The sequence below is a fragment of the Arvicanthis niloticus genome, chromosome 3 (assembly GCF_011762505.2).
Source record: "Arvicanthis niloticus isolate mArvNil1 chromosome 3, mArvNil1.pat.X, whole genome shotgun sequence".
NCBI classification, from domain to species: Eukaryota; Metazoa; Chordata; class Mammalia; order Rodentia; family Muridae; genus Arvicanthis; species Arvicanthis niloticus.
In genome coordinates, this window is record NC_047660.1 from 110,795,524 (window position 1) to 110,866,329 (window position 70,806).

Genomic DNA, 70,806 nt, shown 5'->3' on the forward strand with positions numbered 1-70,806 from the left:
TAATCCGTAAAACCATGGATGCATATACTGCTCGCATAGGAACACAAATCACTCTGAGTCACAGCTGGCTTCTGCTCTTTTATAAAACAGTCCGCCTCGGGGTCAATTTCAACTCCAGTTAAGTTGCCCGCTGCAGCGAGCCTTGCTTATAAAACTTGAAATTCAAAGCAGCACATGGTTTGACCCTAGAAATCATCCTCCTTTCTGTAAGAAATGTCATATAAAAACCTACGAATACGCTGTGCAAAGGAACACGGAGCTATCAGAGGAGAGAGTCTGCCTCTGCCAGAAGAAGAAGGGAGAGGGTGGAGCCCGTGAACTGTTCCCTGCAACACCGTGTTATTCTTGAGAAAGTCCCCGAGCCACGATGGCAAGAGGTTCTAAACAGACAGCTATGTGTCTGGACTGTGTGAAATAGACGAATTAACATTTTTAAACGCCTAAAAGGGCAACAGTGTCATACTCTTTAATGAAGATCGCTTCCTAATTACTCATGGGAGAAGTTTTAGGGCTTGTGTTGATGAACCAAAAGTCACAGTATTCCAAGCTGGAGGAACCTTGTCTCCAGGGTAAATCTTGAGAAGCTGCTAGAAGGACATTTAGTAATGGGCTTGTGTGGTGCTAACACCAGGAAGAGTGGGCAGGCTTGACAGCATAAAAGTGTAAGCCCACAGGGTGTGGGTACACAAGTATTGCCCCTCTGAACCTATGCTTCTCTTGTGCACCTAACCCCATTGTTAAAACTCTTTCCTTTGCCTCTCCTCTGCTTCTTCTTCGCCTGCATGGAAGGAGGTGGAGGCATGACTTCAGTGATGTATCTGTTCTGCCACCTAGCCTTCACCGATGACACTACACCAAAGCAACCTTGAGCTGCTCCTCGGTCCTGCTCAACTTCTTTACTGTGGAAGGACTTGAAGACTGGGTACCTGTTTTTAATGTGTTTTAAAGAGGCTGGCATTAGTATACCTGGCATGTCTTGGTCTCTCTGTATGCATGTATCTGAGGGGGTTGCGGGGGAGAAAAATCAATGACTAGATCTTGAAAATGGAAACAATGATATAAGCAAACCTCTCTTAGTTGCTAGACTTGCTTCTCCAACCCTGCCACTAGGCATCATCCTTGCCCTAGAAGTCATTCTAAAACCTTCAAGAAACAGCAAGCTTATGGAGACCTGGTAAGCTTCCTGAACTGAAAAAACTGCCCTCTGCCCTTTGAACATTGCCCAGATAAACAGCACAAATCTTTCATTTGCTCGCAGTTCTTGAAGCTTGGTCCTGGCCATCACTTCATTCTTGTCAAAGCAAAGGGAAGCGTGATCTCAGGGGAGATGGAACATAGTAGATAATACTTAAAACATCACTAAGAAGATTGTGTCCAAAGGCTCAGCTATCCACGCACAGGTATGTTTACGGCATCGAAGATAAGCCAGCGGTAAAGGAGGTGTCTGGGAGTGGGACCAGATTTGAATGTGTTAGTCACCTCAGTGAAACTCTGTTCATATTAAGTCCCCCACAGTCCCATCTTCTAAAGAGCCTGTAGTTTTTCAAATAGAGGGCAGAGAGAATGGAATCCTGGGAAGCCCTTATGCTCCAACACCCAGCACGCTTGTCACTGAACGTCACACATAGACTACTGAGCATAAAACTCACCTCTCCAGTCCCCGATCTTTGGATAAAAGTCCCTATAGATGATCCCAAGATTCGGAAGCGCCTTCACTCTCTAAACGTGCTCTCAAGAACATACCCCGTGTTCCTGAACAGCAGTGCCTCTCTCTGAGTTCCTTCTGCCCTTTTGGAAGTGGAGATCATCATGGTTGCTTAAACTAGGCAGTCTTTCACTGACCTCTCTCCATGACCCCACCATTATCCTTCAAGGACCAATTCCCCACACTCTCTCACCTTTCTTCTCTCTGCCCACCTCTATTCTCTACCAACCAGCTCCTCCTCTTTTACTGGTCCTTACACACTGTACTTTCCAGCCTCAAGAAGTCAGCTAGAAAAAATAATTACTAATAGAGGCCATATTTTGAGAGTATTGGGGAACTTTTGAAGAACCGGACAACTTATGTTTCCTCAGAAGGACCACCCTAGTTTCCCCCCTTTCAAATGTTACACCAGGGTGAGCTGAACCCATCCCCATAACACACCCCTTCCTACCATCCTTCCCTCCTGAACTGGACTCAAGTGAGAACATAACACTGGGTCTCTCTTCCTTCTAAACTATCACAACCCAATTTTTAACATTATTTGCTCCCTGTTTTCCCAGGCCCTCTTGGAACCAACCAGCCCTCCTGGTTTTGGTTTTGTTTGTTTGTTTTTTTGTTTTGTTTTGTCTGTTTGTTTGCATGGTTTGTTTGGGGGGGGGTTGGTTTTTGGTTTTTTGTTTGTTTGGTTGGTTGTTTGTTTTGTTGTTTTTGGTTGGTTTTTTTTTGTTGTTGTTGTTTTTGTTTTTTTGGGTTTTTTTTGTTTTTTGTACATTGGTACACACAGCTCTTCCCTCTGCTAGCCACCAACACAATAAAACTGCTCTGGCAATGGGTGTAAAAGCACAACTTTAAACTTTGGGCTTGCTTTAAAAAATGTGCCTATTGGCAAACAGAGAACTGAGAATCTGGATCAGGATCTGGGAGTGTGAACAACACCCGGTGAGATGGGAGCCAGCAAGGGAAATATTTCTCAATATTGCAGTCCTCCAGCAAGAATTCTTATCATAGATAAGGGTGCAGTCTAGTGGCAAAATCCGTGAAACGCAGCCCCTTTTCTAAAAGAACAGAGCACTTAGCAAAGGGAGAAGAGACTTGGAGAAAGGACAAAAGCCCTGCCCCAAGAACTCCCCAGAGACCAGCATGTCTTGGTCATGTCTTTTTTTACCTGTGGTAGGCAGTCTACACACGACCTATCGTGTCAAATTAATTTTTAAAACAAACAAAAAAAACTAAAGCCATCATATTTCTTCTTTCAAAAATTAGGTTTTCTTTCATTTTCCTAAGGGAAGAATGGTCCCTAGTACTGACCTCTGGGGCTTCACGTGTCATGGTGAAGGCCTGGGTGAGGATTTCTCATGTGCAGTCCCTAGGATGCTACCATCTCATATACTTTGGTTCACATTAACCCTAAGACAAGGTCTCCTGCAGTAAGGATCACTCCAAGATCTGCCTGCCCCACAGAAGTGTTCCCTTGTCAACCCCAAGAAGATCACTTTAGTCTATCTTCCTTCCATTTAAAAGGACATTTAAAAGGTGTCCATGAGGACACCAGATAAAACTGACAGCCCACAGCATTTCCTCCAAGGTCTCAGTCACTACTCCCAACAAAGCTGGGACAGCGGGGTGCAGGGATATTCCTTCTTGAAAGTGCACATAGCATAAACACACACACACACACACACACACACACACACACACAGAGCTTGCCAGGTCAGCTATGTAGGTGAAGGAAAATGACCACTGAGTATAATTAAAATCAGTACCCCACCAGAACAACAACGACAAGCCCTTGCCATAATCCCCCCTCTGCCCCGACTTTTGATGGGCGGGCACACACACACTTTTTCTCCTTTAAATTCATCTCAACGCCCCTCACCAGCTACTGTACACTATTTGTCCCCCAAACACAAACACCAGACAGACAAACCCTCCGTGGTCCCTTAGACACTTTTTTTTCCTAAAGTTGAAAAGGACTCCTTGGGCAGAGTATACATGGCTAATAAGAAAATGTGGCTTCTAACAGCCAGTGTCCTGGCTAGTTGTCGGCAAACCGGCTCGCCCCATTGTTTTCACCCAGCTCCTGAAGATTACTGCCATCCACTCCTTCCTCCACCTTCTCCCTAACTCTCCTCTGTAGCTCGCCTGTCCCCCACCCCACCCCAAGCCCTTTCTGTACATTCCGTGGGGAGGAGGGCTCTGTGCAGGGAGCAAAGGGGAGCCCCCGTGTCTAGAAGGCCTCTCCCCACCCCCACCCCGTGTGAGTTTGCGCTGCAAAGCTCCTTGGCATCCTTGCATGGGTTGGGTGTTGGGGAGCTCAAATTGCAGCTACAACTGGCTGGCAGCCAGGGGCCGTCTATTTAAAAGCGCCTGCTCGACCAGAGCCCGCAGTCTCTTTGGAAACTTCTGCCGGGGGTTTTAAAAGAGCTAGGAAAGCGCTGCAAAGCTGTTTGGGGTTTTTCCCCCTTTTTGTTCCTTTTCGTTACCCACCCTCCTCGGTCTGCACCCTTCTCCGGACTTCACGCAGAACCTGCGGGTTTCGAAGAGGTGGTGGTGGCAGAACAGGAGAAAAGAGGTGTTGGGGGTCCAGGTTTGGTGAGGTCTGGGTTTTTGCCTTATTTTTTTTCCTCTCCCTTGATTTCAACATCTTCCCGATCTTCTTGGCAGCCGCCGACGCCTCTTACCTGTTCTGCGGCAGCGGCGCAGCTGGCAGCTGAGGCTGAGAGGAGTGGGGGTGCGTTTTAGATTTTTAAGCAAAAGGAAAACAATTAAGCCAGATCTATTTTTTTCTTCACCTCCCACCTTTTCAAAGCTTCCAAGCTAATTATTTCTGTTGCTTTGGGGTGAGCAATTCTGTGGTTCTCTTCATTCTCGCCCCCAATTCTGACCCGATCCCGCCTAGGGATTTCTTTGGCCTCCGCTCACTCTGCGTGCACCTGGCGCGCCTCTTTTTTTTTTTTTCCACCCCCAACCTGTTGCAAGTCTTTAATCCTTGCAATTGGGACTTGCGTGCAGGCATCTGAATCCTTCTCCTTGCTTCATATTTTTCAAGTGTTTGGGGGAGAGCACCTGCTCTACCTGCAAGAGATTTAAAAATATATAGATATATATATCCAGGCTCCCTCTTGGCCCCTTTCTCCACACACTCTCGCTCTCCTGCCCCGCCCCGGTAAAGCCAGACTCCGAGAAAATGGTGATCAGCGTGGTCCTCCTGCTGCTGGCCACCTATGCCGTGCCGGCTCAAGGCCTGGGCTCTTTCGTGCACTGTGAACCCTGCGATGAGAAAGCTCTGTCCATGTGTCCCCCCAGCCCTCTGGGCTGTGAGCTGGTCAAAGAGCCGGGCTGTGGCTGCTGCATGACTTGCGCCCTGGCGGAGGGACAGTCGTGTGGCGTCTACACGGAGCGCTGCGCCCAGGGTTTGCGCTGCCTCCCCCGGCAGGATGAGGAGAAGCCGCTGCACGCCCTGCTGCACGGCCGCGGGGTTTGCCTCAACGAAAAGAGCTACGGCGAGCAAACCAAGATAGGTGAGCGCTACCGGGGTTCCAGTTGCACCTCACAGGAGGTGGGGTTGGGGGGGGGCACCTTGGATGGGTAGGGACCCGGGACGGATTGGGAACCCGCGCGCTTTGCGCACGCAGCAAGTGTCTGAGACCCTGGTAACTCCTGGGAGTAGATGGGGTGGGTCCTTGCACCTCAGAGTTATCCTAGGCTGCTGTCTAACCCGGCCTCTACCAGTTACACTCCATCTCCTCTCAATCTCCACCCCAGCCCGACCCTCCCCCACTCCTAACTCGTGGCAATCCTGACTCCGAGCTCCTTCTGAGTCTCAAAGTCCAAATCCTGAGAATCCACTCTGAAAAAGAACAGGTTAAATTATCAGCTCCCTTCTCCACTCCATCCCCGTACTTTTCTCCCTAAACTTTAAAAAATCTTTTTTGTTAAAAGATCATTTTAATTGAAATCTGGGGATGCATTATTCATCTTTAGAGTTAATTCTACCTTGATCCCTCCAAGCCTTACCCCACATCTCAATGCCTCCAGATTTATCTCTCCCTCCATTCCTATTTGCTCAGGGATGCGCGGGCGCGCGGGCGCGCGGGCGGGCGCGCGCGCATACACACACACACCACGTCTTTGACAACTAATGTCTTTTGGGTGGAGGTATTGAGAGCTCACCGACATGTACACTTGCTGCTTTTGAATTGATATGATTGATTATGATCGATGATAAAACACATTAGACTGTAAAACGTCTCTTTTTTTTTTTCCTCCCAGGAAGAGAAAGAATGCTTCAGGAGTGCTGGGGTAGGGCTTGGGGTATGGAGTGAAAGAGTTTGGTGTTCTGTGCTGAATGTTCGTCCCTGAATCTAATGCTTTTTTTCCCCTCCTGAATTCAGATTTTACTTAAGATAAAAGATGGACATAGGCTTGAGAGGTGAAGAGGGATGTGGGATGAAGACATCCTCAAGTTCCCACTGGATGCTGGCCCTCTCCACTTCCCCTCCCTGTCTCCCCCACTCCACCCCACCCTAGCACCCCCACCCTCCACCAATCACTTAAACCAGACTAAAAGTGAGTGTGGCTAAGTGCGTGAGGGGCCCTGGAAACACAGAATGCAAAATTCAAGGGGCGGAGACAGGAAGACTACGCTCTGGGAACCACCCCTCCTCTTGCCCCGCCCCCTTCTTGCCCCACCTCCAAATTCTCCGTGCCCTGAGTCTGTGGTTTAAATGATAGACAGAGCTTCTTGTTCAATCGGAACAGTTTTGCCTCGAGCTAGATTTCTTTGGGGAGTTACTTGATTATATATTTTTATTATATTATTTTTATATTTATATATTGTATATATTTAAGCTTAACCAACGATGCACAAAATCTGGGCTAGGAGAGATTAACAACTATTGACTCTCTCCTAGAGGTGTTAAGACTTATTTGGTGCGGTTCCTTACAAATATAAAGCCCTTCTCAACACCTGTCGTCCTCCATGACTCCAACGTGAGGAGGTTTGTAATTTTTTTGAACGCAAACTAAAGACCTACGGATTCCACCTCGTAGGAGGGTGCGTGAGAGCTCATCAGTAGGCAGCAGAGCTTGCGGGAGCTCAGCCTCTCTCCCCGGGAACTGCAGATTTGAGCTATCACGAGAAGTTGCATCATGAGGGGGATGGGGACGTACAAACCGCAGAAGCCCCCAGAGACCGATTTTCGCAGTTATTTCTATTACATTCTTGCCGGCTGGAGCTGTATGAATCCATTACCTGGCTTGGAGACAAAAGGGGTGGCTAGCAATCCCATCACAGACGAACTGCGCAAGTTGTGACTCCGCAGTATCCCGGCCCCACTTTTATTTGACCAGCCAAGCGGTAGATAGGAAGTAGCTGGAATGAATAGAAGGTGTGCGCTCTGTACGCAGGCACACACGCAGCTGCTGGGCCAGCAAAGGCAGCATTCAACTTCCCAAGCGGACCCAGTGCACACGAGCGCGCGCGCGCGCATACATGCACACACGTACGCACGATTTTTTTTTTTTTTTTTTTTTTTTTGTCCCGCACCAGATCGTTTTAGACTTCTTTGCAGCCTCTTTAACCCGAAGCAACCCCCTCTCCTCGCCCTCACTCCAACCTCAGCTCCTACAATTGCGCCCTGGCTGCTGTCCACAGTAGCAAAGGTTAATACCTTTCTCCTGAAAGGGAGCAGGCTCTCAGAGAAGATCCTTCAACCCTAGAGCCATAAGTTGAATCAAAAAAAAAAAAAAAAAAAGATGACGTCATTCTTAAGGAAAGGAAAGTGGGCAATGAAGAGAGGAGGTTGTCTTCTGGGTCCTTTAGGAGAAATTCTTGCTCCCTAGACCCCCCTCCCCCACCACTGAAATCTGAGTAGTGTGAGCTTGGACCTCTTTTACCGCAGATACAAGCTATAATATGCATATACTGTATTTATATTTGGTATGCAACCAAAAATATATTATATATTCATATTATTGTATTATGTAACAAACCCCCCCCCCCCAGTACAGTGAGTTTCTAGATTGAGAAGTGAGGAGCGAAGGAGAGGTGGCTGGCAGCCAAAGTTTCGGGAGAGGGAGGTGTACACAGGCAGGCAAAGACTGGGGTTTTGCTGGATGCGTTGCTTGGCAACTGGAGAGGGAGTCGCCTAGTTGTCGTCCAGGGCTTGGAGCACGCCTGGCCCTGCATTTTCTTTTGGCCAGCTCAGGGGCCAGCAACAGATATAAAAACAGAAGGCAATGTGTGTTAGGCTAAGGGGACTAGGGAGACAAGGGTTTTTAGGGCCAAAAGCAAATAAAGAAAGGTGAGCCTCAGTGGGTCAAGAAAGGCCTAAAATTTGTTGAGGGCGTTCTTTAGAAAATGGAGTGTGGTTTCAGCGGTGGGAGCCTAGCATGCTGGAGGATCTGGGGAGTGTCTTCTGGGCTAGCAGAGATGTGAAATCTGAGATGTGGGGAGCAGAGGGTTGTGAATGTTGATCCAGTCATTGAGAAATAAGGCAAAGAGCCACATTAAAAAAAAAAAAAAAAAAAAAAAAAAAAAAAAAAGCAAGGGGAGGGGGACATTATGTAAATGAAAATGGATTCAACCTTTGCTTCTTTGACGGGTTTGGCCTCCATCCGCCTGGCTTCAGCTCCAAGCCTGGTCCAAATGCCACACTGAAGTCAATCCAGAGTAAGACTTTTTGGCCAAATTCATGTCTGGATTGAACAAGGTTATGAAAATTTGAAGGAGCCAGATGACTTTCTCACCGCACGCGCTCCCTTTGAAGCGAGTCTGTGAGCGAAGGCTATGCTGAAACCAACCAAAGGGGCCGTGTGGGGCGACAGGGGCGGCGCTTTAGCTAGACGTTTCTTGCCTTTGTCCCCATCTTTCTGCCGTGTCAGCAAGGCTTAGAGGAGTCAGCACAGCTGGCCCAGGGAATCTGCTTTTCTTTCCAAGTCCCCTCCCCACCCCCCACCCTACTCCACCCCACCCCCGCCCCGACTTCAGTACCCTCCCTCTTGTCCACGCCCCAACTCTGAGGCATCCCCCCTGAGGGTGGAGTTTTAAATGTGAGCAGCTCTGCCTTTGCCCTCCGGCTTTAAGCAAGCAGCCACCTGCAGTTGCACAGGCAGGGCCAGGCTGACCCTCCAGCCAGAGGTCACTGAGCTGGTTAGAACAGATGACAAGGACCCAAGATTCCCGGCTGACTGGGTCCTGCTTTCTTAATTCAGGGAGGACGAGCAAGAGGGAAGAGAAGATTTAGGAAAAAAAAAAAGTTTTACTTTGTACCTGAGCTGCCAATGCCTATGAAAACCTTATGGTGTTGTAATGTAGGGGGAAAATGAAAAATTAAAGAAGGGATTATACCCTCCAGAGCCACCACATTCAGAAGGTGGAGGGACTCTACATAATCAAGTATGATCAAGGGACACCCCTTAGGAATCCCAGAGAGGAGAGGGGGATGGTTACCAGGAGCCACCGTGAGCAAGTGGGAGGGGTTCTGTTCAGTTGTAAGTTTGCACTTTTGCCAGTTAGGTGAAAATAACAATTCTCAAAGGCTGTCCTTAAATTCCAAGCTGGGTAGGCTATTCAAGGCAATAAGATTAGTCACACGGCTGCAGAAACCAGCAAATCACCAAGAAATCCGGAGCATAGTCCGCTCCCCTCCCCCAGCCATGGTTTCTATTATGCTTCCACTTATTTATTTCTTATAAAACATACATCCAGATGAGTAACTAGACAATTGTTTGTATGGAGAAGTGGCCTTTCCTGCCCAGCCACATGTCTTAGCTGTGTCCTAGCATCTCTTGAGGAATTGTCTAGATAGTGTCCAAAGAGCCTTAAAGGTGGAAGAACTCCACAGTTACCGTCGTGGTCAGGGGCACCACTTTACAGATAAAGACACTGGGACCTGGAACAGGAAGCCACTTGCCCAAGACAAGATCTGTGGTAGTCAGGACTTGAACTTGGCTTCTCCCTAGGGGTTGAGGCACTCTGCCCTGCTATTTCTGCTATTTCTGGCTCCTTCAGTAGTCACTAGGGCTCTTGCCTAGGCCTGGTCTAACCTTACAACCCAGACCCTTGACCAACATTGCCACATGCTACCCTCCAGAGGTAGGTGTTCTGAAAGCAAAAAGAAAACCGACCACTTAGGGTGCTCTATTCTGTGCTGAGGTGACCCAAAAGTAGGAACTTCAATGCCCTCTTGCTCTCCTGGCTTCTTCTGTCCCTCTTTCTGCACAATCTTACAGACAGCTGGCTCAGGCCAGTGGTTTGGTCAGAGAAAGTGAGCAAGGACGGTTTGAAGGGATGGTATTCAGCACAGCCTCCTCGTCTACGGGCCAAACCTCATTTCCTGAACACAAGGGGTTCTCCCAATATGGCAAGCAGGCCCTTGCAGCCCTGTGGTTGTCCACGTTTCCTGTCCCTCTGAAAAACACTTCAGTCAGCGGTCCACTGTCCATGGTAACTTGTCTCCATGGCAAAGGTCTTCCCTGGGGCTGGCAAACTGGATGATGAGACTTGGGGTAGAATAGGCTGACAGAAGCAACTACAGGGTTTCTACATCAGAATGAAAGAGGAGAGACCATCCGCCAGGAAGGCTGGTAAAGAAAGCCTCAAGAGCCACTGGCTTGTGAACATATGAGGGTATACCTAAGCTTTTCAGCAGGCCTGCCTTTGACTGAGAAGTTATAGCTGGGAGTTCAGGTTAATCAGAGTCTATGCTAAGGATCAAGCTAACCTGCCCCAAAGGCTGAGGAAGCTCTTCCCTTTGGGCTTGCTAGGGAAGGAAGCAGGTAACACAAGCCTATCTTCCCAGAAGGGCCTACCAGTTGAGACTTTAGGCTCAACCAAACAGTGTATCTTACACTTTATCCCTCAGCCTAAACTGTCAGATCAATGGCCTTTCCCTGCCATGTCCGAAGGCCTTCAGAACAGTTCTTGTACTCAGAACAGGGTTTCATACAATAAATAACTCTGCCAGTCTGTGAATTTATGTAGATTCCAGTTACTTGCTCTCTCAACTATACCATCAGGGTGCTAACATCTCTCTGTCCCCCCACTAAAGGCGTGTCTCTTTCAGGAGTCTTTAGACTAGCACACCCAACCGAAACATAATACAAGCCACATACGTAATGTTTAATATTCCAGGGATCACAATTTTTTATACTTTTTTTTCTAGCAGCCAAAATTTTTAAAGGTTAAGAAGAAGCAGAGGAAATTAATTTTAGTGGTGTCTCTTAACAGAGCATACCAGAAAATATCATCTCAACATGTACCCAAAGAATGATAATGAAATCATCAACTTTCTTTTACTCACTGTCTTTTAAATTTATGGCATCTTTTTACCTTTACAAAAAAAAAAATCTCAATTTGGAAAATAAATATATATATATATATATATATATATATATATATATATATATATATATATAACCTGTTTCAAAATTTAAAGCTAAGCTTTGTGAAACTGAAAGCCCCTTTGGCCCACCTCCCACCTTAGGAAACAGATCTCTACATTTGTTTTCCTTTTGAAAAGTCAGCTCATCATTCTGATGGTTAAAGTCCCTGGGCACTGCCTCTATTGCTGATCATAGTGGAAAAGAAAATGGAGCCTTTAGGGATCTTCAGGAGTGAGCTTGTGGCCAGGCAGATGCTGCTGTGGGCCAGCCGGAAAGCAAGGGGAAACTCCACAGCATCTGCCCAGAACCTCTCCTCCCTCTCTCTGTATGCAAATGCACCCACACAGTGCAACCGAGCTAAGTAGCATCCATCTGCAGCTGGGAAGCAGGGAGACTTGGGGAGTCTGAAACACGACTTACATTTTGGGGGGACAATGAGTTTCTGATTCTCCCACAAGCCTAGTATTGCAGCAAAGAGCAGGAGACGGCCTGTTGGCTGGGAAACAAGACAGGACAAGGAGAGGGCAGAGCATTTAGCTGGCTATTTTTGCCCTGATCAGTGTCCTGGGCCAGTGCTATCTAGCGGAACTTATTGTGATGATGAAAGTGTTCTATATCTGCGCTGTCCAGCACAGTAGCAGCCAACAGCATGTGGCGGTGGAGAACTGGAAATGAGGACCCTCTGGGGTTTTTGTTTTTATTTTGTATTTGTTCATTTAAACAGCTATGTTGGCTCCTGGATGGCACAGCCTCAGTCAAACAGAAGCCTCCCACACCAGGGGCACCTGCTTCAAGCACTGCCTGTCTCTTCACCTCCCTGTGCCTTCCTGTAGTGAGGTGATCATGCTCTGAGGCAGGGGCATGACTGAGATAGCCTCCCCCAGCATCTGTTAAGCTATACGTTGCCCCATTTATGTTACAGGAAAGCTTCTCAGCTCAACTTCTCTTTGCTTTTGGGGTAAATTGTAAGTGGCCTGGTCAAGCCCTCAACTCTTATTGGGCAATGAACTCCAAGTGTAGCTGGTTTTCTGATAGAAGTCGTCACAGCTAAGGCTATCCCAGACTTCTGTTTGTGAGGTCAAGTCAAGCAAGCATCCAATAGCATTCCAGGACCAGGTTATTCATGGTGCCAGAATGACAAGAAGCCCAGGGTGGAAAGTGATAGTTCAGGTAGCAACAGGCCCCCCATGGATTCATCTATTGGAGAGACTAGGAAGCAAGGTTGAATGGGAAGGCATCCTAAGAACACGTGTCTTCATATGTTGGTAAAGAGTCAGACGTCTGCAGAAAAGCATCAGCCACCAGACTGTGGGCTTAAAGAGGTTGAGCTTGGGTAAGGTACGCGCATCGTGCTGTAGTGCCTTGTGCAATGCTGCCCTCCCTGAGGTGCCTTTGTAACCATAAAGCTGTGCCTGCACCCAGGGAGAGGCTGTTGTACCCTATGGCCCTAGAGTGATGGGAAGGGGAGGGTGAAAAGATCAACACTCCCGTGGCAGAGTAGGCACATTACAAAACCAGAACCATAGCAGAACATACATCAGAGTAAATACCAGAATACTATAGCACCCGTCTTAGGGGTTTTATTGCTGCAATAACCAAAAAGCACCCCACATTTCTCAGCCTCTGCAGAAACCTTTCCAGCGGCATCTAGAGGGAGGAGGGTGTTGGGATGTGTTTCTCGGCTCTTTCCAGTCACATGACTAAGAAGCAACACTCTGCCACACACAACTAAGACTTGCCCGCACAGCCCTCCACTCCTGCACAGCTCTCTCTTGTCCCTCCAACCTTCTTAATGCATGCTGGAAGCACACAGAGGGGGGTGGGGGGAAGGATTGATGGGATTCTCAAACTAGTAGGAGGAGGAGACATCCCAGTGCCAGATTTTAACGTTGCATCTTCCCTGAAAATGTGCACAAATTGAGCGCCTTTGGTCGCCTGCGCCACCTACTGGCCACCTGGAGGTATAGCCCTGCTTGTTAGGGTTAGCTGGTATTCTGGTTCGAGGCCTGCTTTAATCTTCCTGTTTAATCCTCTTTAATCTTCCTGACTCCGCTCTGGCTCTCCTCCAAGGTCCCACTGTCTCTCTGAGGCCTAGAGATGACCACAAGACCCTGACTGGTACCTCCGATACTCAACTCTCCCTCTCCCTAAGTAATGGGTTTCTAGCTTTCACGGAGGTGAAGCAACACCAAGAACTAGGAGGTACATCAAAATTTTAAACCTGCTCTTCACAAACAAGAAGCCTGCAAACTAGGGAAGAGGAGGCACCCCCAGGAGCCTAGACTTGGCTTAGTGAGGCCCAGCGTGTGCAAGTTTTCTTTAAGGGAAAACATCAGATTCTACAGTTCTATCTGGATGGAACCCCCAAACTAGACATGACTCCTGTCCTCCTGTCCTCTAAGTCCACAACCAAGAAAACTGGGTTCACTCCGAGATACCCTCTTTTAATCCCTAGAGTCCTAGATTCCACTTTGGGCAATCAGTCTGGGATTAGGCATCCCAGCAGGTTCTGATGCAGTAGAGTCAGGCACTGGGGCAGGGAGGAAGAGGCCGCAGAGCCCAGGGAGAGCCTGCCCCAGCACTGCCTTGTAGTCCGGGCCCCTCCTCTTCCTTTCCAGTACTTGTTTCTCTTCCTCTCCAGCGGATCCTCACCCAAGCCCATTCCCCATCAGGATCAATGAAAACCCCTAGAGGCTTCCTCTTACTGGGAACCAATGCCTAGTTCATTCAGCTTGACAAACATAGAGGAACATACGCTTGGGTGTTTGGTGGTGCCATTTGCTCTTCTAACCAGGCTAGGCCTAATCTCCTGATGCCTTCGCTCACTCACACCAGATTTTCATTTGGGCTGGGAGCTTGAAGGCAGTCCACAAAGTCTTCACTTTCTTTACAAATTCCTCTTCATCTCAGCTTCGTTGAATTCTCTCCCCTTATCTCTCACATCCGAGATACCCAGCTGCCACCATATCTAGGTATCTGAGGGATGGTGGGTTTTCCTTCACCCTGCTTTATTAATTTTGGGTATCCCAAAGCCCCCCCCCCCCTTTTGAGTATTTAGATAGGAAAGGTGATGGAGTCTGGTCCTCCACCCCTTTCTGACCCTCCATCTTGATGTGGGTCATGTGAGGCACACCACACAGAGACAGCAATCTAAGGTCTCCCCATTCATAATCTATTGAGATTGCAAGGTCAGAGGCTGAGAGGAGACTGGTGGGCACCTATGAGAAAAGAACTTTCTGGAAATGTGTACTGAGATTGGCTAGGCAGGTGGCGTTAACAGACTGACGGACACATGGACAAAGTCCTACTTCTTTTTTCTAAAGGTCATAAGTCAGCTAAGTATAGACTGTCACCAAGTTGCTCCTATATATAACTGGTCTGGCCCCAGCCAGCTGTCAGCCCCTCTCAGACAGAGCTGAGGAATGCCCAGCCTCCTAGGGTCCAGAGCACAGCACAGAGCCAGTTGGGAGCTAGTGCAAAAGGATGCGACCCCTGTCTTCCATTTGCTTCGTTCCTCTCCAGGGCCCACATTTCTGCCTCTTCTCTCTCCTAGCCCACATCATGGTCCACCCTCTACTACCTCTGTCCCTGGATACCCAGGTCCAAACATCTCTCACCCCTCGGCCCAGCTGTTCTAAAAGTACAAATACCTCTTTAAGAGGACGGACACACTTGGCTGCTCTGGCCTATGTCTGGACTGTGCCGTTTCTTCCCTTGGCCCAGCTCTCCAGGTCCTGACAGCTCAAACTTCTGCCTCCAGCCACTTCATCTCCTGAGCTGCGCCACTGGCCAGCAAACTGTTTTACATAATCTTCACCTGCTTTGGGCCTTGTGCAGCCACCTTCTCTAGCTTGCTAGTGAGGTGTAGTCAAGAATAACTCCGCCCCCTCTTGCTTTCTTAGACCTCATTGGATCTCTCTGAGCGTCCCTGCCTCCTGTGATCCCAATCCTCCCAGTTCTGGTGTCTAGACACTGCTCTCTGACCTCAGAAGCTGATTCGCAGTCTCCTTCTCCCCACAGAGAGAGACTCTCGGGAGCATGAGGAACCCACCACCTCCGAGATGGCTGAAGAGACCTACTCACCCAAGGTCTTCCGGCCCAAGCACACTCGCATCTCCGAGCTGAAGGCTGAGGCTGTGAAGAAGGACCGCAGAAAGAAGCTGACCCAGTCTAAGTTTGTGGGGGGCGCCGAGAACACTGCCCACCCCCGAGTCATCCCTGCGCCTGAGATGAGACAGGAATCTGAGCAAGTGAGTCTCAGGGGTTTTCTTCCCCTACCCTGGCCACCATCCCAGTCTGATTTCCCATGTGTCTTACTTAAGCCTCTGTGGCCAAAAGTGACTTCTGATAAAGGTGATAGATTTTTCTCCCGGGTCCCTTTGGACTCCACACATGAGCCATCAGAGGACACCAACGATTGGTTTCCACCTGGGTCATGCCTCTCATCCCTCCTGTGTTCACAGGGCCCCTGCCGCAGACACATGGAAGCTTCCCTCCAGGAGTTCAAAGCCAGCCCACGCATGGTGCCCCGTGCCGTGTACCTGCCCAACTGTGACCGCAAAGGATTCTACAAGAGAAAGCAGGTATGCCCCTGTGCCAGGCTTCACCTCTGGGGTTTCTGATTGGCAGGTCTGGAGTAGACTCCAAGCAGTTCACCTTTCTAAATTGGGTGACTGAAAGGTATCTATAAGAGATCCCTAATCTAAGTTAACAGTCACAAGCTAGGACCCCTTGGGGTGTATCTTGACCCTGCCACTTCTGTGTAACCTTTTGCCCAGTTATTTAAAGCCCCTGTGTCTTTAGTTTCTCCAGTAAAATGGGGACTAGCAATCTCTGCCACCCTAATGGGGAGAAATAAGTGGCTGTCTTGGCAAAGCACTTTGAACAACTCCTGCCACATGACCCATATTAAACTGTGTCTGGCCCATGATAGAGCCACAGAGTAATGTTTCCTATTTTGATGACCAAGTTCCTCTGTTGAGGATCCCTGGAGAAAGTGAGACTGGTAGTCCCAAAGTGAATAACAAAAGGGAGACTGCAGGACCTGCCCCAGGGCAGGGTGCCTGAACTAATGATTTTCTTTGGGTCCTCCCATGAAATGGAGTCAGCAGAACCCCAAGGGCTGGCTAAAGGTATACCCCTTTTAACCCTCAAGCATGGGGAGGCGGGGAGTCAGACAAGAAGAGAACCTTGGGTACAGGTATCTCACTGTTCCTTGCCTCTTTCCCAGTGCAAGCCTTCTCGTGGCCGCAAACGTGGCATCTGCTGGTGTGTGGACAAGTACGGGATGAAGCTGCCAGGCATGGAGTACGTGGATGGGGACTTCCAGTGCCACGCCTTCGACAGCAGTAATGTTGAGTGATGCGGCCCCTCCCTTCCTCCCCCTTTCCTACCCCCAGCCCCAACTCCAGCCAGAGCCTCCCTCCACCCCAGGACGTCACTCATTTCATCTCATTTAGGGGAAATATATATACATATATATTTGAGGAAACTGAGGACCTCGGAATCTCTAGCAAGGGTTAAGGAGACACTCCCCACCGTGACCCCGGAAATGTACTCCTTTTTGAAGCAAGTTGAACAGACAGAGAAGAGAAGAAGAGAAGGAGCAAGAAGGAGCGAGAGATGGAAAGAAAGCATTGGAGTAGAGAAAAAGGAAGAACAGATAGGGTCAGAGAGAGACGAGAGAAACAGCAAGGCAGAAAGGGTGCCGCAACCAGGGCTGGACCTGTTCTTTGCTTTCGGCTCTAGCCTGGGGTCAGAGAAAGGTTGGGGCACTCAAAAGTGTGGCATTCAGTGACACCCAGTTTAGATTGGTCAAGGGGAGAAAAGAAACAAGGCCTGTCAGTGCCTCTCGGGTCTGTCGCTTCCTCCAGCCAGCAGTGTGGATGGCTTGACCCCTCACCCTCCTCTTATCCAAGTGGAGGGTGGTTTTGTCCCCAAACTTATAAAGACTAAAATGCATTCCATCCCTCTAAAAACAAAGGAAATTTTACTCTTGTTGGAGATTTTTTTTTTTTAAAGAAATTAGTATACACCCCCAACACTGGAAAGACTTGATTTTCCAGGGTGACAAGCATTCAGAAGCATGCGGCTGTGGCCCTTGATTTCACTAGACTCAAAGCTGGTCCTGTAGCCTCTGTGGAGGAGGATAGGCTGAGAAAAGGAAGGGGCTTGTACTCACCTACAAGGCTCCATGTAGACTTATATAGGCATATAAATCTATTTTCTTTACTTTTTCCCCCCTTCCCCTTTCTTTCAAAGTTTTGCATTACCTCTTTGAAGTAGTTTTTAGGGTAATGAAGATCTTCCTCATTCTGGGAAAATCCATATTTCACTCATACAACCCAGAATGCCAGCTTGGCCTGCTTCTGGGCAGCCTTTTTCATAAGCTACAGGTGTGGCTCTTTTGTGGAACACCAATTCGGACCTTCTCAGGATTCCCAACCTGTGTTGAAATGTATCCACCAAGCCAGGTAGCTGCCAGTACCCAAGGGTGCTGCCCAAGTCACCCCATGTCAGCCTTCCAGCCCTCGGAAAGTAACTGTCTTACAGCACACACAGAAACCTACCAGATCCATCTTCCACCCACTGGCCTGCCCAGGCCTTTTTGTCTATCTGCATTTTTTTTTTTATTGCATCTTGAAAGCCTCCCTCAGATGCCAGGCTGACAGACCAGAGAGAAACTAACATGAGAGGTGACAGGAGGAGGAAGTAGAGGGTGGGGGGATAGCCTTCCACAGAAAGACATAGAAGATGGAACAGACATGAGGTCTGGGGGGAACAAGAAAGAGGAAAATGCCAAGAGAATTTTCCGCGGTGTCTCCCAGCTAATAAACTCTGTGGAATTTGAGAGGAAAATGGGGGGAAGGAGCTCTGAGGTTGAGTGAACTCAATTCAAGTCACAGAGCCCAGACGGTGGGTAACTGAGGCAGGATCCAGACTTAAGACGCACGGTTGGAAACAAGGATCCATAGCCTGACTGGGTATTGAAGGGTGAAGAAGATACCTTCTTCAACTTCAGTTCAACTTCAGCCCCCCAAGGAGGGACTGAGGCCAAAGAATCTTTCAAGCTCTTCATCGGCTCCGCCCTACCCAAACATCCTCCCTGGGATGGAGGATGGTAGAAAACCCAGGACAACTCAGGCCTGGATCTTCATGGCTGCTGTCATTGACCAGCCTGATCTCATGGCCCACTGGCTTCTTCAACAAAGGGGTGTTTAACAAAGGGCTTAGGACTGTCTTTGAAGACTGAAGATAGCCTGCCAGGAGAGGGGACTAGGACATTGGTACAGGAGGCTCCTTTTTGCTGAGGACACAGCTCTTTCTTGATGACATAGCATGGTAGAGGCCCCCTCCAACATGGAACGTGGAGCAACCAAAAGGGACAGCAAAGAGACAAACGTACGTCGACTCATAGGACATGGATGGCTGCTAGGAGGGGATGTCTCCTATTGCCTGGACAGTACAGTTGGCTGGGAATAAAAGAGGGCCTTTGTTCTAAGACAAAGGCCTGATGGGGATGACAGTATACAGACTTACCAGACCTGCAGGGTCAGTACACCCATCACCCTGCACAACGTCCCCAACCCCAACTTGAACTTCAGTGTATCTTCGGCCAGTATCCTAAGTCTCTTCTTTCTGCCTTTACTTCTCTGAATCTTGAGCAGTCATATGACTGGGATTTGCCAAGTGGATACTGGGGTACTGTTGCCCCTAAGAAAAGACTGAGCCAGGAACTGCCTACTCACTACCCCTCCCAGGCCTGGAGCTAACTCCTGTGAGGGGTGCTCTCTTCACCCCGCTACTTGCAGGACCTTGAATGAGCCTCTGCCCCTTACGTGGGCTCCTTGCTGTGAGCCACAGATGGAGGGCATCGTATAGACAGACACTTAGCCTTCCCCAGTTCAGCCTACCTCCCCCAAACTTGTGAGTGTCCTCACTGCTTATATGCAGAGGCATGTCTAAGACAGCAAGTCTATTCCTAGAGGAAGCTTGCCTTTAACAGACAGATGGAACTAAACCTTCCAAACGGGAGATCTGGCTGAACCCAGGATACAGAGACCATGGAAATGGGGTCATCAAGAGAAGAAAGATGCTCTTCTCCATGTTATAGGGAGAGAAGGCAGGCTTGCAATGGTCCCATCATGCCCTGAGCAAGAAGCTTTTGGCTCCAGGCTAGCCTTTAGCTCCATTAGGGGCCTCTACGTTGGGTTTATCCACAGCCATAGGTCTAAGTGTTGCCTGTCCCCACCTCCACTTACCCATGGAAGGCTTCTTCCCACCCCCCTTTTGACAAATGCCTCACTCAAGCAGTGGAAAAGATAGCTCTCTTCCTCCTCTACTGCCAGGTAACTGAGAGAGGCCTAACCAGGACCTATTCTCCGCCCCAGCCAGTCTTGACCAGCCAGAACAAAGCAGGGAACCTGGAGAATAAAAGACTCTATGTTCCTCTGACGGCCAGGCCTAAGCAGACAAGGCTTGGGAACATCTGCCCCACAGGAGAGCGAGGAGCCCCTCTGTGCTCACTCCTCTTCTCCTTCCAAGACCCTTTCCCAACCATGAGTTATCTCCATGGTAACATCCTCCTCATCCTTCTCCCACCACCAAGGGTTGCCGTAGTAACCTCCAAACCACCTGCCCATCCCAGGCAGCGCAGCAGTCCTTCTGCTCAGAACCCTAGAGGACTCTAGATGCAATTTTACAGCTTGAGAGAGGAGTGAGCCAAGGAGAAGAGACCCTGTAGCCCTCTGGCTTTCAAGAGAAAGAAGGCTACGATGTAAAACACAGTAGAAGGGACAGAGGTTTTGTCAGCCTCTACCCAAGGAGCCTAGGGGTTGTACTGTCTTCATTTTTAAACCACTAAAGTGCAATGTGTCCTGCACTCTTGTTACTCCTCCTCTCTTCCCTGTTAGGTTCTCATTTCTTTGAGCAGACTTTCTTGGTTTTTTTTTTTTTTTTTTTTTTTTTAAACAGAGTATAGACTTTCACCACTTCACAGACTCTGGCCTCCTCCCTAAGTCTTTCTGGATGGGGAAAAGGAAGGTAGAGGGTCAGAGGGGGAGGGGTCCCTCGTCACCCCACATCCATTCACCCCACTTCTCTGGTCCCTAGTCACCAGCCTCAGCCCCCCATCTCCGACACCATCACTGTCACACAGTAGCCTGTCACACGGATAGCACAGTTCAGACAAGACTCCTTCAGATTCCGAGACGCCTACCGGTTGTTTTTGGTTTTTGTTTTGTTTTCTTTTTTGTTTGTTTGTTTTTTTACAACAGCAATAACCACAGCACATATTACTGTAGCTCTTTGTAGTGTTACGTTCAGATACCATAGCTCTGTTCTCTCCTCTTTTTTTTTTTTTGTTTTGTTTTTGACTTTAAAAAAAAAAACATGCTTATACTTTTTACTGGTGAAACGGATTGAAAAAAAAATTAAACAACAAACCAGTTTGTGAAAAAAAAAAGTGGGAAAAAAATCACCCCGATGTGGAAGAGCTCAGCTCCTCTTTAGCATTTTGTACTTAAGGAAATAAAAAAGAAAAACCTGGAAGATCTCACATTTTATTACAAAGTGAAGATTGCTGTATTCTATTTATTCAACTTATAATTTATGTTACTCCTCGATCTTTGTCTTTTGTCGTGACAAAGCATTTATTTAATAAAAGTATGCATTCGGTTAGCTTGCATCGCCTTCCTCCTGGGGCAGAGGGCTCTGTGAGCACCCAGGCTGCCAACAGGAGGGGAAGGAGAGAGGATCCATACCGGTGTGTGTCCTCCCGTGGATCCCTGAACGGAGGAAGGCCAACAGCGTCCCCCAACTCCAGCGGATCCCTCACTCATCCCAAGCTCCCGCCTCCTTGAACTCTCGGTATCCAGGCGCCGTGGGTTCAGCCCTACAGAGCTATTGAAAGGCTCCAAAAAACAAATTAGACATAAAGCACCCAGAACCGTGAGCACACATGTGTTCTGCCATTGCTATAATTTAATATCTGCCACTGCTGGTGCACAAAGGAATCTAACCCACCCTTAGACAAATCATGAGTGTCTTCTCCTTGGAGGGAATGCTAAGGAAGACATTTCTAGAATGTTCCTTAGTCCTTTACAAGTTATTAATGTGCGTGGAAACCTCTGACCCAGCTGAATTCTACCTCCGGCCTTCTACTTCCGGTCCATCCCCGGCACCTCTACGTCTGTTTAAGCCCAAGGCTGAGGCTCTCAGGAGAGCTAATGTCCAGACCTTGCAGTCACTTGGTAACTGGGCCTTGTTTCTCACTGTCCACTGGTCCTCTGGAAGCCATCAAAAAGTCTTCCCGGAGGCTTCTCGGCCCTCCAGGTCACAGAGCCAGAGACCCAAACACCATGTTTGGGTGGAAGGTGCAGGCAGTGCTGCAGAGAGGAAACAGGTGCTTTGAAAGTGGGCGGGGTGATCGGAGGACGCGTGGGTGAGCGGAGGGCACGGGGTGGCTCGCCATGCTAGAACACCTGGGAGAGTCTTCTGGCGTCTCCATCAGAAACTGCTCGTCTTATGATTACTATAGCCCATGCAGTGTCTGAAGGGAGTAGGAGCCAGGCTTTTCCTCCCAGCTGTTTGTTCTTGGGGCTCACCTCCGAGGAGCCACATGAACCCAGCCAGCTCCACATTCCTCCTGGCTCCGCAGGCCTTTGTGTGACCTTTATAAGCTTCGTTGTCTAACTCCTGTTCACAACCTGTGGCCATTCTGCCTCTTGGCTACTCTGCACAATCGATGATCAGGAAGCATAACCCACGTGGCACATTCAGATTATGCAACCTACCTGGACACTTACAGACTAGACTGGAGCCTGGGCTCCGTTGTCTCTCCCATCCTCAATAGATGCCAGGCAGCTGGTCCAAGACCACGTGGCTCTGTTACCCTATTCAGTTCTTCCTTTTACCTCAATCCACTTAAGCCACACTCAGAGTCCCAGAACTCCCTTGTCTCCGATGATGTCATCACATCCACCTAGGGTCCGGTCCCGTGCCTGACCCCTAGGGATCAGTCCAGACTGCTCCACTTAGCTCGCCAACCAATGCTCCCAGCAGCCAGCTGCTCCCTGTCAACTCTCACGGTCCTCCCTCGTCCTCGTTTGGATCATGTTCATTTCTGCGTGATGGATTTAACTCCACCCCTCCTCTCCAAGCCTCCTCTCAGGTGGATTTCTTAGCCACAGTTAGATTTCCAAACACATATCTAGTCTTACCACCCTTGACCTAAATTATGTTGCAGCTTCAAATCCCTCAGCAAGACACCCACATCCCTGCGGATGTGTTCCCCCACCACATTCCTCTTCAGCTGCCCCTCTGCTGCCTGCACCCTATGAATGACACACAGGACCTCAGCCATGTGCAGGCCTCCAGGCCCAGGGTGTGGCTTAGGCTTGAAGGCCTTCCATGTGCTGCTCTCTCCTTTTGAACCCAACTCTTTAGAAAACATACACGTACACATGCGCGTGCGGGGAGGGGGGGGGTCGGCACACACACACACACACCTTTTCTTTCATTTCTATTTCTTCACCACAACTGTCCATTGCCGCCCCAAGATGCCTTTCACGACAGCACACATGGCTGCTCACCACTGCACAAGCACAAATACTGAATCACTCAACTTAGGATGCAGCCATTAATACATTTGACCGATACTTACCGTATGACAGAAATGGTCTTTTACCCTGTAAGCTGTTCTTTCAGATCGACATCATCCCAGTACTTAAAGCTGAGGTTTTTTTTTTTTTTTTAAGGGCGTATAGAAATTATAAATATGCACAAAGTCATACAATTCATAACCATGGGCAAGCAAGTTTTTCCCAGTGTTCCTAGCACGTCATAGTCCCAAAGATACACTTAGCAGATGCGTCAGCTACAGCACGGTGTCTGCAAGTCCAGAGGGCACAGGGAAGGGCCAGCCTTATGAACGTGTACCTATGGCAACAGCTGGAGCTCGAAGCTTTGTGCTCTGTCTTTGGTGCAGTTTCTTATCACTGCCTTGAAGTTCTTAGTGAGAACACATATTAGTAAGGCCCCATATTGTCCCGGGTCCTGCAAATTATGTCACCAGACTTCCCTAGAAATCATACAAGATACATATATCAAGATTATCAGTCCCTGTTCCCACATCCCCTAATTCTGGAAGTCTGTGGGAGAGCTTGAGAATCCTTCTTATGAGGGAACACCTCCATTTGACTTATTCTGGGTTCCTGGGCCTCCTTCTACCAAACTTAACTAACTGAAGGGCCAAAATGAGTTTGGCTGCAGTTCCACAAGGTGCCACATGGGGGCAGTATTGCCTCAGTGTTTAACAATGGTCAAGCTTAAACTTCAGAGGCCTCTGAGTGATTGGGGACATAGTCCATGGTAGCCCCACCCAGGCAGCCCTCTCTTTCACTGAAAAGGGACTAGCAATGAGCAGAGCAGGTTGTGGCAGCCATCAGGAGCTTTTCACAAAATGTTTGCAAAGAACCTAAGCAAGGTGGATCTCTTGAGGGCCTGTAGCACAAGGATAACCCCGAAACACCCCTCTGCCTCCCAGGCTATGACCTTGATCCTTGAAGATTAAACCATCCCTTCTAAGCCCTAATGTTCTGGTACCTGCCCAAGGTCTCAGGTGTCCCTTGCCACTTCTGAATGTGCTGGATGATGAGTCTGAAAGGACTGAGCCAACCCACTAAAGAGCCACACACACACACACACAGCCAGAGGGGTCAGGTGCAGGTTGAAGTCGAGCTCAGCCTTGTACCAGGGAGGAAAATTGTTTGCCTTCCCCATGGCCCACAGCCGGAGGGTGAGGAGAGTCCCTGGACATCACTGGGGCTTCCAGTGCAAACAAATGTTAGAACCCTGCTACCCACTGCTTTAAAAATAGCTCCCCCACCCTGTAACCCTGGCTCCGTTTCCAGTCTTTCTGCCCAAGTTCTGTTCTTTTTTAAGACAGAGCCATGGTGTCATCCTGGCTGTCCTGGAACTTGCTCTGTAGGCCAGGCTGGTCTCGAACTCAGAGATCTGCCTGAAATGTGCATAAGCCCTGCCCAGCCCCAGCCCACATTCTTTATCCACATAGACCCCTTTGAATCTGACTTATTTGTTGACATGGGGCCAGTCACTCCGGCTACTACAGGAACAGCTTCTGAAAGCTTGGAGGTGACCTTTCTGAACAAGCCCAGAAAACAAGGTCATCGGCCTTTCCTTGGGGGCCCAAATGAAATTCCTTGTCCAGGGGTAGGGTGGTTTGAATGAAATGGGCCCATAGGAAGTAGCCCATTAGGAGGGCAGCCTCGTTGGAGGAAATGTGTCACTGGGGTGGACTGTGAGGTCTCAGATGCTCAACTCAGGCCTAGTGTCTCACTCTCTTCCTGCTGACTCAGTCCAGATGTAGAACTCAACTCCAGCATCATGTCCGCCTGCCTACATGCCACCATGCTTCCCATCATAAAGACTAAACCTCTGAACTGTAAGCCAGTCCCGATTAAATGTTTCCTTATAAGAGTTGCTGTGGTCATGGTGTCTGTTCACAGCAAAAGGAGAAACCCCTAAGACAGCTGAAAACCCCTTATTTTGGGGGTAAGAGAATCCCAGTTTCAGCGTTCCCCATTTCCCAACTCCCACTGCAATGTCATCTGAAGCTTTTTCTGATGTTGCTTTGTGTAGGTGTTTATATGCTGTGTAGCCCAGGCTAGACTAGACTCTCAGTCTTACTGCCTCAGTGATCTGAATGCTGCAATTGCAGACCATACGTCCAGTGAGTGTCCAGTGTCCGCTGGATGTTGCACAGAGGAAGACAGACCTATGCTTTAGTCCCACCTTCGTGCAGTCAGCTAGAGGTCCTTAGTACAGCAGGATCCTGGTTCCACTACAGGCCTGGATCTGGGTACAAAAGCATTTTTCTTGTCCCCATGTAAGATGGAAATAGTGTTTCCAGGTGTTAGAATCAAGGTGGACAACAGGCTCAACAGGCCTCCAAAACGCTCTCCCAGAGACACCCCAAAGACTCAAGTAACACACACTTCTTATTTTTCCTTCCTTTAATCTTAAGTAAAAGAGACACAGGGGTTCAAAAATAAAAATTTCTTTCCCCATTCCCAAGCCTGTACCCAGCACCCCCAGTACCACCCTTTCCTCTCTAACAGAAGCAGGAACAGAGAGGTAAAGGTTAACAGCCGCTGGGGGGTGGAGGGGGGCTTCTGAGCTCAGTGTGGGTCTCTTTCCAAATATAAATACACGTGTCAGAACTGGGAACTCCTCCACCCCCGAACCCTGATGCCCTCCATTTCTGTTCGGGGTGGGGAAGCCAGGCACCGACTGGCTATGGTTTACTGCACACTTTGGGCGTGGGCCCCACCAGTCTCCTGCTGCTCGTTGTAGAAGAGATGGCACTCGGGGTCTCCCCGGATGGTGGGAGCTCCCTGGATCCGCTTCCCGGTATTAGGGTTCACACACCAGCACTCCCCACGTTGCCCGTTCAGAGACATCTTGCACTGAAAGGTAAGAGGAGGACATGAAGAGCCTCCCCAGCTTCTCCCTCACCCCAGCCCAAGGCTGAATGCAGTTCCCAGGTGCGGGGTTTTACTGCACAGGGGCCCTGTCCCACCCATAAGTCAGCACTTGGCAGTTGTCAAAATGCAGACTCTGGTACAGGTGGCCCTGAACTTCTGCATGGCCAAGAAGCAAGCAGAGGGTCGCTGGTACCGTAAGCCCAGAGGCTCTGCCCATCACCAAGGCTGTTAGAGACAAAGACCAAGAAATGACTGAGCTCCTGTGGGAGACCCCAGAATAGAGTTCAGCCATGGTCTAAGATGAAAACCCTCACATCACAACAGACTGTGTGCCAGGTGCAGTGTGAACAAGACCTTCCAATCACCCACTGCCATTGAGTCACGTTTATACACAGAATACACACAGCCACGTTGTGTATTAGGGGCCATTAATGTCCCTACTCTATAGGTGAAACAGAAGCAAAAACTGGTTAAGTGACTTGTAACTGCCCTGGCTGTCCTGGAACTCGATCTACAGACCAGGCTAACCTCAAACTCACAGAGATCCCCCTGCCTCTGCCTCCTAGCATTAAAGGCATGCACCATGGATTATAGTTTGAGTTTGTAAGAAGCTCCTGTGTGTGGCTAATGGTCTACACTCTTCATTCTTGGAATCAATTTAGCCATTGGCCCAGTAGCTAACTTATACAGCTTGGATCTAAGTAGAGAGGTGAATGTTGACCTCCAGGTGTTTCCATCCAGAATCCCTGGTCCTATAAGTTGCAGTAATGACTATCATGAACAGGTATGGTGGCTCATGAGGTTCAACACATCCACCGTTCATTAGACATGACCGTTATTTCATATGAGTTCCACCTGAAGTAATTAGCTTACACTTGGAGGGAAAGACAGCTTTTAACACTGGCATCCTATAAGGCTGGGCCAGATGCCTGCATAATGAAGGAACTGAAGAAGACCCAAGAGAGAGCAGTAGTACAGTCTTGGAGGCCTTGGCTCCACAACATCTGTTCTTTAAGTCAACCCTGACATCAGGATCACCGGGAGGAGAGTTCCGTAAAATACCCCATACCCAAAAGATCCAAATCCCCCCGTTAAAACCTGGCATCTACATTTGCTGTAGCACCACAGAGCATCCTGTGTGCCCTCAGCTCAGCTCTAAGGTGAGTGAGATCTGCTTACTAACTAACATGATGACAGTCCAACCCCACCACCCCCCACGCCACCCCCACTCCTGCCAACCACACCCCTGCCCCATCCCTTCTCCTTCCTCTTAAAGGAAATACACCAGTTCTTCTTACCCTATTTCTTCTTCTATAAGAGGTTGTGAGGTAGAGAAGCAAGTGAGGAGTGGGACACATAAAGGGATGTATACACATGGAGAAGAAGGAGGGCAAAGGCTCCCGGGAGTTAAATGCCCTTAACTCTTGCCGCTGCTGACTAGGCTTAGAACTATATGTTCAGCATTTATCCCCATCCTCCATCTCTTGAGATACCTGGACACCAGACAGACTACTTAACCAATGGTTAAATTGGTGAGTCCAAGAATATAGTTCATGGACCATTGGCAACACACGGGAGAGGCTTAGAAATGCAAACTGTAAACCAGATGGTGGTGGCACACACCTTTAATCCCAGCACTTGGGAGGAAGAGGCAGACTGAGCTCTGTAAAGTAGAGGCCAGCCTGGTCTACAGAGCGAGTTCTAGGACAGCCAGGGCAGTGATACAGAGAAGGGAAGAGAGGGGAAGGGAGGGGAGAGGAAAGAAGGGAAGGGGAGGGAAAAAGACAGAAGGGGAGGGGAGGGAAGGGGAGGGAAGGAGAGGGGAGGGGAGGGGAGGGGACAGAAAAGGGAGAAATGCAAACTGTAGATTCCTACCAAACCTATCAAGTGACAACCTCCAGAGGAGGGTCCGGGGTACAGCTCTCAGGTCTATCTCAGGGAGATATACTGGCTCAGGTTTAAACCTGCTTCTACAGTAGCTACATCCAAACCTCTGGAAAAGCTGAGCTGCAAGGGCTTAAACCTACTTCTCTCAGTTCTCCAGAGCACTCCTTCCTGACAGACACCAAGCACAGATAGAAGGCAGCTGAGAGAGTCCAGTCAGACCTGATCCACCTGAGGCCAAGGAGGGAAGCCTCCGGGAGCTGATATCCCATCCTGGTTACCGACGCCTGCATCCAGGCTCAGCTCTTAGCTTTCAGGGATTACACAAGCAGGTGCAGCACAGACTAGGCACAACAGGGCTGGAGGGGGCAGGGGTGGTGAGGAAGGGCCTCCCTAGCCCAGGCTGGCACCCACACTCACCTGTTTAAGGTTGTACAGGCCATGCTTGTCACAGTTGGGGATGTGCAGGGAGTAGAGGTGCTCCAGGGGACCTCGATCATCTGGAAGGCGCATGGTGGAGATCCGCTCCAGGACCTGGTCCAACTCCTGCTGGCAAGGGGTCTGAAGACACAAAAGGAACACCGAGCGTGAGAAAAAGGAGCCCACAGAACACTGGTACTAGACAAGGCCTCACAGACTGCCATAGCCGTGGTGAAGAGATTCCCTCAACACCAAGAGTCTAGTAGGACAGCAAGAGTGGCAACCAACCTACTGTGTTCATCTCATTCCTCCAGAAAGGCGCGTGGCTATGAATGTTTACTAATCTCTTCTAGATCCGACAACAGCCATAAGGAATCAAAGCGGGCTCTACTTAAAAGATCAGAATTTATATCTGAAACCACGGCCCAATCCAATTCAGGCATCGTCCCTGGAATCTATATAACCCAACTCAACTCAAATGCTGCACCCGAAGTTACCCTAGCCGATGGCCCAAGCTCCATCCCCTTAGAGTAAAGCTGAGCTGGGAAAAAGCTCACGCCAAAGGAGAACAGGTTTCATTTGCACTGGTTTCTCTGCCAGTGCCCCAAAGTCAAACAGAAACATGAAGGTTTTAGGAGAGATTTCCAGAAACCGTGTTCAATCCATTTTAGAGACAGAAGTGCTATGTAGATCAAAGGTGGTCAAATATGTCAATGACGTTGTTAGGTTTTGCTCGTTTGTCAGCAGCAGGGCACATGGGACACGGTGTGATGTCACACCCTCCTTCCCCCATCAGACCCCATCCCTCCACTGACCCTGGCAGGAGGTGGACGAAGTTTCTTGGGCTCCTCCAGGCTGAGGTGTTTGGCCCCCTTGCCCATCTGCCGCTGCTGTTCGTTGACCTTTTCCCGGAACACAGCCAGCTCCTTCATGCCTGACTTAAGGGGCTTCCGCCCAGCGCTGCTGCCACCTCCCAACATGTTCATGGTCCCGTCCACGTGGTTCTCCACCAGGCCTCCCTCAGACTGGTCATCATCACTGTCTGCAGAGAAAAGAGGCGACGCTTCAGAGTCAGCTTCCCAGAACCCTAACCTCCTTGAGGAGGGTGGCTGCCATAATAAAGGAGAAGACTATTAGCTAAAGTGTGACCACCATGCGCCAGGGGTCCATGCTCCACAACTTAGCTGGGTTATCCGTTTCCTAACTCTGTAGGTGATAGCATGGGTTGGGTGTAAAAAGCTCTACAGACTTGAACTCTTGCTCCCCAGGTGGTGGCGCTGTTTAGAAAGGCTGTGGAGCCCAGCTGGCAGAGGAGAGTTACTGCAGGAACTTCAAGGGTCATGGTCCCTCCTGCTTCCAGATCTCAGTCTGTTCTCTGGTTCAGACTGAGATACCACAAGCATCCACCACCCACCAGCACCGCCTCCCTCTTGATGATGAAGTCTTGAAACTATCCCCCAAACTAAAGCATTCCTTCCGTGGGGCATCTGAGCACAGTGATCCCCTTATCTTTCGCACACAGAGAAACCGTAGCTCACAGAAGCTGGTCGCTCGAGCAAGATCACATCCCTGTTAAGTGATGGATCAGGAGTCGAACTCAAGCTGTGTGACTGCAGAGAAATGAGAGATCCAAATTCAGTTCTTCCCTCACACTCCAAGCTGCGACAGAGGAGCACCGAAGGATGAAGTCAGCAAGGATGACCTCAACAGGTCATCCCTGGATCCATCAGAAAATACCGAGCTCACCCGCAACTAACCAAGTTTAAGTTCTTCCTTTATGGTCTGATCATAGTGGACTAGTTGAGGTTTGAAAAACTACTATCACAAGATCCCTGGTCTGGGCATGGCTGGCAAGGACTCTAAGGCAGACAGCCACCTGCCAGTGAGAATTAGCCTCCACAATTTATTTGCACATCCCTCTCTGATGAAAACATCTGTGTTTTGCTCCTAGACTGCTATGGTACTAATCACACTGCCTTTTATTTGTGTTGAAGTCATTGAGAGGCCCCGATACAGGAACTGTGTATGACTTCTTTACCTCTGTAGATTCAGCTCCTCACAGGGCATGAAACCTGATCAAGCTGTCTGCCATAGAACAGCCAGCCATTCATTCTCTTCAGACTGTCTTAGAACCTACTGTGTGCAGGAGACTCCAAAAGCAGCCCCTAGGTCCCAGTCTCAGCCTGGCTGACTCATGTCTCTCCAGAGTAGGGTGACAGATTGGGAATTGTGTGACCAGGAGGACGAGTCCCAGTATGTTCTAAAAGTCAAGGTGCCTTAGTCCCACCCCAGCCATCCAGAGCCACAAGCCCACAAAGTCCTAATAACAAACTAGGTGAAGCCGGGAGATGCTGGCAGGACACCTTTAATCCAAGCACTAGAGAGGCAGAGGCAGGTGGATCTCTGTGAGTTTGAGACCAGCCTGGTCTACAGAGTGAGTTCCAGGACAGCAAGGGTTACACAACAAAATCCTGTCTCAAAAACAAAGCACAAATAGGGGGTTTTTCAACAAATTTTGCATCTTCTGCACAGCTTTTAATGCTCATTCAAAAACTTTACAGTCTCTACCCCCAAATAGGATAACTCTTAATAGAAATGATTCAAGGCACACAGTTCCTCAGTACAGAGGAGTTCATACAATATAGGGGGCACCACGGGTCCCCCTTCTAGGCAATACTACAAGTTGGAAAGAGCCAGCAGTGACCGAAAAAGGTAAGGTTACTGCCCTGTCTGAGTTGTTAGAAATTAGACGGTGTTCAGCTATGGGAGGAGTCAGCTCTCCCATGCCAGGTACAGAACTGGGTACCAGTGTTACTAGCTGCACCTGCTGTTGCTGAGGTATCCCAGCATCCAAAAACCATCAATAGAAGTTTGTTCTACACTTTCTTTTCCCTTCCCTTCCCTTCCCTTCCCTTCCCTTCCCTTCCCTTCCCTTCCCTTCCCTTCCCTTCCCTTTCCTTCCTTTCTCTTCCCTTCTGATACCTGTCCTGCTCTCACTGGTCTCAGAAGCATTTAGAGAAGCTGTACTCATGGACTCGGTGCTCAAGCTGAGCCCTGCTGTGTTTGTGTCACTTTATCAGCTGAGGGTCCCTGCACATCACCTCTCTGAGCCTTGGTCTTCCTCTAAATGGCTGGTTACCTAACCACGGCTCACAGAGCTGAGCAGTTATGTCAGAGGTGACGCAGCCGTTAGATGATGACTTGGAACAGAGACATCACACCTCTGTCAGCTGTCACTGTAATGATGGACATTGTCCCCAGTTATCTACTAACTAGCAATCAGGCAGCAAAGGGGGGAAAAAAGATTCTGAGCATCAAAGAACTATTGCCGTGTCCCCAAATTGAAAAGGCTTGGCATTTTTCACTTCCAACCCAGGGAGAACCATTGCACCAGAATCTTGCCAGCTCACCACACAATTGCTCCAGGAAGACTGGTTTCTGGATATCTGGTGTCCAGGGGACAAGGGAGATGTCTCAGGTAATAGTGTTTGCCATGTGAGCACAAAGACCTGAGTTCAGATTCCTAGACCCCACATGAAGCCAGACACAGTAATGTGTGCCTAAGATCCCAACACCAGTGGGACAAGATGGGGGTCGGAGGCAGAAGAATCCTCAGAACTAATGGATCAGCTAGTCTGGTACATGCCTAAGCAAGCGATAACCAGACGTCATACCTCAAAGACTGACACCCAAAGTTGGTCTATGACCTCCACACGCACACTGTGGCACATGTCTGCACCCCATACATGAACACACACATGCACACCATTCATACACACACACATTTTTTTTTTAATGAGAAAGAAATAGTATGTGAACAGTGTCAAGAGTATTAAAGGTTGGGAAGGTAAAAAACACTAAACAAACAAACAAGTGTTCAGGGGTGTCATGTCACATGCCTATAATCCCAAAATGGAAGATGGAGGCTTAGAAGTTCAGGGTCATCCTCGGCTATCTGTGAGTTCAAGGTCAGCCTGGGGTACAGGCAATGGTATCTCAAGGGAAGTAAGGAGGTAGAGAATATGAATATATTAATTCTCAGGGTAGATCAGGCATGGCAAACAAGTCCACATCCACCAGCAGCCCCTAAGGACATCCGTGTCTTAAAGCCCAAATAACTATACTGAGGATGATGACCTTGGGACTTCACGAAGGGGAAGGGGTCAGGTATACACAGTTAAAGACGAAAATCTGCCCAAAGCTGATTTAATTAATTAATTAATGCTGAGCAACTTATACAAACTGCCTAAGGCCTGAAGAATTATTTCTTCTAGAAAGGCTAACTCCCCATGGCCGCTGGGTAGCATGGGCTTGACCACTACTTAAAATTAAAACTCCACTCCAGCAGCCCCAGTAACAGCCACAGGGGAAGCTAACCTTTGCATCAAAGCTGGAAGAGTCCTGTCCTACCTGGATTCAGTCAGACCCAGGAACTGTGCCCCAAGCTCCTCCCACATCCCTCCTCCCTTCGCTCTTCTGGGATATAGGGAAAGAGGAAACTTAAAGGCTCCAGACAAAGGTCAAGCTCCCCTATGCAGCTGCCTGCCAGGTTCCTTAGAGAACAGAAACTGAGTGGCCCCATTTGCTGCAGATTTCCTCTGTAGTGTCAGGTCCCTGCAGAGCCGTCCTCTGGGACTGGTGTTGGAGCTACAAACATGGCCCTTGCCTTCTTAAATAGATAGAGGTAGACGGCAAGAGACCTTAAGAAAAGCTTAGGAAGTCAGAAATGAACCAAACCTTAGCATACAAACCCGAGAGCTCAAATACTGACAGCTCCCCATAACCTCAAGCCAGTCTTTGAAATGTCTGGTCAGTCTTTACCCCAACAGTCGGGAGCTCCCAGCAGCCCAGTGTAGAAACAACTAGACTAAGCTCCTCCACACAGTGTAGACCAAGTCCTCCTGCCATAGCTAACTCCCCTCCACCACCTCACTTCTACCCACAGCCACACTAGTCCATAGCCACACTAGTCCATAGCTCCATGGAACAGGGCACAGGGTCTTCCCAGGGCATCCAGGGTACCCGGGTTGTGGTCTATGGTCTCCAAGCCTTCCTGGGCACTTAAACCAGAGACAGTCGCCAACAAAGAATCCCTTGGCTTAGTCTTCAAGGTCAGTTCAACACTGAATGCCCAGAACACCCTCTGCCAACTCTGGAGACATATCTGCAAAGACATGGGTACTCTCAGATGACATGTACTCAGGCCTGGAGTCTATGGGCAGGGCTAACCTGTCCATTAGACACAGCAGATGCAGGGGTTCTGGAAAGTGTTTTTGTTAATATTAAGGTCAGAAGAAACAAATTCAGCCTTTTTAAGTCATTTAATACTGATATACTTACATTTATAAAACCAGATGTTATTATTTTACTTTTTTGTGTAGCCCTGGCTGTCCTGGAACTCACTCTGTAGACCAGGCTGGCCTCGAACTCAGAAATCCGCCTGCCTCTGCCTCTGCCTCCCAAGTGCTGGGACTAAAGGCAAGTGCCACCACCGCCTGGCTACATTTTTTTTTAATGGAAGGGCCCACAAAGGTGGAAAAGCCTGGTTCATGCAGTGTCCTGTGTCCTGTGATCGTTTGGATCCCCAGAAGACTGGGGTCGCCTGGGCAGTTCTCTCCTGGGAGACTACTTGGCTTCCTGTCTGTCCTAAGAGGCTCCCAGCCTCCCCAAGGTGGAGGTCGGTCTCTCTATCCTCAGAGAGACCACTGGGATTCAAGGAATAGGTTTCATTCTCTTCCTTTATTGATCTCACCACTACCAGAAAACGTCCCAGTAAGTCCAGGAAATCCACGGGCAGGCTGACTTGCGGGCTGCTTGTAAAGGGAGCAAGGCATCCATTTCTTTCTCTGGAACAGACAGCAGGACCCAGGTAAATACACTGTAAAGCAGGCACCCAGGTAAGAATGAAATGCTGGCCAGGGAGAAAGCAACATGACGGTCGGCCGAAAAAAGCCCCGTACCTTACTTACTTAGCCAAAAGTGTTTGTCAAGGGTTCGAGACCAAAGTCTGACTAAATCTCCGGTTGAGCTTTCCCACTCAGCTTTAAAGCCCTGAACAAATAAATGACTTAAGCTCTCTGTGCCTCTGACGCTCATCCATTAAAGAGCCAATGGCATCCAGCTTCTGGATCCTGCTAGAAGGGTTCCCAAGAGCTGTTCATGGTGTGTAAGGAATGAAACTCAGAGGGGGGGGCATCTGAGTGAGCTCAAAGATGCTTCTATTTCTCCATACTGGCCTCACCTCACCTGAATAAGCATCAACACGGCCCACCATACATTTTCTTATACTACAGAGGCAATCCACAGGAAAAGACTTCAAATAGAGAGTTCCAGCTAGAGGTGGAATTTTCCCTGAGAACAAAAATACCAAGCTGCATTCTTTTCGCCTGAAAGAGTTAGATCCAGAATAGTATCTGTTAAGCAACTGCTTAGATGTGTGGCTAAGCAGGCTCTGTACAGAGGTCACTTCAGGAAACATTTCTTAATCACCCCCAAGATTTAGGTAGAAAAGGCTTCACACTTCGAGGTAACCAGTAGGAACTTGCAAGGCCCCTTAAGGGACCTTGAGACTCCATCCTACGGGTTGATAAGCCTTTCTCCCCAGCATAGCAATTTAAGGAGTGGATCAACATGGAAACATGGGATTTCACAATTATATTAATATTCATAAGGTAAATTTTCCAAAAGCAAGACAGGTAGGCAATGAAATCAGAGCCCTGAATGGAGGGTCTGCAGAACACGGGAAGTCCCTTCCTTGACCTTGCTGTATTACCACATCATAATTTAGACATGTGGGAATGAAAAAGGCAGCTGAGATTAAAGGGAATGGGTGGCTTGCCCTGTTTTAGAACTGACAAACCTGAGGCCCATGTCCATGTGGGGCTACAGGAGCAAACAGTCGCCATCAGAGGAGCTTCACAAATGGCCAGGGCCCCGTGTTGTCCTTTGATCCACCCTTACCAACCTGGCCAGGGAGCCCAGCTGGAGGCTGACATCAGAAAAAGGCCACATGTCCACTTCATGGATTCATACATTGCTTTTGAGACTTAATTTAGACTTAATATCTCTCTCAGGTAACCCCGTCTGATTGTAGCGTCAAAGACCTTCTTCAGGGGATGAAAACCTCCATGTTCCATAGCCCCGCTTTCTTCCAGGGCCATGTTCTGGTCCCAGAACTATACTTAGAAGTCCACGGTTCATGATCGGTGGCTAGGCCTAAAGCACTATAAGGAAAATCAGCCCCAAGAACCTAAAAGAAATCGCTCCACACTCTTTGTTTTGAGTACTTAGCACTGGTCCTTATCTAGGTATAGAAAGAAAATTCGCCCTTACTTCCAAGCCATCCCCATCTTCCTGGTAGACCAACAGGTCTTCCCCTGTCCTTCTACTGATTGTAAACAATGAATGTCTAGCTATTTCCTAGCCTTCCCTCTCATGATGATCTCAAACTGTGGGAGCCCCGGCACCAGTGAGGTGAAGACCCGATTCAAGAAGACCGCTTTTGGGCATCAGACTGGGCACTTTCCTAATTCTGCCCTGGCTAGGCACAGAATTCACATGGCCCCTCTGTTGTCATTCTCTCCAAAACTGCATCTAAACTCACATACTTTGGCCCTCTTCCTCCTCCTCCTCTTCCTCCTCCTCTTCCTCCTCCTCCTCAGATAACTTCTCTACCAATATCCATGACAACAATCATTCTCGAACTCAAATGGCAAAAGTACTCTGAGAGCCAACTAAGTTTCATAGTTTTAGCCAGACCCTTTAATCCTGACCTCTTAAGCCTAGACAGTGGGAGTTATGTGTGCTCTTTAAACATGACATTATTTTATTACCATCTTCATCCAGACTTTCATTACTGGGGGTTGGGGAGGGGGGTAAATCTTTATACAAAACGGATGATCTGTTTCTTGAATGTGTCATGTAAGGTTATCTGCTGTGCAGGGGGAAGAGTAGCTAATATCTAGTAACGGAATAATTAAATACATGGAAAAAGACTAATTAGAAGACAGTTCCTCAATATTCTTCTCTGCTGTGATATTTCTCCACTTTGAGTTTTAAGATTTTATTATTTATTTTATTTTAAGTACGTTTTTTTTTTCCTGCATGTATGTTAGTACAGCATGCGCATTTGATATCTGCAGAGGCCAGAAGGGGATTTTGAATCCCCTAGAACTGGAGTTACTGACTGTTTTTGAGCCACAGTGTGGGTGCTTGGAATCAAATCTCTGCAAGAGCAGCAAGAGCTCTTAACCACTGGGCCATTCTCCCAGCCCCTTAGTCTGATGTGGAGTTTTCGTTTCTCACCTTTTGTATTGCTGGGGACTGCAGTCTCTCTCAGCTGTTCCCTAGCACGTGCTATAGGAAGAGAGGCTCCTATTTGTTTACTTATATATACATATGCATATTCATTAAAGACCCTTGAGCAGAAGCCTACAGTAGATGATGTTGTTTTGTTTTTCCTTTGTGCTTCTGGGTATAGAGTCCTGGATCCACTAACTGCATGTTCCACCACGGAACTACATGTCTAGACTGGTTGTTTAAATCCCACATGTATCTAAAGATCAAAGCTCTCTGCTACTTAACAGGAGTCTTTGGGGAAGATGGAACTTGCCTAAATACATTTTATGTAAAGCAGGAAGGAAGGGGAGGGAGGACGACAGAGAGAGTGGGGAGCATGGAGGGGAGTATAGAGCTTCCCAGCATACAGGGGGAAATGCCCAAAACACATAGGAAACACGCTGTGTTAGTGAAAATTTGAAGCCACCCCCTTTGGATGGCTGATCACAACCACACTAACCTACACGGTGGGTAGCCAAGAGAGAAAGGGGGTCCTACTTGTTTATTTAGTTAATATTTAACCTGAAGACCTTAGTCTTTTGAAGTAACATTGTATTTCCCCCTCATCTTTTTTCCCAATACATCCAAGACAGCAGGCAGCAGTGGCCTTTGGCTCTGGAATCCAGAACAGTTCACAGGGGTGCCCGAATTCTGAACACTGCAACGTGTGCCTGAATTCCAAATGGTGTATGGTGTGCCTGAATCCTTAACAGAGGGGTAATGTTATAGGATAAGTTGGCCCCAGAACACAGTCCAGTTTAGTTACTGGGTGACCCCCTCTGGGTTGGCAGGTCCATCCATTCTTTGCTAACACCCAGCTTCTGCCCTAACTCTTACCCTTTGCTCCCAGAAAAGAACCCAGTCAAGTAATGCCTGGCATCTCTCAGACACTGCCACCACCACTGCCACATTCTAGAAGAATTTCCCCTCGTCCAGCAGTCCAGCTCCTCCACAACAGATAGCCCTGCTCTCGGAATCATGCTTGAAGAAGAAAATGGCTTTGTCATACATAGTCCCTAGATCTGCCAGCCCCAGGGGCCATCCTGCTTACTGCCCAGCTGAGCGTTAATGAATTCAGAAAACAGCCAAGTGGAAAGCTGAGGGGACACTTGCTATCCTAGCACAGGACAACAATGCACCAAAACCAAAAAGCAGTACAGTGACTGCCTGGCTGAGGAATCCTCTCCATCCCTCGAATGGATGAGCAGCGCTGGCTTCCAGGTCAGAGGACCAAGGTTCTGATCTTGAATTTGCTACCCCCGGTGCTGTGAGTGATGCCAGGCTGGGTGATGGGCAGGATTTGGTGAGTGCGCTTGCTGCTCATCTGTAAGTAGCGGAGTTCGACTAGGTCACCCTTTCCAAATGAAGCCACACACAAAAGATCATCTGAAGTCTCTAAGAATAGCCCTGGATCCAAGCCCCGGAGATCCAGAGACAAGAAGCCTGGGCTACCAAGGGACCTGTATTTTAAACAAGAACCCTCAAACACTGGCATCCCCAGGGTTCCATCTTCTGCAGGCTATCCTGAATGGCTCACTTGGTAAAGAGAAAAAGCGGCATCTTCTATTGGAACAAGAGAACCTTGGATAAGTACTCAGTAAAGGGTTGGCCTCAAACTTTCTCCCCATTGGCTCTCAGGTTTGTAGAGACACTTATGAATGCTTACACACATGCGTCCTTGGCCTGGCACCATGGGGATCTCGAGAGCATGCCCTTACAGTGCTGCCTCGTCGAAGGCTCCCCCTGAGTGAGCACAGCCTCTCTGGAGCCTCCCTGCCTGTGCACACTCAAAAAAGGGCTGCTTTATAAACACCAGGTTCATTCCTGGAATCGCAAAGACCTGCGGAGGGTCAGGGCTGAGGCAGACAGTTTGAGAAAACAAAAACATGCTCAAATTCAACCCAAGTAAGTCCTCTGGGATTCTGCAAGCCCAGTTGTCCTTGAAGAGCCAGAGAAATTGATATCAAGATGGCAAACAGCACTATCAGTTTTCACTGCTTCCCAGGAGTCCTAAATATTTCTTCTCCAGCTCATTCACGTCATCCAGGAAGCTGGCAAAGTGACTTAGCAGCCAAAGGCCCAAGTGAGGAGTTGGACCAGAAACTACAGGAAGAAAACACAGTATCTAACCCTTCAATTCTACTTGTACATAAATCATATGTACAATTTTTTTTTCAATTATCTATAGTTGGTACTGCAATTGGCAAATGAAGACACAAACTGAATAGGGTGCTATCATGGGATAAACACATGGCAGCCATAAAGACAAGCACTCGCCTGTTTGTCAACACAAGATACAAAAATCTAATATTGATGAGGGAAATTAAATTTACTATTTTCTCTGTCTCTGTCCCTGTCCCTGTCTGTGTCTGTCTGTCTGTCTTTGACACTCTCTTCTTCTCACTCTCCCATTTTGCTTTTTCAAGACAGGGTTTCTGTGTGTAGCCCTCGTTGTCCTGAAACACAATCTGCAGACCAGGCTAGCCTCCAACTCACAGAGATCCACCTGCCTCTCCCTCCCAAGTGCTGGGATTAAAGGTGTGAACCAATGGAGCAAGATTTTCCAGTTTACTTGAGAGAACTTGAACAATATTGGTCATACACACATCTGCATACATGCAAAAATATGAAACTAGCCATTCATCATATGTGTGCAGTTCTCTTTAGATTAAAAAAGGTACTGTTTAAATACTACATGCTAGTAGACAAGATACTAAGCATCCAGAGTTAAAAGTTGTTTCTCTGAGCCAGGGGTGTAGTAGCTGTGCGGCAGAGTGCTTGCTTGGCATATGCAAGGTCGTGAATTCCATCCCCAACACTACAAAAATAAACATAAATTACTTCACCCACTCTGCTGGCTAGTTTCATATCAACCCGACACAAGTTAGAGTCACCTAAGAGAGAGCCTCAATTGAGAAAATGTCTCTATAAAATCAGCCTGTAGGTAAGCCTGTAAAGCACCTTCTTAATTAGTGATTGATGTGGGAGGGTCCTGCCCACTTGTGGGTGGGAATTATCTCTGCGCTAGTGATTCTGGGTTCTGTAAGAAAGCAGACTGAGCAAACCATGAGGTCTGAGCCAGTAAGCAGTACCCTTCCATGGCCTGCATCAGCTCCTGCCTCCAGGTTCCTGACCTGTTTGAGATCCTGCCTTGATTCCCCTCAGTGGACTGTGTGACTCGGGGCTATATCTTTTCAGTATACCCCTTTGCTCCCCAAGTTGCTTTTTGGTCAAGGTGTAACCCTAAGACAACCACAATCTGCCCCTCAACAGTCTTTGTCAACAGAGTATGGATAAACTTGGAGAGCCCTCGAGCGCTTCAGACTAGACATGGCCCTAACAGTGACATGGCAGGCATCAAGCCCACTCTCAGAGGCTGATGCAATGCTGTCAGCACGGCTTGCCCATCAACAGGTCTCAACGTGGAGCCCTCACCATTTCTCTGTGACCTGCAGAAGTGGAGAGTGAGTCAGGGAGAGACCCAGAAACAGTGGCAGACAGACGGTCGATGATACCCAGAAACAGTGGCAGACAGACGGTCGATGATTCAAGAAAGACAAAATGAAGAAAAGAAGCCGGCTCAGCCCAGAGAACCGGACCTCAAGCATACATTGGTCTCATCAGTGGTACCGGGGTCCCAGCTGATGGAGAGGTAGAAATGTCCAAGGGGCAGTAAGGAGACAGCTGTTCTGCATCCCCAAAAACAAGCAAGAGGAGAGACCTAGGCAATTGCCTAACTTGGGATTTCACAAGAATAAAAATAAATGACAAACAGCAGGTAGGGAAAAATAAAAAGTGGCAAAATCACACATCTCTTCTGGGAGGGGCCTTTGAAGGGGTAAGGAGGATGGGGGCGTGGCCACCGAGGGTGCAAAACCACTTGACTTTTTGAAATGATAGAAGACATTGCTGGACAAAACATCCTGGAAATTCAACTCTGCTTCTCTGGTCTCTAGCCTTTGACTGCTTCCTCCCTGGTTGGTGGTGCTGTTTAGGAGGTCTGGCCTTCTTAGAGAAAAATGTTTTGGGAGGCAGAACTTTGAGAGTAAAGACTTCGATCACTCTGAGTTTCTCTGCTTCATGCTTGCGGTTCAAAATGTGATTCTCAGCTTGCAACTCAGCTGCCCTGCCATGAGGACTCCGGTCTATCTGGGTGGTGTTTTACCACAGCAACAGGAAAGTAACTCATAGAGGACTCACACGAGCTGACCTCTGACGGGTATACATACGAAATCAATGAGTGTAAATAAAACAAACAGAAATCCGGGAGTCGGTGGCCTCAACGCCTCTTCTGAAGGACGGAAGCCCCTTAAAGACACTAGCTTAGGCTTGGCTTCCACAAAGAAGCATTCTTCCTAAAGTATCCTTCCTAAAAAGGCACCATTGTGGGAGGAGATGAGCAACAGAGAGTGGATCGGCAGGATACAGCAGATCTGATGGGGAAACGGGGTCTGTGATTAGGGATCGGGGAGACGAAAGCCAGTGAGGGTGGGTAAAAGATCGGTAAGGGTGTGTGGAAAAGTCCTGAGGAATCACACTATCAACTATCTTCCTAAGAATACCTATAACACACAGAAGTAGGTATATGAATATACATACAGTTTAAGTGAAATTCTACATCTGGGCTGGCATGGAAGGAGAAAAAACTCATGAGGCTTCAAACCTGGACCAAGAACCACAGGCAACCAAGAAATGGCCGAGAGCAGGAGAAACAATCTTCTCCAGGGAAGAGCGCAACAAGCACCAACTGTCTATCTAATACCAAACGGTCAGGCCTGAAAACACACATACCAGTAACATTATATAGCCTATGCAGGTTATATTTATATACTTAAGAGTGTACATATATCCATGTGTGTTTATATGTATGTATATATGTATATATGTATGTCACAACAATTTTTTTAGAAGAGGCAATTAATTTGAAAGAGAGCAAGCGGCATCACTGTCCTTGACTGTGCTCTCTTGGTTTAAGAAGCAACAAACCAAACTAGAGACAAAGAATACAACCTTAAGCAAGAATTCTCAAGTCTGGGCCGGTGAGATAGCTCAGTGGGTAAAGGTACTTGCTGAAAACCATGGTATCTTGAATTTGATCCCCAGAGTCCACATACAGGTAGGAGAGAAACAACTCTACAAAGTTGTCCTCTGTTCAAAGGCTGAGTGCCTGCACATCACTGCATTAGATCCACAGACATCTCTTCTGACTTGGTTACTTTAAACTGTCTTGTGCTCTAGGTGCTATGATCGTATCTTTACAAAGCAAGGCTAACTTGTGCATGGCACGTACTCCCTTGTGGCTTAAACATTAGAAAAGATAGAAGTGCGAAGAACCCCTCGTGGCCTGCCCTAGCACACCTTCCTAACTCACTGTTTTCATGGGATCCCCCATCCATCATCATCCAGGCCCCACAGCAGCAAAAGTGGTTAGGAACCCGTGTTTCTACCAGGGTCTGCATCCAAGCCACTGCCCCATACCTGACTCTGAGGATGTGATCCCACAGTCCTGTGCCAAGAAAATGATACCTACTGACCTTTCCAAACAGTCTTCCACCATCTTCCCCTCCTGCCGAGCTTCTCGGTCTCCAAAACACCACTCCCAGATACTCCACACTGACACACTGAACCCAGAGGAAGCAAAGGGAACTGTAAAACCTGCGAGGATGTCCACCCTGGCTTGCCAACCACGCTCTCGAACCAGCGCACCAGTGTCCTGAATATAAATAAGTGTCTTTATTTAAATAGGTCATCTTGCTTCCGACTAAAAGTTCACCGATTTGTGACTGATCATCTAATGCTACAGCAGATCCCAGAGCTGTCCTTGACTCTGCTCTCTTGGTTTAAAGAGCAGCAAAGCCAAACTAAAGGCGAAGGGTACGAGCGACTTTAAGCAAGAAATCTCAAGTCTGGGCCGGTGAGATGGCTCTGTGGGTCAAGGTACTTGCTGGGAAACCATGGTATCTTGACTTTGATCCCCAGAGTCCATATAAAGGTAGGAGAGAAACAACTCTACAAAGTTGTTCTCTGGACTCCACGTGTGCTCCGTGGCATATACAGACTCAAGGGAAGATCTCAATGGTCATGAGTTCCCATAGGAAACCCTCAAACAGACCTGAAGCTCTGGAGTCACTGAAAGTTTTGCCAAGCAAATGGGAACTATGCAAGTAACTGCATCCTTGACAGAACTTCCTTTTCTCCGTGTGTGTGTGTGTGTGTGTGTGTGTGTGTGTGTGTGCGCGCGCGCGCGTGCGTGCGTGCGTGCGTGCGTGTACGCACACCAGGCACCCTCCCCTGTCTCATTTCCTTGAGACAGAGTCCTTCCTTGGACTTGAAGCTTGGTGGCTTTCAACTAGGCTTACTTACCAACAAGCCAGAGTGGGTGACCCTCTTGTCTTTGTCCCCTCCTCTCCGTTATAAGCACTCGCAGCTGCTTTGAGCTTCATTTTTATTTTTATATTTTAACACGGGGATGCTGGGGATCCAAACTCAAGACAAAAGCAAGAGCTTTTTACCTACTGAGCCAGCTCCCCAGCCCCCACCCTCCCCCCATCAGAATCCTTAAGATGACCAATCAGACTTCATCTAAACAGACACTGGCTCCCTCTTGCTCTCTGCTGAGATTCAGAGAGAAGAAGAGATTAGAGTGTGGATAACATTGTTTGGTTATTTGAGTTTCTGTGCTAAGTCATTTGTATACAAAACTCCGTTCATTACAGTCACAAGAGCTTGGTGACTTCTTACCCGCCTATCACGTTCGATAAGGGCCCTGGAATTTGAAGGCCAGCTACACAAAGTCACCTTACCAGAGGCAGGGCCCAAACCAAACCCAGGTTGCCAGGCTACACAGTTCTTAGCCCTTCAGAATGCCTTCTGATCATTAGATCACTTAAGGAAGGGTGACCAAGACATTTTCAACCCCCAGGGAAGGGGAGTTACCAGTTAATATGCCAGGTGGTCCCATCCAACCACAAAGGCCTTTCTAACCCAGTGAACCTAGCCCACTTGACCCCTTTATCCTGTCTGGCACAGTACCTACCACTGTTGATATAAAACCAGTCAGTGGTATCAGTTACAGGGAAGATCCCAGGACACAAGGCAACTGCTATTCTGTCTTGTCTTGGCCTCCGGCAATTCAGAAAGTTCATCATCCAGAGAACTGGGCATCTCCGTCCAGAAGTAAAGTCAAGAGTCCCAAAGGAAACTTCCTAGGGAGTTGCATAAAGGAACATCTTTGAGAAGTTATGCCTCAACTACTGCCACACAGGGAAAAAGAACTTCTCCAAGAAGCAGTATGTACCCCACTGCTTTTGCACACCCTGGAACTCCAGTGAAACGGAGCACAGGAACGAGAACCTGGGGCCACGGGTTAGCCTTGGCCCAGAATGCAGCCTTCATTTATTCCTTTGACTCTGAGCTGCGAGGCAGGAAATGCCTGCTGCAAGGCACTTCCAACTGTCACAGATTTATCCTCTGCCCGTTGAGATGGTACCTTGGCTTACAGCTAGCTACCAACTTTCTCCCACCCCACAGTCTAACTTACACCCCGCCAGCTGGAAGCCACTCCCCCCCGTCCCCCACATCTTTTCAACCCACCAGGATGAACACACTAAATAAGCTCCTCCAGTCTTCCAAGCTCCAACAACCTGCCAATGCCTTCAGTCCCCAGCCCCCAGCCCTCCTCGACATCCTGGCTCTGTTTAATTCCTTGAATGAACACAGGCTAACACACCTAAAGCCGTCTACTAATTAGAAACCTCCCCAGGCTTCGCTCCCAGCCAATTCCACCAGGGTCTGTGGGCTAATTCCTCTTGTCCAGCACCTGGAAGTGTGCCAGCCCCTGTCCCCTTCCCCCCAATCTTCACTTCTGCCCTGCTTCCCAACAGCCAGGAAGGGATATGGGGCAGACAGCCAGAAGGACTTCAAGGCTTCCAACTGCCTACCCTCGGCAAAAAAAAAGAAAAAATTCCTAACTGTAGTGGACTGTACTCCTCTCTGAAAAAGCCCGCTTTCTGAGCAAGGTCTCTCTGAGTACTGACAGACACCCAAGCTGAGCCAGCCCAAATCTTCCTTGGCTTTACTGTTAAGGAACAGAAGGGGAGGGGGCTAGGAGTGAAGAAGGGGATGGGGGATGCCCCTTCTCCCCTCAGTCTGCTCCTTATGGGAGGAGTAGCTCCAGAGCCTTTCCCTCCCCCCCCCCCCACCATTCAAAATTCCAATCACTAAAGAGCTTTCTTCCCACTCACCGCGAAGGCCCTCAGGATCTAATCCATTCCAGATTCCTCGGAGACCTGTGTTCCAGTCTAAGTATGTGCTGATTGATCACCCCTACTTCCCTGGGGCCCTACCTCAAGTAGATGCCTAAAAACAATTGTCCCTGTGCATACAGGTGACCACTCAGAGGGCTTTGTGGGATCCCAGATTCTTCAAACATCATGAAAGCCCCAACACTCTGGAAGCCCTCTCCAACCCCGTGTCCCGTGAGGCTCACTCTTCTCTGAAAGCTGACAAGCAGCACACTGACCTCAGCAGTGAGGTCAGCAAGACATCAGTTTGGACAAACATCCAAATCCTTTGCCAGAATTACCTTCAAACTCCTGGCACCCTAGGCTCAAGAGACACCACTGGACCTGAAAAAAAAAAAAATCCCTACTTTCCTGAAACAAAACAAAAAGAGGAAATCTCGGGGGTTTTCACTGGGTTTGACCACTGCATGCCCATGAACACACCTTAAGTATATGCAGCAGCTGTGTTAATACATGCCCCTACAGTTCTGAAGCTGTGTCCAGCCAGCTTCCTTTAAGGAACACCTATAGAAAAAGGGCATCCCACCACAACCATCTTGCCCCAGGGACACCTTCAGGATTCTCCAGCCTTCCAGGCTCTGACAGCGGGCAGTCTAGGTTCCCGAGTTGGCTGGCCAAGTGAAGGCAGGACTCAACCCTTATTTGTTAGCTAAGTGAGCATAAATGCTGTCACAAGAACCTAAGAGTCCAAGCTCAAGGGTCATCTCTGTCCCTCTGGCTTTTACTCTGAGTACCATGAAGTGTGAACTACAGCCCTGGAATGGTCAGTTCCAGAGAGTTGGACATGGGCCCCCAAAAAGCACTCAAAAAGCCTAACTCATCCATAAGAAATGCAAACCATTTCTTCTCAGCTGCTTTTATATTTCATTAAAGTGCAGTTTCATTACCCCTTCCACAAAAGGACTCTCTAAGCCCAATGAATATAGGTCAGAGAGATGGACTTACTCCCTTTATAGGTGAAACAGAAAATGAAGTGACATCACCACCACACCAAGTACTAAGCATTGCTGTATTATCTACTTCTTTTGTTGTTGACTTTTTTGTCTTTTTTTGTGTAATCACTAATTTGTCAACTCAAGGAGCTCTAGAAACAAATGAGAGGTGATGTACTTCTAAGCATGCCTTAAGGGATTATCTCAATCAACTTAATTAAGATGGTAAAAACCTGCCCACTGTGGGTGGCACCATTCCCTAAGCTGGGATCCTTGACTGCATAGCAGGAGACAGGGAGCAGAGTTAAAGCATTCATCCTTCTATGCTTCCTGAATGTGGCCATGTTTATTCCTGCTGCCAGGACTTCCCCTCCATGATGGACTGCATCCTTGTGCTGAGGGCCAAAATAAACTCTGCCTGCCCTCAGTTGTTTTTGTCAAGGAATTTCATCACAACAATTAGAAAAGTAATTAAAACATTTTATTTTTCAGACCTCAGATCCATGACAAACCTCCTACTTCAACTTCTTTAAGATCATAAGCATGAACTATATCTATCTGCATTACCTACTTTGACAAAGACCCATGCAAGTGTAACCCAGCAGAGTCACAAGCGCCAATTTCTGATTCAGATATACATAAGGAATCTAAGGTTCAAAGAGGTTCAAACCTCTTACATCTGGATGTACAGTTGACGTGTGGGATTGGGTCCTACAGAAATGAGCCGTCTGTCTTATCTAGTCTGCCCTTCTTTTTAAGGGGCAGTTAAAATAGCAAAAATGACACTTGTCAAGGTTAAGTTAGCTAATATGTTTGATGTAAGCTCTCATGGTCACATGTGACTTCCCAGGGTCACAACTAGCCTAATATAAATACATACCCTGAGGGAAATAATTATCCCTACCTTACCAAACCTGTTTTCTGAGAAAGGCTCCTGCTCACCACAAATTTAGTTTCATGGTTTTGATTCTCTGGGGTATTGAAACTCACAATGAAGAACAGTCTGTACTCTATGTCGTGATCCACCCGGCCTCTGTCTCCCAAGTGTTGAGATTCTAGCTATGCCCCATCAAACCCAGTCACCACACCAGCTATAGTACATGGTTGTCTGCACTGGGACCTGGTTAGTTTGAAAGTAAAGCCAGGCTACTTCCTCCACAGCTGTCTAACCACTGCCCTTTTTTCCCATGGACCCTGTGAGTCTCTGGCTTCTCATCTCCCACTCATCACATCCTGGTCTCTTATGTTTTTTGAAGTGTCCTCTCCTCATTAAAGCTGACAAGGGTGTACCATGACCTACCCTACACATAATAGGTATCCAGGAACAAAACCTCTGCCTCATGGGCTCAAAAGACCAATACTCCAATCCTGACTTGACCAGAGGCAGAGAAGGCTTCAGCAGCTAGAAGCCAGCAAAAATCTTAGCTCTTTAACATGGTGCCTCTACTGAGCCCACATAGACACCTAAGATGGAAGTACAAGAAAACTCTCTCCCCTAGGGGGATGGAGAAGAATTGGACCCAAAAGAAGCAGTTGTTTCAGGATAGGACGAGGACACAAGAGAGGCTGACCCATCTTCTGATGGTTGCCTGCCACCTCAGGAGGACAACGGCCAGAGATGATAACAAAGAGAAGCAGAGGGGTCTGGAACATCTGCCAGCCAGATCTCTGGCTCCCTAGTGAACCATATATAACTCCTTCCTTTGTCCATTTTAGCGAAAGCAGCACTGGTTACCCTCTTGAGAGCACTGTGCCACATCCCTTGTCCATGAAGTTCCATCTCTAAAACCTAACCCCTCTCCTCCCTGACAGTCAACCAGCCCTTGTCATCCCATATTGTATTCTGTCCAACATCTCTGCCACCACTCACCTTCTAGGCCTCCCTCTGATTGGAGCTGAAGAGGACCAATAGATTACCCAGGCTACTTTTTCTGAACACTGTCCATCTACTTACCACATAATCAAGTATCCCAGACTGGCCAGCAGCCAAAGAGGTGCAGGAAGAGACAACCACATGTATGTTGGGTGTGAGGGGGAATGCAGGTTAAAGAGAAGTCAAGGACAGGATAAAGGCAGAGAAGAGCTAAAAACAGAGAAGGCAAGCACCGGGCAAGGTAGTAGAGGGCTGCATCATGAGACCCCAGCAAGCATAGGTTTCTGTCCTCCTTCAATCCCTTTGGCAGCCCCAGCCCTATCTTCCAGGAGTGAGTTACCCTCAGTTATTAGCAGTAAGTTTTCAGAGCTTCCTATCAGCTCTAAGAGCAACTAGTCTGACATTTTACATCAGAGGACCATGCTGGGAACCAACCAATCAGAAGCTCATCTGATTGATGGTGAGGCCTCTTGGGGTAAGCCCTCCGATGTCTTGACACTGGGTGGATGGATGGACTCCTGCTTCTAAGCAATCCAAGGCATTTATTATTTTACAGATTTATTTATGTGTCTTATATGTGAGTCTTTTACCTGATATGTGCCTGCATACCAGAAGAGGGCATCAGATCCCATTACAGATGGTTGTGAGCCACCATGTGGCTGCTGGGAATTGAACTCTGGACCTCTGGAAGGGCAGCCAGTGCTCTTAACCACTGAGCCATCTCTCCAGCCCATTACTACTACAGTGACATGTGTGTGTGTGTGTGTGTGTGTGTGTGTGTGTGTGTGTGTGTGTGTGTGTGTGTGATGGGAGATGTTTAAGTGTGTGCACACAGGCCACTGCATACCTCTAGAGAAAAATTTGAAGAAATCTGTTCTCCTTCCACTGTAGGTTCAGGAGACTGAGCTCAAGACATCAGGCTTGCAAGGCAAGTGCTTTTATCGGCCACAAAGGGTTAATTTCCCTGAGTTGCCCCACCCCTAGGAAATGCTTTGCCTGAACACACTGTAAGACCTGGGCTAAGGGGGACTGACAGCCATCTAAACATCCCTCTTCCTCTGGCTCTCTAGCAAACTCAATAGCCCAAGCTGGCTAAGAGCTGCTTCACAGAGAAGCCTCTTGCAACCACAACCAGTGGGCTCCTTCTCCCAACTTCCACACCTGTTCTAACTCACAGCATCCTTCGCCCTGGTTTGCTGAAGGTTTTCTATATTTATAATAACATCTTTAGTATTATTACATAAGTTTGAGTTTTTTGTTTGGTTGGTTTGGCTCTTTTTGTAGAGGACAGTTTCACTGTGTAGCCCTGGCTGTCCTGGAACTCACTCTGTAGACCAGGATAGCCTCAAAACTCAGAGATCCACCTGCCTCTGCCTCTCAAGTGCTGGGATTAAAGGCGTGTGCCACTATTGCCCAACCAAGTTTTTCTTTTTAAAACTATTAATTATTTGTTGCCATTGTGCATGTGGGAGGGTGAGCCCACACACCATGGCACTTGTGTGAAGGTCAGAGGACAAATTCATGGAGCAGGATCTCTCCTTCCACCTTTCCGCGGGTTCACGGGATCAAGTTCACGTTGCCACAGTAGACACCCTCACAACTCACTGAGCCTGAGCCATCTGTCAGCCCACAGGATCTGTCCTCCTTCAAGCTTCCTCCTTTTAAGTCTTTTAAGGAACTGGGTCATCATTCCCACACAAAAGAGGCTCTGCAGGAAACTTCTCTGACACTTGTAGAAGGCGGAGTAAACGCAGGGAACAGGGACAAAGACTTGACCTTGACACTGCTTCCGATACTAGTCCCTGGGCTAAGGCAGGCCAAGGAAGCAGTATCTGCCTTCTGGGTTTCTCCACTACCCAGTGAAGCCTGGCACACCAGAGCCACACCCTAGAGTCTACAAGCCAACCAACTCCAGGGGTCCCCCAGATGTCCCGGAGCAGTAGCCCCTACTTAGCATATGCCTCGCCCTTCTATGGCCCTCAACGAAGGACAACTTAACCAAGTTGGTTCAAGTTCAGTCCAGAATCAGGACCAGTTGGTGGTGCTAAGAAGGTGGTGCTAAGATTCTGCAGACAGTGGGCCCCACTCATTCCAGAGTCTATTTTACCATTTTGAACTCGGTATGCAAATTTATTCAAGACGAGATGCAAAGCAGTGCTCTGAGCCAGAAGTCCCGTCGCTTTCTCCCCCTTAATCTTGAAGCCGAAGAGAACCTCTGTAAATCAGGACCTGCCTCTTCCACCCCACCCCCCTCTTCCTGGGCCTTTAGATCCAGGCCTCCCCACTCCATCACCCATCAGCAGGCCAGCCCTTGTCAGCTCTGAGACTTTGAACATTTCTATAACACCTTTATATGTGCGAAGGGCCAGAAGGCCACTTGGGCAGCCCCGCCCCTCAGCATAATCCCCTGCATTGTATAAAACGGAAGGGGAAATGGAGGGCCAGAGACTGGGGAGATGCTGAGGAACCAGCCTGGCCTGCATTCTGAAAGGGCTTAGCCTGACCAAAGCCTACCCTCCTCTCAACTCCCTGCCACCCCATCTCTGATTTTTTTAGGTACTTCTGCCCATTCTGACTGCCCACTCCCACATCCTTACAAAGCGTGGACTTGTGACCGTTCTCAGAGTTCCTTTTTTCCTTTTTCTTCCAGGCTTTGCCAGTCTCATTTCTGTTTCTATGAACCAAAAGGCCCAGCCCATCACCCCTTGGGATGTAGGATCACCAGCAGCCACTTCTACCCACTGAGGTGCCCAACCCCACCCCCTGCCTTCCTGCCATCCCCCAGGAAGCCAGCAATACAGTCCCTGAGTCCCAGGGAACAAAGACAAAAGAGCTAACAGCAAAGCCGGAACTGCCGGGGTGTGCTGCGTGGAAATAAGAGGGTATGTTTAAAATTCTCAAAAGCAACCTGCTCAAAGAGAAATGCTGGGTGGGGGAGGGGGGTTCAGCCTTCAGAGAAGGAAGGAGATGGGCAAAGACAGCAGGGAGAGGCCTCCCTCATTACTAAGATCTGTCTGGACCATGTATAATATCTCCTTCTCTGTACAGTCTTTAGAATCCTCACCACAACCCAAAAAAGCCTCTCCCCCATGGTCCTAGAAGCCTGTCTTTGCCTCTTATTCAGACAACCTTGCAAAATCAGGCTCCTTCCCAAATGACCCCTCGACAGCCCTGCTGTGCAGTTGATCACTTCTTCGAAGTGTACCCACCCCCACCCCACCCCCTACCATGGTTAATGTCCCCTCTTCCAGACAGGAACACAAGAGAAAAATGTGGAAGGCATCTGGACCTTGGGAGAAGGCTGAGGCAGCCACTGGAATGAGCCAGCAGAACGGAGTCCCATAACCAGGCAGAAAATCCAGAGTGACATTCTTCCCATGAACTCACCCCATTGTCCCCTGGCTCCCCTGACAACCCCCCTCACCCCACCCCCATCCCCTCAGCCAGTAAGGAAAAGTGACCCAGGGAACCTGCCACATCTGTTGCCTGCTGAAGACTCCAACCTATTTAAGAGTTTTTGGAAGCAGAAAGGCTCAATTTCAGACTTAGAATGAAAGTAATGAAGGGTGGGGAGCAAAAAATATATTAAAAACCTGAGAGAAAAGTACACCACGATTTCGGAAGATGGTCAAGATTCTGCAAGGCCTTGTGTTACCCTGCTGAAGAAAATTCCTCTGGGGCCCCAGAGGTAACAGGGAGGAGAGGGCATGAGGAGATGACTGCTTTTTCTTTTTACTATTACTTAGAAACAAGAGGACAGAATAAATCCCAAGGCTGAGAGAGAAGAAAGAAACCCTGGGACTCTCCTCAGATGCCCCACCTTGCTCTGTAGTCAAGGTCAAAAATGCCTCCAAGATCCACAAGACTTCAAACTTGACCTCTAACTCCATTGGGAGGGGGGACAATAGCAGAGCCAGGGAAAGAGAGGGGCGCACAAAGAAATCGAAAAGCAAGGAGGATATCTGTACTTTCTTTTTCTTTCTTTTTCTATCTTCCCGGGCTACCCCCAGTCTGAGAAACATGTTTAAAAGCCTCCTTTTAAATATTAGCGAATAGGGGGCAAAATTCAGCGCTGTCTCCAAGACGAAATAAAACAATTACAGCGTTCTCCAGGCCATGGGGAGGAAGAAAAAAAGTGAGCTTGCGTCCCTCAACTTTTTTTTTTTTTTGAGAAAGAAGGGCTCCTTAACAAAGAACTCCACCATCCCCATCCTGTGGGATTGGAAGAGTTCCCTAGATTTCAAGGAGGTAGGGTGTGACACACACCCACGTTAAGAGTTGTGTAGCTTCCCATCTCTCAAGCAGCTTCAGCATTCAGACCGGAGGCCCAGACGCTTAGCGGCACAGCCAGGGTGCGGGAGTGCAGCTGGCCAGCCGGCTTAAGTTACACAGATAGAGCCCGCTCCACTCTCCACGTGCATCCTTACCCTTCTCCTCACCTCCCAACGCCAGAAGGAAGGAGTTTCTCCATCCGAGCTTTTCTCGCTCGAGGTCTGCGGTGTCACCTGCGCGCGGTGGCCAGCAACATTCCCACCGGGGAACTTTTGACCGGTGGTCACTGACTCAAGTTTTGTTTCAAATGAGTTTCAAGTTCCCACAGGCTCCTCAACCCCCCTCCCAAGCCCACCCCACCCCACCCCACCTCCCACAGTCCCTACCTCAGACCACTTTCCTCCCCTTTAAGTCCCGTTAAGGAAGACCGTGGTGACAAGGTGTCTTTCCTTTCCTCCTTTACCCCATCCCGTTTGCTCCACCCCCCAGCCTCCCTCCCGGGTTGGTCTTTCGGGTTCCCGCTCTGAAGAGTGTTGGTCTGGGCTCTTTCTCCTCTACAACAGTTCCAGGATCCCGTCGGACTCTCCTTCCCCACGTGAGGGCCGCCAGCTGAGCTGCGAGTTTCTCCCAAGCCCCAAACTAGTGCTCACAGTCCGCATTACCTGCAACCTGCTGTGGGGTGGCGCCCACGCGTCTCTTTTCACAGGTACCCGCGCCGGTGACCAGCGCCTTCAGGGGCAGCTCAGAGCCCGGGTTGGGGTAGCAGCGTAGCGTCTGGGCGCAGCGAGGGATGTAGACGCCGCATGCTTCGCCCTCCTGCCGTGCGCACACGGAGCAGCAGCCGCAGCCGGGCTCTCGGACCAGCTCGGCGCAGGGCGCATCGGGCGGGGGTCCGCAGGCGGCCAGACGCTCGGGCGTGCAGGGTGGGCAGCGGAACAGCACCTCGGCGCGCACCCCGGGGCCGCAGCCGCCCGCGCCCAACAGCAGCAGCAAGAGCAGCGACGGCAGGAGCAGCGGCAGCGCGGGGCCGCCCAATCTCGGCAACATGTTGGCTTGTGGGCAACAGGAGTGCGGCGAGCTAACGGGCAGGTGGCACGGCCCTGGCGAGCGCGGGAGACGCCTCCTTGCCTTCTTTCTCCTCCCCCGCCGCTGCCGGGTCCTAAAAAGCCTGCTTCTCCCCGCCCCCCCTGCCTTCTCCCCTCCTCCTTTTGGAGACCACTCCCTTCCCCCCCAACAAGGCACTCCTGCGTGAGGGCACGTGCTTGCGCACACGCCCTCTCGCCTACCCTACGTTACTAGGGGATTCAGAGGGTCCCCTTACTTTTCCGTGGCCGGGACTTTGCCCCCTTCAGCCTGTGCTCGCCCGCTCCGGGAGAGTAAGAATAACTTGCAAGCGTGGGTAGAATCGGCGTGGAGTGGGAAAGAGCCCGTGCTTTTGTCTCCTGTCTTTTAGTTTAGTTCGATTTGGAAGGACTTAGTTTGCTCACTTCCCACGTGGCCTGCTGTGAACTGACTGCTGAGGAAACACAAAAGCAGTCTTGACCAGAAAGATTTCGGAGCTCACACCGACTCCCCACACAGCCCTCGTGTTGCTAAGAACAATGACCTTGAGTGAGTCCCGAGGAAGTTCAGTCCTTCTAGACCAGGCTCGTCCCAACAGCACCTCCTAGCAACAAGGTCAGTTTCCCAAACCAGAGCTCAAGGCTACAACAGATGAAACTTGGTGTGTATTTCCTGGTGCTTCACAAACCTCCGCCCCCACCAGCCCTGTAATCCCCTAGAGACTCGGGTCACCATCCACAAACCCTGCTGTATTTGCCCACCCCAACACGCACTCCCCCCCCCCACTCCTGCCCCAAGAAGTCTGAAGACACACCCACTGAAGGGATTTTGAAAAGGTCAGATTACACACACACACACACACACACACACACACACACACACACACACACGTATGAGAAAACGCCCTAGAACTAGGCTGATTAGAGCTTGCTGGGTATACTAATGAAAAAGTGGCTGCTTCCATTGTTTCGATTGAGTCACCCAGTCTAGCTGTCCCCAACTTCCATCACTCCAGCCTGGACAGGACCTTAGTTTGCCAGGGTTGTGACCTTAACAAAGACCTTCGCTCAGAGAGGCGTCTCCCTTCTCCCATAAGACTTCTCCAAGCCGTCCTTTCTAACTTTTGGGTTCAGGGCCTATCTTAGTTCAGCGGCTTTTTGCTCATATGTCTGTGTGAGTTTTATGCCTCCTGGAAGACAAATTTCTAATCTTAAGAAACTAGGAGAGGAAGCGTTATTGAGGAGAGTTTGGACTTCATAGCAGCCTCTGTGGAAGAGGGCTATCCCGATGGAAGAGACGGGGACGGGTGTGAAATTAAAGCTTGGAGATTTCATAGAGGGAAATGGAGGGTTAGCGATGGAGTATTCTCAACACAAGGACCAGCAGAAATGAGGACGCAAAAATGAAAGAGTGATACTGAAACTGGAAAGTCACTTCCGCCAGAGATCAAAACCCCTGGGGAGATGGGGGAACTGGCAGGGGAATCAGCTAATTGTGCTGAGATCTGGCTTAATTTAGGGAGTGTCAGGGACACAGCATCAGTGTTTGAGCAGAGGGATGGACTTCTGACAATTACCGAAGCTATACAGAATGGCGACCTTAGAGAACGAAACCGACAAAGGCTGATAGAGGCTCCAGTTCACATCTCCTTGTGTCTTGGTGTCTTGTTCCTGCCTTGGAATATGCTCCTATTGGCCTCACTCACTGAGTACTCCCTTATTGTAGAGATGTCATCCGTCACCATGGTGTGCCATAAACATCCATTGCAAACTGCAACTGAGAGCCACATTGCTACCTACATTTCCTCGTAGCCGCATTAGAACATAGTAAAGAGCCAGGTGTGGTGGCGAGCCTTTAATCCCGGCACTTAGACAGCAGAGTCAGGCAAATCCCTGGGTTCGAGTCCAGCCTGGTCTGTGAAGCAAGTTCCAGGACAGCCAAAGTTACATGGAGAAACGTGGTCCCCCCCCCCCCAAAAAAAAAGAGGAAAGAAAAAGAAATGAAGTAAGTGGAATCTGTGGAAGCAGGACGTGGAGTATTCTGGTGCAACCTTGCAATTTCAGGATCTTGGAAGATCCCAAGTTCAAGGTCAGCCTGCACTACTACCTAACAAGATCCAGTCCAAAAGGAAAAATATATATATACTTGAATTCTGTTTATTCAAAATAGTATCACTTAATCAGTAATAAATATGAAAATTATAAAGGCAAGATTATCCATGCACATCCCAAGATAACCTTGAACTCACAGTCCTCTTGCCTTGTTATTCAGAGTGCCGAGATCACAGGCATGAGCCACTGGGAATTTCCAGAATTTCTCTTTCTGGTGAGCCTAATCAGTGCTGATTCCTTTCCCCTCATCCCCAATTAATAGCCAGCTTTACCCTGTATAATGCCAGATACCTACACCCCAAGAGTAACCTTACCTCAGTCCTTCCCTAACCGAATAACCTCAAGAAAAGCCTGCAGGCACAGGCCCTGATGCAGACACCTTCTGTAAAACACAAAAAAAAAAAAAAAAAAAAAAGGGAAAGAAAAAAGGAAGGGAGAGAGGCTGGGCAGTGGTGGCGCAAGCCTTTATATCCCAGCACTTGGGAGGCAGAGGCAGGTGGATTTCTGAGTTTGAGGCCAGCCTGGTCTACAGAGTGAGTTCCAGCACAGCCAGAGCTACACAGAGAAACCCTGTCCCGAAAAACTAAAAAAAAAAAAAAAAAAAAAACAGGGAGAGAGGGAGGGACAGAGGGAGGGAGGGAGGGAGGGAGGGAGGGGAGGGCAAAGGGAACAGGGAAGGGGAAGGAGAAGGAGAAGAAGCAGAGGCAGAAGAAAAAGAAGCAGCAGCAGCAGAAGCAGCAGCAGCCAGGGCTGAGGAACAAGACTTATCTGTGCATCTTAACCTGCTATTTAGGAAAGTGAACTTTGGTGATCCTCATCCTTTGTCAGCTGACATGTGGAAGCTAAGGTAGAAAAGCAGCTGACGAGCCATGTGCTCTGTGTGCACTAAGTGTACAGATTCTTGTCTTTATCTTCTGTGGTCATAGTCACGGTCATGGGCTGGTCACAGTCACACCTGGGAACGCAGCCTCTGTTCTCTCATGATTCAGAAATCCATGTTAGCACACACTTTTCTGCTTCCCCTGAAGATGGATTCAGCTCTCTGAACTAGAACTGTAGTACCACGCCCTCAAATGTTTATCACTTCTGTATAGGACCTGAGCTATGTTTGAGTCCACTGAAATCTAGAGAAGAAAAGAGGCTTGACTAGGGCCTCAAACCAACTTACTAACTCTTCTAGGTCCTGATCACTTTGCCTGAAGTCCAGGGCCTACACCACTGCCTGGCACACACAGACTGGATAATCATATTTATTGAGTGAACCTAAAGTCTAGAGACTCCTAGACTCTTGTTTTGATCATTGTTCCTGAAATATTTCTTACTTTAAATTTCTCACAAAGCCTCTATAGATGTCAAGTTTTTCAGCTTGACAACTTTCTTTGTTGAGCAGTGTGGACTGGCTAAGAGATAGAAACAAGCTGAGACTGGCTTTCTCCCTTCTAATCCCTGCTTTCTTTCCATCAAACAATGTTGTACAAACTCCACCCTCTCATGGTTTACCGTAACTAAGTACCATCTGTACAATTACTTACATAATTTTTAATGTAAGTTAATTTGCTTTTTCTTGACTTGAGGCTATTTGAAAGAGGGAAACTCTATATCATTACCATAAATGGAAACCCAATAAGGAGAGCCATATACAGATGATAACCATAAAAATAAACACGATAAAAACAATCCTGGCAGGATACTGTTACTTGCTGAAGCCTCCAATCCTGGAACATGCTCCTTTGGGTGAGCCAGTATGAGATGTGCTAAGGGCCAGCCAGACCCACACTGAGATTTTATTTTCACCAAATGACCAGGAAGGTAGAAAATGATATTTCTAGATATTTTATTGGAATATAATATACAAGCCAAGAATACATATCATAAACTTGATACATATTTGCAAAGTGCTAGCTATTTAACAAGCACCAGATCAAGGAAGGCAACATTAGCGGTCATCCTTCTGTTCTTTGCAGTTATCACCTCTGTTACCCATCTGGATAAACATTACTTGCTCTTTGATGAACCTGGATGCATTTTGGACTCTTCTGCTTTTTACTTCTTCATAGGTGAAAACATTCAGTGTGCCATATTTCTGTCTTTAGATTTTTTTTTTTGTCTTTGATCAGTATTATGTGTGAGGTCAACCCATATTCTAGCATATTGTTATACACCATTCTTTCTCATTAGCGGGTAGTATTTCATAGTTTTGCTAACAGCAAAATTTATTGATTGATGAGTATATAGCTGTTTTCCACTTTGTTACTATTAAGAACCAGCGGTGGGCTGGAGACATGGTTCAGTAGTTAAGAACACTTGCAGCTTTTGCAGAGGACCAGAATTCAGTTCCTGGCGCCATGTTGAAAAGCTTACAACCACTTGTAACCTCAGCTTCAAGAACTCTGACACCCTCTTCTGGCCTCCACAGGCACCAGCACACACAGATACACAGACCCCTAAAAAGCAAATAACAAACAAAAACGTCCTAGGACACATCATATTCCATAATCACATATCCTCCTAAGTGTCAGAGGAGGCTAAGAGAAGGTCAGTCAGTGACCTGCCTGTGGCCACCCAATAAGCATATCAGAATCTGACATGTCCAATACCCCAGTGAATGGAAGCAACCATAATTCAAGGTGTGTGTCCATGAGCATCCCGTGGCACCGCAGTAGAAAGAGGTCACCAAAATCCTTCTGAAGAAAGAGGAGATGTTTTCAGGCACCAGACAAAGGAAAGGGTAATTACAGAGGCAGCTCGTGGGGTGAAGGACACAGATTTTGACCTCCAGGCCCTGACCTGCAGATGTGATACTCTAAGAGCAAATGGTGAAGCTGCAATAAGTATCTTCTATCAGCCTGGATTTTCAGGGACTCCATGAAAAAGAGATCTGACCTTCTTGCCAAATGCCTTGTACAAATAATCAGTAAGAAATAAACCTGTGTTGTATTGTAAGTCACTGAGATTTAGAAACTGTATTTGTTTTTGTACAATAGCCCAATCTGTCTTGATTGATGCAACAAGGTCTTAGCTGTGTAAACTTTGGACAAGTTATTTAACCTCAGTGTCCCTCAGTTTTACCATCTGTAGGATGGAAATACACAACCTTATAGGGTTGTTGTAGATTCTTAGTATTTTAGGCACTTGAAAGTTAAATACAGGGGCTGGCTCTGCAGTGAAGAACACTTGCTGCTTTTGCAAAGGATCTGGGTTTGGTTTCCGTGACCCACATAGAATTTCACACCCTTGTGAAAAGTCAGTTCCAAGGGATCAGACACTGTCTTCTGGCTTTCATATGTATGTTACATATACATACAGATTACACACACACATACACACACCATACAAGTAAGTAAATCTTCTTTCAAAATTAAAAACCATACCTAAACACTGAAAGTCTATGAATTACTTAAGCCTCATATTCTGAAGTATTATGTTCCCAGTTGTTAGGATAAAGTGAAGGAAGGTACCAGTACCTTAGGCGGGTTGGGGGCCAAGATGTGCTGCTAAGATGTGCATGCCACACAACACATCTAATGAAGGGGTTTATTGGAAGAAGGGGAAAGTGAAAGGCCATCTTAGGACATGAGGAGAGATAGCAATAGACAGAGATACGGGGAAACAGAGAGAAGGAACAAGGCAGAGAGTACAATACACAGAAATGCGCTGTACCTGGCACCTGGTGATGAGGTAAGCTGAGAAGCAGAAACTGTCCATTTCAATTAAAATCCACACGCATCAGAGTCTTAGTTTATGCCAATGCTTCTCAACCCGTGGGTTGCAACCGCTTTGGGGATCACATATCAGATATCTTGCATATCAAATGCTTACATTATGACTCATAACAATAGTAAAATTACAGTTATGAAGTAGAAACAGAAATAACGCTCTGGTTGGGGAGGGTCATCAATATAAGGGACTATATTAAAGGACTGTAGCATTAGGAAGGCTGAGAACCACCGGTTTATACACCGATCTTGCCATTTGCTTCTTAGATATGCTGACAGTCTCTCCAACTCCATTGTGCCTGAACTTTCTTATCTTTAACACTTGTCAGTCCCATGGGGCACTGCGAGGATTCTTAAACACTGGAATATACAGGGCTTGGAAGAGATCCCTTCTTGATTGACATTTTGTAAGTAGGGAGTTGGAGATGGTTCTCTCCCAGAAAAGGAGATACCAGAGCACAGAAGGGAAACCCCACAAATTCCACCTCAAAGAAGCATCCCAAGGCAATGGGACTCACCCAGCAGTGACCACATGATCACTGTCATTCACTGACTGGTCACAGCCACACTGCCGTTACCTATGTTCTTCTGGTTATGTCTCACTGGTTGATAAACTAGACTGAGGGATGGATGGATGTAACTCAAACTCATTTTTCCCCCCTTGAGGCAAGATCTCACTATGTAGCTCTGGCTGGCTTAGAACTCAATATGTAAACCAGGCTGGTCTCAAACACACTCTATAGCTAAGAACAACCTTGAACTCGAACTCCTGACCCTTTCGCCTCAGCCTGCTGAGTGTTGAGATCATGACCACGCCCCTTTTTGTGTGTTGAGGTCAAACACACAACTCAGAGCCTCCTTCATCCTAGACAAGCATTTCCCCAGCTGAGCTCCATGGAAGTTTAAATGTTAAACACCCACTGCTACTTTGTGACTCTGGGGTTGATTAAGGCCAGCGAGGTAGTTCTCACACTATTATAGTAGACAGTGTCCAGGACTGGAGTCCTGGGAGAGTGGCCCATCCTTTTGGCTGGTGCAGACTTCTCTGGCTGTGAGTTGAGCCCCTTGGTCAACAGCGGATTCTCCATGTGGCTTCTCCATGTGGTTCGGGCTTCTCAGCTGGGTGACTGGGTGTTGAGCAGCAGTGTGTTAAAAGTAAGTGCTACAGGGGGACAGATGGATGTTACAAGGCATCTTAGCATCCCGAGGCTGCCCTGCCTCACTCTGCATCTGCTCAGTCACAAGAGCTGCCCATGTTAAAGGAGGTGAAGAAACAGCATGTGGTACAGAAGATACTGCGAGGGTGTCTTGTAAAAGCATCAATGGTAGGAATTCTATGCCCTCCTAACTGTTGAGAACATTTGTACACAGACCAGGTCTTGTCCTGAAGAGCTGTCCCTATCTGTTGCTCAAACTGCTGTCCTTACCCTGAGGAGCCAGGAACAGCAGCTGCTCTGAGCTATGAGTCAGGCCCCTCCAGGCCCACCACTTCCTCCCAGCTCCAGGACTGACAGTCTTTAAAAATCAGTGCAGAGAGCTTCAAGTTTAAGGTGTAGTCCTAGCCCATGAAGCTACTTAGTTTTTTCTCCCACTTGGAAGGTTGTTACCATCAAAGAGATGGGAATTCTCTGTGGCATTGGGGCCAGAGGGCCGGTTTCATTAAAGGAAAGTGTGTCTGAGCAAAACATTTCTCAGCCAGAGTTCTCGAGATGAGGAGTTGGCAAACTTTTTCTGTGCAGGACCCTGATAAGTATTTCAAGCTTCACAAGGCTTCATGGGGTCCCTGTGCAGCCACTCAGCTCTGCCATTGTACCGCAGAAGCGGCCAAGTACAATATTCCAACAAACGAGTATGGCTGTGTGCCAACAAAATTCTATTTACAAGAACAGATGGAGGCCGGAATTGGCCCATGGACTGTGATGTGCTGACCCCTGCTCTGGGGCCACCTCAGCTCTAGAGAGCTGACTTCGAAGGCTCCTGTGTCTAGGAGAACAGTGCTGTTCCTGCAGTATCGTTTCCCAGCCTGCATCCAACTACCCTCAGGAGATCAAGAGTGTTGTGTTTTATAAAAAGATAGGCGAGACCAGAGAAATGTTGGGTGGAAGTGCAGTAAGGTGTAGGGGAAGGAGGTGCCTCTCTGTGGGCCCATGCTGAGGCATCCCTTCCCCTCTGAGGTACCACCCACACCATATAGAATAGAGTTTATTCAGGGCATGGGGAGGAAAGGAGAGAGAGAGAGAGAGAGAGAGAGAGAGAGAGAGAGAGAGAGAGAGAGAGAGAGAGAGAGAGAGAGAGAGAGAAGGAGAACACAAAGAGGAGTAGAGAGTGGGGAGGGGAATGGGGAGAAAGGGGGAAGAAGGTAAGGGAGAAAGAGCAAGAGAGCAAGAAAGAGAGGAGGGGGCAAGCAGCCCCTTTTATAGTGAGTCAGGCACACCTGGCTGTTGCAAGGTAACTGGGATGGGGGGGGGAGCCTAGACTAGATGCCAACAAAGAGTATTGATATGATGGGAAAGGCAATTCAGTAAGTCAATGGCTACTTCTTCATGGGTGTTTCCACTCTTGGTTCTTACTCCCTCCCAGAATCTCACAGTGAGGTGTTCTGAGTCCCCATTATCACAACAGCAGCATCTTAACCAAACCAGAGAACTGGCCAGGCCCGGGAGGATCCTGTGTGTTCATCTAACACAGGATGGAAGCATAAGAAAAAACACTCCCTGTAACATCTGGGAGAGGAAGAAGGCCAGACAAATGCCTAGCTCCGAGCCAGAGAGAACCAGCTTCCAGAACAGGTTTGTAGGGCTGAAGATCGGTGAAGACAGCAGGGTAGCTGCTTGTGAGAACAGGACCTGCTGCTCCTCCAGTCGTTGAGCCTTTCTTTAAAGAAACAAGTCTGCATCTGTTTGGGGACATTCTCTCTGCAACCACTAAAGAAACCTTTCAGACTACACAAACAAAAGCCAATCTTATTCCTGTGGGGGAGCTCCCCTAGCCGTGGATTTCTTAATCCACAATCTGTCTGCTGGTCCCTCATCCTCCTCTCTGCTCTTGGAATTCCTGGCCCTTAACCTAGAGATAACATCGCCCGAGACCTCGAGGCTGTTCTCTCCCAAAGACCCTTGGTTTCAGTCTTTGCATTTGCTTTGAGCACTGTGCTTGTTTTCCTTCTGTCCCTTTCTTCTCAGTAGGGTGACAGGGGGTTCTCTGTCTCCCCTTCCTGCCTTGCTCAAAGAGTCTCAGCCACACAATACTGTCTGAGCAAACTTGTTCAGGCCCCTACAATTATCTCATCTCCCTGTTATCCCTCCACCCCACCCCCCACCCCAACCACATCCCCACCCGCTTTCTGAGGCCGCTAGAAGGCAAAGCAAAACAAATAAAGAACGGGAAGCGGCCCAGGCACTTCCAAGGCCCTGGCAATGGGAAACTGCAAGCTTGCAGCTCAGCCTTGTGCTCCCCACAAACACTGGCCTCCCCATTCTCTCTCTCTCTCTCTCTCTCTCTATCTATCTATCTATCTATCTATCTATCTATCTCTATCTCTCTCTCTATCTCTATCTCTATCTCTATCTCTATCTCTATCTCCCTCTCCTTTCTCCTCCTCCTCTGTCTCACTCTTTCTGTCTCTCTCCCCTCCACCTCTGTCTCACTCTTTCTGTCTCTGTCTGTCTCTGTCTGTCTCTTTCTCTGTCTCTGTCTGTCTCTGTCTGTCTCTTTCTCTGTCTCTGTCTGTCTGTCTGTCTGTCTGTCTGTCTCTCTCTCTCTCTCTCTCTCACACACACACACACACACACACACACACACACACACACACACACACACTGCTGAGCCCCTCTACAGTTGGAATCTAAACGATTACAGAGCCATGCTACAAGGCAGGCAGGGCATCTGTGTATCCAGCTGCATGTGCACACTGCTCCTCTTTCCTCAACAGAGCAGATCCTCTCATCCCTTATCCCTGAGGCTCCTTCCCAGGCTAATCACTCGCCTCAGCAGAGAGCCACGGGAAGCATAGAGCTGCCAATGGTACATTTGTTCTGACATCATTTCTCCTTGGTAATGGTGAGAAATGAATTTGAGGTCACCCTTCCACAGCTCTGCCTAGAAGGGTGCATGATGTGAGTATGAATTACAGTTTTACTCAGCAATCACCCCGTAATGAACCTAGAGACTGGTTCCTCCAATCAGGAGTCAGCCAGCAAGATTGCCTTTGCTCAGTCCAACAGGACTGAGGGAGAAGGGGATGAGACTGAGTGACCAAAGGAAATAATGGAATAGTCTAGCTTGAAACTAAGCTGTGGAGGTTGGTGATGCATAGGTAGTGTTTGGTTTCTGACCACGGGACAAAGGACTGAGGGACATATTTTACGTATCAAAGCAGACCTGGCCTCCCGGTTCTCCCAGCATCCCTCACTCCCTACCTGGCACACCCTGCCTCTAACCCTGAAATTTCGAGCTCAGGGCTAGCTGCCCTTCCCTTAGAGGCCCTTCCCTATATAGTCCAGACATCATTCTCCTCTCCTCTCCTCTCCTCTCCTCTCCTCTCCTCTCCTCTCCTCTCCTCTCCTCTCCTCTCCTCTCCTCTCCTCTCCTCTCCTCTCCTCTCCTCTCCTCTCCTCTCCTCTTTTCTCCCTCTTCTCTCTTCTCCCTCTCCTTTCCTCTCTCACTGCGAGCAAGTGCAATCCTGTCCTCTCTTTCTCCCCTAACCCCCCCCCCCCCCATTGCGATTCCCCTGGCCTCAATCCTTGGGGCCAGTGAACTCACCCAAGCTCAGATACCCAATAAACCTGCCTTGTATACAATCTGGCTTGAATTGGCTCATTTCATCAGAAGAGAAATAACCTATCAGGTGGGAGTGGGGGATAACAAAGAATTGTCCCCTAGAAAAAAAAGAAACACCCTCAATTTGGAGATTTCTAGGCCACTCTGAGGATCAGGGATGTTCTCCGTGTATCATTTGTGTCTTTGGATTCAGCCCTTAGCAGACCATGGATCTCTTCTCAGCCCACTCTGCTTTACCAGGATTAGAGTCCCTCTTGAAGCTGTTCTAAAGGCTATGTTTTCATTTTTGTATTTCCTGTCCACTCTGCCTCCATCATGTACCTCTCAATAATACTAAAAGTTCAGTGAGAGCAGGCACTAGGTATTTCTGATTTTTCTCTGACCTTGTCCCCTCAGCTTCTACCCCACAAGCCTTCAGTCCAGTTCTGCTCATACACAGAGCGACTTCTCTTCTCTCTTTCTAGAATTTGAAAAGGAACCTTTGCTTTAGTTGGGAGGGAAGTTCTAGACTCTTCTCTCACACACTTCAATTCCACCTTCTCCTGGGTTCCCATCAAGAACAACAAATGTCACCAGAAATCATTTTTCTGAAGTTACTAGTGGTTGTTGGCAAGAGAGCAAACTTATGGGAAGCAACTGAGCTGTGTCTCTGGGGAGTCACCCAGAAGTATCTCTTGCTGAGGCCTCTATCCCCTCCTCTTCCTTTTTTTATGATTTATTTATTTATTTTATGTATATGAGTACACTGTCTTCAGACACACCAGAAGAGGGCATCAGATCTCATTACAGATGGCTGTGAGCCACCATGTGGTTGCTGGGAATTGAACTCAGGTCCTCTGGAAGAGCAGTCAGTGCTCTTAATCACTGAACCGTCTCTCCAGCCCCTCTTCCTTTTTTTTTTTAATAGAACATCTTTTATTTATTCATTTAAATAAGACATTTGAATTACATGCACTCTGATTCCTTCCTCCTCCTCCTCCCCACAAACCCCAGCTCCCTCCTCCCACTCCTCCTAGGTACCCCAATTTCTCCCTCCTACTTTCCCAGGCACCCTACCTCCTCCATTCCACTCTCTCAATCACTCCCAACTATTCTACCCCCGACCCCCATGTCCTCTCCTTGACATATGTCTTCAGTTAATACACGGAGTCCCGGAGTCCCATTAGCGCTGCCTAGCGGGATGTGGATGGGTCTCACTGACTTGGTCTTGTGCAGGTAATCACAGCTACAGTGGACTCATGGTCACAATCACTATGTCATGTCCCAAAGACAAACTTTCCCAGCACTTCTCCCTGTCCTCTGGCTCTCCTTGTCTCTACTCCCCCTCTGTAAAGTTCCCAGGACCTTGGTAGAGTGGATATTGCCGTAAGATGTCCTATTTAGGGTTGAGCACTCAATAGACACCTATGTTCAGCACCGTTGCCATTCATGAGTCTCTGCATTAACTGCTGACCATGGCAGAGATCGAGGACAGAGTATAACCATAAATATTTAGAGGGCAGAGTGACAATATGCTGGTTAGTAAAACAACAGCAGCAGGTTTCTTCTCCCAAGGCCCTGTGACCTTGTAAGTCATGAGCTTGACCAGATTTACATTAGCAGACTTGGAACTTCTTTCTGTGGAACAGGCTTCAAATTTAATACAGAAGCTGTTGGTTACACCCAAACCTTTATGCCACTATTGCACTGGAGGGCACATCCTGCCTAGTGGGTTGGTAGCATTTAGAGTTGGTGGCAAGGATAACATGATATCTTTTCTCCCCCTCACCCACCCCCAGTATCCTACATAGCCCCTTAGGCACTATGGAAGCTAACCGGAAGGGAGGAAAATTTCAACTTAATTCCAGTTTGATTTTTTTTCTATGTTCTTTTTCTATTTTTTTGTTTTGTTTGTTTGGTTTTGGTTTTTCGAAACAAGGTTTCTCTGTGTAGCCCTGGCTGTTCTGGAACTCACTCTGTAGGCCAGGCTGACCTCGAACTCAGAAATCCGCCTGCCTCTGCCTCCCAAGTGCTGGGATTACAGGCGTGTGCCACCACCGCCCGGCTTTTTTTTTTCTATGTTCTAAGAACAACATGTAACAGCCTGCCTTATTTCACCCATAGTCTTTGAGTGTGTGACACCTTCACCCTTGAGTTCCCTCTGATGTCACCTCCCTAAAACCTTCTTTTCCTCTACATGTAAACTGTTCTCTCTAAACCAGCTCACAGCACAAACTACTAATATTTACCTTATTTTGTTTGGTATTTTTGGGACAGGGTTTTTCTGAACTGTCCAGGTTGGCCTTAAACTCACAGCGATTCTCAAGCCTTAGTCTTCTGAGTCCTGAGATTACAGTCTGTACCACCATGCCCAACTTACTTTGTTGATCTCTGGCACACTGTGCTCACTCAGAGGAGGTTGTCTCCATTTCTTTCCCATTTTCTGCCTTTCCACAACCACTGATGATTCCTTTTACTCCCCACCCCTTCACAACTACCCCCTGGCTTCTCTTCTCTGCTCATGACTAAAGACTTTCTGCACTCTAGCCCTCGTTATCAGTAAAGGAGAGGCTTAACTCTGCTATACTGTAATGATCCTCATTGGCTCAGAGGCTCCTGGAAAGCTGCCATTGTGGACAGAAAGGAAGTCTACCACTATTACCTCCTCACCCCCACCTCCACCCCCAGCACTCGGCTAGGGTTCTGGGCACCTTGCCAACACTTCCCAAATTGTGCTTCCTGACCAGGATCCAGAATGGAGAATCAATAATTATTTCCACCCATACCTTTCACAAAATAATAACCAGCCCAGGGCTCAGCCAAGTCAATGACCTCAACCTTCGTCCAGAATCCCGCTCTTTGAACTTTCAGTGTGTAATGGGCCATTTGATTTGTAACAACACAAAAGAGCTCTGAGCTTGCAGCCACTTGAAAAAGCATAATACACTTCAGAGGCAGTTGTTGTAGGGTCCCAACCCCAACTATCTTAGGTAACTCACAGCATGACTTTTTTTTTTTTTTTTTGCAAGTCACCCAATTGCTTAGAGCCCCGGTTTCCTTATCTACAAAATACCTGACTGACTCTGAATACTTTTGTCAGACATTTTGAAGTGCCTAGTCCAAAAGGGGCCTCACTTCCGTGCATGTTAGACCTGATGATGGGTCCTTAATGCAGGATACTGGTCTCTTGAAGCAATCACCTGATTTTGAAAACCATAGTCCAGAATATGAGTTGTTTGACATTCTCTAAGACCACTTCATGGCACCTTAAACCTGTTCTGACTAACAAATCCTAAGGAGTACAACTAGCCAAAGCAACACCCATGGGTGGAGGGCTTCATATTCCAGGTGTATGTTTCATTGCTACCTGCCATCCAGCTCAGTCCCAGCTGCCTGGAACAGAACCTTCTCTCAGGGGAAAATATTGTTGTTTTTCTTACTATTCATTTGATCCACTGGAGTCAATATTTGCAGAGATAAGCACAGTGTTGATGCAGTCACACACTGGGGTTTGCTTATGACTCTGACCTCATCCATTGCCATCTGGTCCCTTTCAGGCCAAAGAGTGAGGTGAGTGGGTGTTTTAACAGAAGGTACTGCTACTCATCCAACTTGCCATGGAGTGGTGTGTGTGGTGGTGGGCTGGGTCAGCCAGCTCCTGACTTGTGGAGCCATGTTCTCAATCACACTCTAAGTGCCAGTCAGAAAGTTACCATGGCCTTCCAATGGAACTGGCAGCCTGAACTCCTATGCCCCCCACTCCTGGACCTTCTCAGTGATTCTTCTTTATAGATAGGATGGCTAAGCAAGGCCTTCCTATATTTAATAACACCAATGATGACGACAACGGCAATGATAATAAACTTCCTGTTTTTGCTTCTCATAAAAATAAATAGGGTTTGCCACCCAATTTGGAGGGCTTATTTCAAATGATCTGACTTAAAGTATAAACTATGACTGTGAAAAGTTCCCTTCAAAGTGACTTAGGGGGGAAGACACTTCTCTCCAACACAGAATGATGAATACCCATCGAGACCATCAGAAGGCCAGAGTGACATCTAGTTAGGAGAGACACACTGGACCTCTTGAGCTGTGGAGAACAGAGAAAGGAAGGCCCAAACAGAGCCCAAAGTCACAAGTCCGAAGCTGCTTCCTCCATGGACGGCTCCAGATTCCCGTCAGGGAGTTGTGTTCTCAGTCTTCTATCACTACAACCAACTTCTGATCAAATTCACTTTTGAGGCAAAAGTACTTGTTTGGGATCACAATTCTGAATAGTCTAGTCCTTAATCAATTGGCCCCATTTTGGGTCTGTGGAGAGACAGAACACCAACTGGACACCAGTGGCATAGCAAAACCACTCACCTTGTGTTCAGAAAACAAAAAGAGGTACTTTTTAGAACATTTTCTCTGATGACCCAAAAGGCCTCCTACTATGTCCACCCGTTTAAATTATTTGTTTATTATTGTATTGTAAGTGTGGTGTGTGGGGGGGGGGGGGGTGTCCATGTGCCACAGCATGAGTGTGGAGTTCAGAGGACAATTTTGTGGAGTCTAATGTTGTGGATTGATTCTAACGTTATTTGTGTTAATCTGCCTCTTGAAATCACATGGGAACCTGCACATCTTTGCTGAGGGTCCCTGTCCCCAGTTGGCTCTGATTGGGAAAGAAAGTTTCCAGTGGCCAATGGCTGGGCAAGGAGACACACAGGCAGCCCTTTTAGGATTTCCAGGCAAGAAACACAGGAGAGAGGGAAGAGGGATTCTACCATAATAAGGGCATAGGAGACATATCACACTGGGAAAATGCAGGAGGGTGAGAGGGCCAAAATGTAGGTGCAAAGGGGAAAGCAGCCCCAGAAGGGTCCAGGGCAGCAAGGATGAAATATAGATTTAGTAAATGTTAACTTAAGAATGTCGAGAGTAGTGTGTTAGCCATATGGAGGTTCAGGAATGGCCCAGCCATTGAGCTAGTTAAGGCATATTAAAATATAAAAGGTGTGTGTGTGTGTGTGTGTATTTCCATCTGGCATCCAGAATGTAAGGGCGGATGGCAAGAAGCATGCACTGCAGTCTAATCTCTCCATTCACCTTTACATGAGTCCCGTGCATTGAGCTCGGGTCAGCAGGGGTTGCCTGGCAAACATGTTTGTCCCTATGAACCATCTTGTCCCGCCCCCCACACACACACACTTTTATTTTCTCTCCCTCAGTGCTGGGGGTTGAACTGAGAGCTCTCTGCATCCCATTTAGCTACATACTCCATCCTCTAGAGTTCGTTTCTTAAAATTTCTACTACTTCCCAATAATGGCATCCTAAGAACTAAGCCCGTTTCTCCCGGGTCTTAGAACATTCAACTTCCAGACCACAACCAGTATTACAATCCAGGATGGGTTCATTTAACAACAGTCACAAAGAATCCCAAAGAGGCTTTCAGGAAAGTCAAAGCAGCTGGTCACATCATACCTGTAACCAAGAGCAAAGAGACAATAAACACATTCTGGTTTGTTCGCAGCTCAGTAAGTTTCCTCTATTCTTATGTGATTCAGAATTCAGCCTTTGAAATGGTGCCACTCATACCAGCTACCTGATAATAATAAGTGATGCTGGAGCAGAAAGGAGAAGAAAAAAGAAGGAAGAGAAACAGCAGAAGCACAGCTGAGCAGTCACTGTGTGCTTGTCTCTAGCAATGTGAACCACAAAAATCAACATCATTAAATTCTCACGCAAACCCCTGTGGTGTGTGGTGTGGTGTGGTGTGGTGTGTGTGTGTGTGTGTGTGTGTGTGTGTGTGTGTGTGTGTCTAGAGTTACAGGCATTTAGGAGCTGCACATCATGAGTCCTGGGAACTAATCTCTGGTCCTCTGTAAGAATAGTATGAGCTCTTAAGCAATAAGCCATCTCTCCAGCCCAGGGAGAAAGGATTTATTCTGGTTTACCATTTCAGCCCATCATGGAGGGGAAGGCATGATGAAGTTCACAATGGTGGAGGACGTGTGGCAGAGAATCCTCCTGTCCTCATAGAGCAGGAAAAAGAAAAATAAGATCAGAACCAGGTCCTGTCTATAACCCTCAAAGACATGACCCATCCCCCATGAGCTTTCTTAGGAAGGAAGGAAGGAAGGAAGGAAGGAAGGAAGGAAGGAAGGAAGGGAGGGAGGAAGGAAGAAAAGAATGGAGGAAAGGAGGGAGGGAGGAGGAGGGAAGGAAGGGTCCAATACAATGAACAGAGGGGCATTGGTTTATAAGAAGAGAGAATGGCCAGGCAGTGGTGGCGCACGCCTTTAATCCCAGCACTTGGGAGGCAGAGGCAGTCGGATTTCTGAGTTCGAGGCCAGCCTGATCTACAGAGTGAGTTCCAGGACAGCCAAGGCTATACAGAGAAACCCTGTCTCGAAAAACAAAAACAAAACAAACAAACAAACAAACAAAAAAAAACCCAACAACAACAAAAAATAAGAATAAGAAGAAAGAATTTGAAGAAAACAACAATGAGGAGCAAAAACCAGACTGCTCTTTTGTTGCCAGCTGGTAAATACAGAGGAATACAGAGGAAGTCTCAAAACCAGAAAGTTATGGAGACATCTACCCAGTGTTTCCAGGTTATCACTATCAAAGAAAGAACTCAGAGATGAGACAAAGTAAAGAATTTGAAGAAAGTTTGTTTCAGAGCAAAAAGTAGACACTGAAGCTGTGAGTGTAGGCTCCTCAAGAGACTGCCATGACAGGTTAGCTTGTGAAAGGCAAACCTGAATGGATGTGAAGATTCTTCTGGAGCTAAGGGAAGGAGGCCAGGGGCTGCAGGGATGGGTATGGAGTTTTTCAGATAGGGTCTGCTCCCCATTTTTCGTCCTTTTATAGGATTTACATAAGTGTCATCACTTTAGTCATGAGGGAAATAACTCATCCTGCAGGGCAAATGATAAGGAAAGAACACTAGACTGAAGCAAAAGATAGCTATTTGCTATGGACCACTCCAGTCAGGTATGGGAGTCCCTGGGATGGGGGTCCTCGAAGGCTAGGTGGGTAAGGATTCAGCAGTGACAAACAGAAACAGAGAGGCAGTTTAAACCTGAGTGTATTTTGCAGCTCTCAAGCAAGGGTTCTTATACATAGAAAAAAAACAAATATTACAACTCCTAGATGTATACAGGAAAGCAATCATCATTATCATTTGGCACAGTAAAGCACAAGAATCATCCACGCATATCAATTCTGAAAAGATAAATCCAATAAATCACAAATAGAACAGGTAACATCATTATTATTGTTTGACACAATAAAAAAAATCATTCAAGTGTTACAACTCTGAAAGGATGTGTTCAGTGGGGCTGTCATCCAGGGCTAGTGGCAGATCTCCAAGAGCAGGTTAATTAATCTTTATAATCAACTATTAAACATCTAATACCTGATTTTTTAAATAAATCTTCAATGCATAAATTTAAACTATTTTAATTCTTTTAAGACTTTATCATATACCAAAGTCCTCCTCCAATGACACATGTATAGCCATATGAAATTTTATTGTAACGAAAGTTTTA

General features: G+C 48.0%; 2 protein-coding genes across 3 annotated transcripts; one reads left to right on the forward strand and one right to left on the reverse strand.

Annotated features, from left to right (window-relative positions):
* Positions 1–4,076: 4,076 nt before the first annotated feature.
* Igfbp5 (insulin like growth factor binding protein 5) lies at positions 4,077–20,770 on the forward strand. Its single transcript, XM_034497403.2, has 4 exons — positions 4,077–5,226; positions 15,113–15,342; positions 15,556–15,675; positions 16,323–20,770. Exons 1-4 carry the CDS (start codon positions 4,893–4,895, stop codon positions 16,452–16,454), a joined length of 816 nt encoding a protein of 271 aa, XP_034353294.1. The 5' UTR covers positions 4,077–4,892; the 3' UTR covers positions 16,455–20,770.
* Positions 20,771–25,107: 4,337 nt separating this feature from the next.
* On the reverse strand, positions 25,108–52,764 carry Igfbp2 (insulin like growth factor binding protein 2). Of its 2 annotated transcripts, none has more exons than XM_034498989.1 (4): positions 52,280–52,764; positions 28,716–28,942; positions 27,901–28,041; positions 25,108–25,578 (listed from the first exon to the last, which is right to left on the reverse strand). In XM_034498989.1, exons 1-4 carry the CDS (start codon positions 52,662–52,664, stop codon positions 25,414–25,416), a joined length of 918 nt encoding a protein of 305 aa, XP_034354880.1. In that variant the 5' UTR covers positions 52,665–52,764; the 3' UTR covers positions 25,108–25,413. The 2 variants fall into 2 exon arrangements, with proteins under 2 accessions (XP_034354880.1, XP_034354881.1); XM_034498990.2 differs by lacking the exon at positions 52,280–52,764 and adding an exon at positions 51,785–51,806.
* Between the last annotated feature and the right edge of the window lie 18,042 nt (positions 52,765–70,806).

What these genes read in the sequence shown, in the direction of transcription:
- Igfbp5 (XM_034497403.2), top strand. Translation starts at nt 4,893, where the DNA reads ATGGTGATCAGCGTGGTCCTCCTGCTGCTGGCCACCTATGCCGTGCCG. An exon ending in TGAGACAGGAATCTGAGCAA is followed by an intron (nt 15,343 to 15,555) that starts GTGAGTCTCAGG and finishes CTGTGTTCACAG; the next exon opens with GGCCCCTGCCGCAGACACAT. An exon ending in GATTCTACAAGAGAAAGCAG is followed by an intron (nt 15,676 to 16,322) that starts GTATGCCCCTGT and finishes CCTCTTTCCCAG; the next exon opens with TGCAAGCCTTCTCGTGGCCG.
- Igfbp2 (XM_034498989.1), bottom strand. Translation starts at nt 52,664, where the DNA reads ATGTTGCCGAGATTGGGCGGCCCCGCGCTGCCGCTGCTCCTGCCGTCG. An exon ending in CACCCCACAGCAGGTTGCAG is followed by an intron (nt 28,943 to 52,279) that starts GTAATGCGGACT and finishes TTTTCTCTGCAG; the next exon opens with ACAGTGATGATGACCAGTCT. An exon ending in GCCTGTACAACCTTAAACAG is followed by an intron (nt 25,579 to 27,900) that starts GTGAGTGTGGGT and finishes CTTACCTTTCAG; the next exon opens with TGCAAGATGTCTCTGAACGG.